Raw genomic sequence first — 60,948 nt, 5'->3', positions numbered from 1 at the left:
ACTCAACTGAACCACCTACAGACATGGCCTCCATTCTCTGGCTTCTAATATATGAACGCTTACGGTGTCACCTATCCTGTGTCTTTGCTGAGAACTCTGAATTTAAGTCTTTGGAAAATCAAAAGACAAAACTTACTTGAATTAAGTAAGAAAATGCTTGTTGCGAGTCCCTTAAAACAAGTCTGTGTCTTTCCTTCCCCCACGTGTAGGAACACTAACTGAACCTTCCCAGGAGACCAGCTCTGCTCAGGAGGCCAGACTGACCTGAAGACTTGGGACAGGAGACACCCTCAATGTCTAGCTAGTAATGACTTATATCAACTGTACCTTTCCTTGGTGATATAATACACCCCAAATCTACTGCAGGTGCCAGAGATATCCCAGAAAACCCCTAAGTGGATTTCTATTTGGGAACTGTGGCAGTGGGGCAGGAGTCTGAGAATGTGTGAAGTATGACAGAAGGACATGCTTTGGACTATAGGGTGACAAGAAATGGACATTCACAACTGGAGCTCTTAACAAAACAAAACAAAACAAAACACAAAAACACCACTGGGAGGGTGAAGATTCTGTCTGCTAGTCCCCAGATCCGTCCTGTGAACTCTTGTTGAAGACCTCATCCTGGGACGCCTGGTGATCCATCCCTTCGTAAAACGAGCCGCCGTTGTGCAGAAAAGTTCCCACTGCCCGGCCCTGTCGGGCGTGACCCACAGCATCGCTGAACACTTTGTTTATCTGCTCCTCTGAGGGCATCCACCAGTCGGGGTTGGAGGTACAGTGCATCCTAATGAATTCTGCGGGAAAACAAACAACAGTAAAGAGAGCGGAAACAGCTGGTCTTTCGGTGGATGACGACACAGGCTGCACCTCTCCCAGGAGCACTATCAGGAAGGTTACATGGAGGACCAGTGCGATGCCATGACAGTGCCATTCACTCCAACCCACCTACCCCACACCAGTGCTCCCACGGCAAGAGCAGAGGCCACCCGAACCCTCTAGGGAATATATGCTGTTGAAAACAAAGGTAAATGTCTTCCTTAACTGCTCTCTGCCCAGCTTTCTATATAGATCCTGGGGATGAATCAGATCCTCAAGCTATTCAGCAAGCGTTTTACCTACTGAGAATCATTTTCCCAGAAGGGACACAGCTGGATCAGTTTTTATTACTTTGGCTCCACAAATAAGAAGCCCAAGCCCAACACTGCCTCTTGAGCAATTCTACCACCTTTGATGTTGTTGGGAATAAAAGGAATTATGATCAATTAGTTAAATAAGTTAGATTTTAGAAACTTCCACCAGTTGGAAAGTATGTGGAATTTTTGGATTGATCCACAGGATTGCTTTACAGCACTGATACTGGTTAATGATTGGCAGCGGCTTCCCCAAGCATGGGGGGCACTTGCATCAGAATCATCTAGGATGGTTGAGAGCCAAGCATGCACCAACCCTTCAATTCGTGGTGAACAAGAATCTGTGGGGTGAGCTAAAGACCTCTAGCTGCTACCAAACAGGACATGTGTACTTTGGCAGCAGGGGTTACAGAGTACCAATGTCTAAGAGAAGGCTGCATCCTTGGGTGAGCACATAGACAAGTCTCTCAATCACCAAAGCCTTATTAGTGGCACCTAGGTATCTCTGTCTGTCTGTCTAACTGAATGTCTGCATATCTATCTATCATCTAATAAACTTTGACTTTCTCACCAGACAGGAAAAATTTGGATTCCCATCCATACTAAATCAACATGTCTTTCTAGTCAATAAACTTAGTACTGAACTATGAAGGGTCTTCTGGTGTGCTTTTCGCTTTGTGTTCCAGGACAGACAATGCTCTGGTGGCCCTATCATGTTTCTACTTGTCTGTGCTGGAACCTGCTCCATCAACTCCTAGCTCCCCAACCTCTGCCTGATTACAACTGTGAAGAGCAAAGCAATCACCTAAAATACTGACAAAACTGTGTCACCTAAGCAGAATTTTTTTAACATAGAAGCTCTTTCTTTCTTTTAACAAAACAAAACAAAAGTTGAAAAGGTTTTACGGGTAAAGTCTACTTCTGGTATGCTTTGCATCTAAAGAAGCAAGTCAGATGAGGCCCACGGAAGCAAGATACCCTTTTTACAAATTCTCACCCTGCAGAGATCTCCCTACGCTCCAGTTTTGCTGAATGGGGCCTTCTCTGGCAGCAAAGAAAATCTGAACTGAAAGCATGAAACATGAGGTGCTATGCGATGCCTTTGTATCAGTGAAAACGAGGCAGGAGCAAAGAGTCATTCACAGAGCTGTTCAAATACCAAGTAGATGGGCCACATGAAGCTTAGAAGGTCTTGGTGCAAGGATTGAAAAAAATAAAAAATAAAAATACAGTAACGGCTGAACACTTGTGTGGGGAGCCACAGCCAATGCAGTGAAATGGGATCACGGATGGCGGACACTGAGGGGAAGGATGCAGTACCTCGGAGGCACGTGACTTTAACTGGATCCAGAGGGCGTCTTTCGGGACCTGTCTCTCCTGACTGAACTGACCTTTTCCTTTTCCCAAGGCCGCATGAGTACTTAAGCTCATCGGTTGTGAAAACAAATCTGATGAGATATCGGAGGAGCCGCCGCCCGTCTTTCTTGGAAGAATTTACAGCCTCGTCCCACTGTTTGCTCGTTATGTAGACAGGATAGTTGTTCAACAGCTGCTTGCTTCCCTGGAAAAGGAAAATATTTTCTCATTACCTACTGAGCCAGCCAGCCAGAAGCCAAATGATCTCCATTTCAAAGGCAAACATGCTTTTAAACCAAGTGGCTACGCTGACAATGAACCGGGCATTGAAGAGCACAAGTAATTGCTCACACTCAGAACGGGCACTTTTCAAATTACATTTGCATTTTCTATAACAAGAGCCAATGAGGTATAATGAACACCTTTGAAAGAGGAGCTATTTATGACTCGCATTTTAACAGGTAGGTTAAAATGTGTCAAGATCCAATGACAGGGAACACTCTTTAAATATAACCCGTAACTTTCCCTTTCAATCTATTAAATATGCAAAAACGACTTTGAAGAGTGGGATCAAACAGGTCCCTTCATCCTCCGGCTGCCAGTTAGGTTCTTGAGAAATGCTGCCGACAGTCTATTTTAATAGGCATTACTTGTGTTTAAGGACCTAACACATGACTGTCATTGTGTAACAGTGAAAACATGAAAAGAATGGGTTTAAAAGGAGGGACCAGAAAAAAAAGTAATGCAAAACAGAGCTTTTCTCAAATTGTAGCTTCTGCAAATACCAATGTGTCAACTCAAAAATCTTCTTGCTTTTCACTTCATAATTTATGTCTGCTGTAAAATTCCCAAGCTAAATAGCTGCAGTGGGACTAATTACGGGGACTTCTGTAACATTTACAAGCCATGTTTAGTCAATTGCACCCACGTAACCATTACTTTAGTTCTGGCTGTCCATAAAATTCTACAGTCCAGGAAAAATTAATTAACCCATGATCTTAGTTTTAATGTACTTCTTCCCCAGTAATTAAGGTGTACAAAATTAAAAAAGGGGAAACTCATTCAGTTTTACAACTCTGAAAATTTACTACAGGTTATAAATTTGGCACTGTTTGGGTCTGCCAGGGTTTGATTTCAAACCCGCTTGCTTAGTGAAGTGTGGAGAAGGTATGGTATGAAAGCCAGCGGGACTGTGAGGACCGCATTGGACTAGGACACAGCACTCAACAGTGCACACAGAAGCTCCTCTCTTCAGCACTGTCCTGAAGGGGACGCTGGGACTGGGTTTCCTTTAAGGAAGGCAGTTGTGGTTATGATCTGAATTTACAGACAGGTTAGCTTTAAAATGACCTGGGTTCTATGTCCTATTAACTTGAGAAAGCTACCTGAACTTGTTGGAGTGGTGTAGGTGGTCAACAGGTGGCAGCATACAGAGCCTTGGCTGGGACCTTGTGCATGCGTGTGATAAGAAATCAGGAGTCCAGGGTCCACAGGTTCTTTCTGCTGCCCTTAAGTAGGAGGTGGTCAGAGTACAGTCTGGGGCAGGGCATGGAGGAAGGAATGAGGAGCCAGGCCAGCGATCTGCTTAGCCAGGCTTTACAACACAGATTCCTACTGAGTGAAAGGGTGCTGAGCTTCATGGCTGATGCAGGAGGGAAAATGCTTTCTCATGGACAGTGCTTAGTGGATCTCCACAGAATGACCTTTCAACCCAGGCAGTGGTGGAACTTGAGGTGGGTAGACTCCAAACTGGCTCAGACCACTCCTTCTACAGCCTTTTTACAGAAAAAAGGCTTTAATAACTGCCGCACTCTTTACTGACCAACTAATGAGCAGTCTCAGGCATTGCCCCAGGTAGTACAATTATAGTGGGGGTAGGGACAGGGAGGGGCCTGGCACTGGAGAGATGGCTCAAATGTTAAGAATGCTGATCGCTCTTCCAGAGGGCTGGGTTCAATTCGCACGGTAGCTCAGAACCATTTGTAATTCCAGTTCCAGGGCCTGAGGAAACCACGTAAACACACGGTCCACATACATACGTGAAAGCAAAACACCCCCCTTAAGGTCAGTTCAGTTCCTGTGAACACATTCATCAATCTTAGAAGAAAACTGCACAGCTACTTCTTGAATTGTTTATTTTCTCAAGACTACGACATCATCACCATCCTATAGACCTGTTTCTCTGGGGTTGGAGTGCTTACCTAAGGAAAAGCTATGGCTGGTTCACTGAGATTGGAGCCTTTTCCAAAGGGCCAAAACTCTTAAGTGGGGTGGAATGGGGAAAGGCTGAATTTTCTGTTCATCCCTTAATACTGAGTTGTGCCCCTAAACTGTGTCTATTTTATGATGAGGGTGTCTGTGACTAGGGAGCTGGCACAGGTGTTTTTCAAATCTTTGAGAAAATCTTAGAAGGATCCTATGCAATTCCAGACCACAACAGATCAACATAAAACATGGGTCTCATAAAATGCAGAACTTCCATTTGGAGGTAATTTTCATTAAGAAACAGAATAAAGAGAATCAGTAATTTATAGCCCCAAACATAACTCAGGATGCCCTGTGGGTTATGGATGAGAGTTATAATCCTGCTTTAGCATAGTTAAAAGGAATAAAATGTGATAAATAATAAAAATGAGAAAATCCTCAGGTGCCTGAAATGACAATAAAAATAGTATAGTAATAATGATGATGATGACAGGCAATGAAGTTTAAACAGCCCTATCCAAGGGAACACAGGCAATCCTCCCTCTGTTCTTACTCATTTGTGTGTGGGGGTATGAGTGCACTCTTATGCCTAGACACATGAAGCAGGGTTCAATGCTGGGGTTCCCGAGTGCTGGGATTAAATCCTTACAGATGTGCACCACCTCGCTCGACCTTTCCACCTCTATTTTTGAGACAGCGTCTCTCACTGAACCTGGAGCTAAGACTGACAAGGCTGACAGGTTAGCAAGCCTGTCCCACCTCTGCTACGTGGCTGGTTAGAGCCATATGCCACAAAGCACACCTGGCCTCCTAGGTGGGTGCTGGGGCACCCCACTTTGCACTTTCTCAGCGAAACCATCCTCCTCATCCCCCCCCCCCCTTCAATCTCGGAAGGCAGATTATGCACTTCGGTTAGCCACAGGCAGGGAGGGGCCATCAGAGACACTTCCTAGAGAAAGTACGTTTCACGTGTGTTTCAGACAAACACGGCCTTCAATTACAAATTTTAATATAGGCTTGATCTTGAATTTAGAAAGAAAACTTTGTTGTGTGCAAAGGCAGAAGTAAAAGGCGCCAAGAGTAACCAGAAAGGAGAAAATCAACATGGAATGTTGGGAACAAGAAGTAACCCAGTGCCGGGCGAAGCTTCCGCCTGGTGCGAGGACAGGTTGGGCACTGGAGCAGTCTGCGCAGGGTCAAGTGGGTGTGGACATCCACGGACAGCCCGAGCAGTGAACAGTGATGCTGGGGACCTTTCAGCCTTCAGAAAAGAGGGAGGCGAGGACGTGGAGGAGGAAGGCACCATAAACTGAGACAGTAGAGAACAAGATGGAAGGCAAGAACCCAGGAACAGTAGATGAAAATGTCATGAGCTCAAAGGGCAGGGGCCAGAAGACAGCGCTGACACAAAGACCGTGAGGGATCAGGCTTGGAAAGGGCTCCCGGACCAGACACCCAGGAAAGGCAAGGAGGTGGGGGTGGTGAGGTGCGGGGTTTCCTGCAGATCACTAGAAAATGGTGAGGGTAGGGAGCAGGGTGGGAAGGTAATGAAAACAGTGGGGATCATACAAACAGTTCTTAGGTGTGTTTAATCATTTAAAAATGAGTCATCATTTGGAAAGCATGATCTGAGATTCTAGGGTTCTCAGAATCCCAGAGGCACGAGGGTGCTAATGGGGATGAGGAGAGTTTACAAGCTGTGTGGCGGCGTGGCATGGGAAGGCTGCAGAGGGTGGAGGAAGGAAGCCCAGGAATTGAGGAAGAAAGGGGGACTCAAAAAAAGTCTAAAAATGCGACAGCAGCAACGTATCAAGTCTGAGCTTTCAAACTTGTAAAACTGTAGTGTGTTCAAACACCCCTAGTGTCAGGAGCCTACTGTCCTATATAATGGGAGACTGGTTGTTTCTACTGTGGCTCCGAGAAAGAAAATAACTTGTGTGCACAGTCTGGGACAGAATGTTGAAACCCCAGGGAATGAACGCCAGATGCCCCAGAGCAGGCCCAAGGAGAGCAGGGGGCTCTACCCGAAGGCATGATGGATGTTATCTCCACTTCCCTCTTCTCTGCTCCAAAGGAATGGGACTCACCTTTGCAATTGAAAGGCTGTTTCCCCTTCCTTTTGAGGTGCGGATGAACCTTTGTAAATTAAATCCACACACTGTCTTTCTCCACAGAATATGTGCCCACAGTAACAGACCCACAAACTCCCCCAAGTCAGCAATGTGCTTGGCCAGCCAATCGCCAATCGGCTCCACAGAGACTGGAAGCTGGAAGCAGGTTCACCTGAGGGAATCCCATCTGCAAGCCCCTCTTCCCAGAGGCGACGCCTACCTCGGTGGGCTGGTCCGCGGGCTGCGGCAGGAGCTGGTTGTGGTGCAGCAGCACTGTCTTTAGGTAATCTAGGACCGTCTGGCAGGGCACTGTGGGGAGGAACAGCGAGGGCACATGTTAGCTAGTTCTCAATATGGGGTCGAACACCAGGAGAAACCATTTATACCCCCCACGAAAGGAAAAAATCAGTTTTCTCCAACAGAGTGAGTGTGTGTGTGTGTGTGTGTGGGGGGGTATATCAACAACACTCCAGGGCAGCCCCATGGCCAGGAGCAGGGACCAACACAAAATGAATTCCATGTTTTTTAAAATGGATTTTCCGTTTCATTTTGTTTTTGTCTTACTGGTCTTTTGCTTGTTTGTGCTGATAATTATTTACTCACTTTTTGGGGAAAAAGAATGAGAACACAAAGTTGGGGAGGTTCTGGGAGGAGTTGGGGGAGGAGAAATGATCAACACATAGAGCACGGAAAAAATTTTATTAATAAAATTAATTATTAGGGGAAAATGTCAAGTACTCCTACTGTTCAACCCACTTTGTCACGCTGTGCTGAGAGCCCGCCATGGTGTCACACACCTTTAATCCAAATTCTGGGGACAGACACACAAGGAGGTGAGGTGAAGGTTAGCCTGGGCTATCTATATACTGGGTCTGTCTCTCTTTTTTAAAAGGCAGCAAAGTTGAGACAGGAATGGAAATGTCCTGTGACATGCATACAGTTCAACCCTTGATTAGCATGAGAATTGTAGTAAAATATGTAATTCTCACTAAGTGGGATTTTAAATGAACATCCTTTTACCCATATTTTTGCTTTGTGATTAAGGAATTACAAATTTAAGCACAAAATACTTACAAAGCAATTCATAAAACAGAAAATTTACTCTAACTTTAATAATGTTAGAGATATGTACATTGAAAGAATACGAAAGAATTAAGTGTTAGTAACAGCGATTTATTTCAGCTGTGGGATTATGCTAGTTATCCTTGTTGATTACTTTGTCCTTCTCATTGAAAGTGGTACAGGGTGAGTATCCTTTACCTCAAATTAAAGCTGTCCCCAAATCTGAAACTTTCTAGAGCCAACATGATGTCACAAGTAGAAAATACCACACCTGATTTCATGATAGTTGTTACAACAGACACACTAAATTTTTCATAAAAGTAAACCTAATTGAATTATAATATGTATATAATGTATGTATGAAACATGAATATATGGCATGCTTAAACTTAGGCTTTACCCCCAAGATCTTGTTATATAGGTGTAAATATCCTCAAATATGAAGGGGAAAAATGGCACAGTGGTTCTGGTCCCAAGAATTTAGGTGAGAGAGACACTTGAGGTGTGTTTTAAAATCTTTCTATAGTGGGAATAACTTAACACCAACTGCTGTCTAAAAACCACCAAAGTAGCTATTGTCCCTTGGCTCTCTGACATGCAGTGTTGGTCATAAACCCAAAGCTGGGTGGGAAGTTCACTCTCTCTTTGCTCCCCAGGCAACCTGTAGACTATGTTGGGAGAAGAGGGCATTGAATGCACATGAACCAGTGTGGGAGCACTATGGTACATGGGTCCTGAGTACCGACACTGGAGACACAGCTAAAGGCCAGGGAGACTAGGGGACATACTCAGTTAACCAACTCTCTAAAATGTTAGTGGGGCTGGAGAGGTGGCTCAGATTAAGAGCACTTGCTGCTCTTGCAGAGGACCCAGGTTTGGTTCTAGCACCCACACTGGGGCATCTCACAACTGTTGTTAACTCTGGCTCCAGGGGACCCAATGTCCTCTTCTGGCCTCTACAGGCACATGAATGCACATAGTACATATACAGAGTGCCCCCACACACACCATTTTTAAGTTTAAAATAGTTGAAATCACCTGTAGATTTCCTGGACTCTGGATGTCCCCTCCTCCTACCTTCCAGGTGTTCCCTAGACATCTTCCCTGAAACAGAGGCCTCCAGATGTCTTGGCTAGTACCTTTCTGAACACTTGCCTAGACTTACACACAGAAACTGCAGAAACAAGTGAAATGTTTTCTGTGGGAAACCAAACTCAAATCAAAACCGTAAAACAAAACAACCCCTCTAAACCAAACCAAGCCACTCAAGCCCTTTATCAGTCAATCTCGACAACAGAGGCTGGTGAGCTGAAGCAGGCCTGAATTAAAGCAGCCTGCCCCACAGCCACACCCTCAGGCCAGTCCTGGAACAAAGCAGGCCACAGTCAGGAAACTATGCAAAGCCACTTTCAGTCTGATAGTGTTCAGCTCACAGGAACAGCGGAATTCCCACGCGAGGACAGAGCACGTGCAGATGGGAACCAGTGTGCTCTGGAAGGTTCTGTGCATTCAGGGCTGCCTTGGGTTCCTACAGCCTCTAAAAAGTGGAGAGAGAGGTAGGGGCTCATAGTTACCAAAATATCAACAGGGTCCTAAGGAGCCAATTACTCCCCCAGAGGCTGTAAACGGAATTGCATCCTTGGGCCAATTAAGAATTTAAGCAAACCACTCTGATTATAGTGGAGAAACTGTGGCCCACTGGGCAGGTTTCCTTTGTTCCCTTGTGCAGTCGGCTGCTTCAATGAGAAAATAAACGAGGACTAGAAACACAGAAGCTTCTACTGAAAGGAGAGACTGTGTAGCAGTGCACATCTAAATGCCAGCACTTGGGAAATGAGGAGACCTTTTCAAGTTCACAAGCGTACAAGGCCAAGCTGAGCTGCACAGCAGCATCCTGTCTCATAAAACCAGAGGGAAAAAGGTGCTTACAAAAGAGGCCAAGATGTACCTAGTGCCCATTCCAACACCGGCGTTTCTAGTGTTCCTCCCTCTAAGGAACAACATGGGATTACAACGCTCGTCACATAATCCAAAAACGTGGACATGGGATGGTTTAACAGGAAAGACACCCCTGCCCCACCCCTAATTTCTAAGGCTGCTTCATTTACATGGGGGAAAGAGCCAAATACCCACTCAGGGTCCTTACCACAGTGGAAGACCAAAGCAGACTACACTTCTACAGTTAACTGTTGGGTGTGTTCAAATGTGCCGACGAGATCGCAAGCAAGCTACGCTACCTCTGCGCTCCTGTGCTCACGCCTGTGAAACTTCAGTGATTACCTACTACGCAGTCCTAGGAGGACCGACTGAATCACCGCGAGGGAAGCAGATGCAAAGCCTGCTGGGAGCCGCCAGTGTTTTAGGAGCAGCAGTCCGGTGACCTCCTCAGTGGCCTCACGACCCAGCTGCTACCTCAGTGCCCATGCTGGGTAAGCCACTCCCACGCGGGCCTTTTCCAAAGAAACTGTCGCAGTTTTGGTTTTCCCATATTAAGGCTGAGTGGGTCTCCAGCTAATAATTTTAGTATACCAGTATTATAGCCATGTAGCCCAGGTAGGCCTGGGGCTCGCCATTCCTCTTGCTTTAGCTTCCTGAATGACTGGTTTACAGCCCCGTGCTACCACACCCAGACCTTTCCTCAAGCACTATTTAATCTATTTTGTTAGTCAAAGACTTCAAACTTCTCAAAATATTACTCAATAGTTTTATAGGAAAGTTGAATTCTTTTGTTACTGACAATCCCAGCAATCTGTTAAATAATCTTCAGTAGCCTAACTGTATCTGTTTCAGTAACATGTAATAAGCTCCCAAAGAGAAATACCCCAAACCAAATGATCAGCATCAGACTCCTCCAGTCGCCAGGTTGGACTTCTGATAAAGACAAGGCCCTGTTTCAACAGAAACCGCGACTTCAAGACGACAGGCTTTGTCCCTGCCCTAGAGTGTCCTGTTCACCTTATCAGGACATCAGGAGAGTACCTAGGGTAAACACAGGCTTGAGAACAACTTGAGCAGAGGTATGCACTGTGTCTGTGCCTGTTAGGAGGTTAGGAAGGCTCTCTCACGGGAGTGTCTTGCTTCAACTGGGTACTGAAGAATGAGTAGAAGCTTCTCAAGAGGGCAGCATATTTTGGGGGTAGGCAGAACAGGGGTCAGATAAAGTGTCTGGTTGCCCAAAAGTCACAACTGTTTAGTGGGGTTGGACACTTGGTGTACTGTGGGCACTGAGGGTTGAAAAGACTCCAAAGCTGTTGAGGAAGGAAGGAAGCCAAGCACAGTGGTGCCTGGCCTGTAATCTCAATTCTGTGAGGAGCAGGCAGGAGGGCCAGGAATTCAACGTCATTACCTTCAGCTACACAGGTAGTCACCGAACCCTATGCCCCTCAAACAGGACCCCAGAAGTGAAGACTGACTGTAAGTTGTGGACACAAACCTCAGGCTCGCTGGCCTTTCTGAAATCAGACACTGCTTACCCTCTGGCAAACACTTCCGGTCTCTGCACTGCGTGGCACACAAACATTAAACTCTTCTTTCTTTTTGGTTAAGGTGGGAATTCGCTATACATCCCACAAGAGTCTTGGTCTCTCCTGCCTCAGCCTTTTTGACATCTGGATTACAGGCATGCTCTACCAACATCTACAAACGAGTTTTCTTTCTTCTTCTAGGATTTAATGTATCTGTCTGAGTGTTCTGCCTTCTTTTTTTTTTTGTTTTTTGTTTTTTTCCGAGACAGGGTTTCTCTGCAGCTATTTTAGAGCCTGTCCTGGAACTAGCTCTTGTAGACCAGGCTGGCCTCGAACTCACAGAGATCCGCCTGCCTCTGCCTCCCGAGTGCTGGGATTAAAGGCGTGCGCCACCATCGCCCGGCTGTGTTCTGCCTTCTTGTGTGTATGTACACCATGGGCATGCCTGGTGCCTACGTAGGTTAGACAAGGATACTGGATGCCCTGGAAGTTGAGTTATGGATGTTTGTGGGCCACCATGTGGGTTCTGGGAACTGAATCTGGGTCCTCTGGAAGGGAAGTAAGTGCTCTCAACTGCCGAGGCATCTCTCCAGCCTCAGGAACAATTTTTCTTAGAGTTGATACTAAGTGTTCAAGGGGAGGCTTACTGAATTTAACACTTCATATTCCTATATTGTTAGCTGTGCTTTAGAGAAGGGGAGCCCGAGGCTCAGAACGGGAAAACGACCGTCAAGAGTCACAGCTAGCAAGCAGCAGGAGTCTACAGCTGCAGCCACTCTCAGAAGCTAAGTATGCACTCCTAACTGGTAGTGCTGTTAAGGATACAGGGAACCGGTGGGGTTAGCTCTGTATCTGCAGCTCAGGGATTCCTGACTCCCTCTTGGATTCTGTATTCACAAGTTTGTGTGCTTGCTAAGGTATGCGTGGACCTCCCTCCCCAAACGGAAACTTCTGCAAGCCATTTGCAGACTTGCGCAAAGTTTGGAATTTGAGTCGTCTGACAAATGTCCCAGCCACAACCGCCTTGCTTCAGTTCTTATGCTGGAAACAAGTGTCTCTGTCACGATTTATTTAGGGATGTTCCTTATATTTCTGTTTGGGAATTCGTTTTTAAAATGGCCTTCCGCTGTAGTGCTGAAGTGCCGACACCCAGAGCATGACAGAAACAAGCTACGTTACTAGCTGAAGGCAGTGTGCGGGAGGCTCTCAGAGGCCTACGCTCTGGGTTTCTGCCAGAAGTAAAGCCACCATTGTGCTCACTAACCCACTGGCTAATTCAGGATCACGTGGCGGTCACACAGTCCAGCTACCCTGACAGTGAGGACTCTGCAGGCTGGACACCAAGTCAGAAAGCTTGGACAACGTAAATCTTCACCCACAGCTGCTCTCCCATCTGTGCCCCAACTTCCTTGTCTGTAAGATGAAAAGGATGGCTGATGGGCCCCACAGTTAGAATAAACCAAAACGATAGAACTTCCGCCGGGTGCAATGGTCTGTGCCTATAGACCTAGCCATCGGCAAGGGAAGGCAGAAAGATCAGAAATGTCAGGGCTATATATACTAAGACCTTGTCTCAAAAAGATGAAAGTAGGTTTTACTTTTTCTCACATAAAGACAGGATCTCACTATGAAGCCTGGGCTGGCCTGGATCTCTCTATGTAGATCAGGCTGGCCTTGAACTAAAAGAGGTCCATCTGTCTCTGCTTCTCCAGGGTTGGAATTAAAGGTGTGTTCCATCATGCCTGGCAGAAGTAGAGATGTTTATAAATATACTAGCAATATTAATACTGGGAAAAACTAAATTTTCTTTTGAATTTTTTTCAGAGATTTATTTACTTTATTTTGTGCACGTGTATGCACCCGGGAGAACAAGGGCAAGCGCGCTGCAATGTACCGGCCGCTGCAACTCGGGAGGGGGTTGGGCCCCGGGAAACGGAGTTACAGACAGTTGTGAGCTACCCCAACTTGGGTGCTGGGAACTGAACCTGGGTCCTCTGCAAGAACTTCTGAGCCATCTCTCCAGCCCCAGAAACTGAATTTTCACATGCAAAAGAAATTAAGACTGAAAACGTATTATCATAAATAAAAATCAACCACTAACTCATATAAGACCATAAATATTAAAAACTACAGAGGAGACCTAAAAATAAGAGCAGAAACTGTAAAATTCCTACCAGAGAGCTCAGCCAGTAAAACGTTTTCCTTGCAGACACGAGGACCTGGCTCCAGCTCTGGCACCCACGTAAAAGGCTAGATGTGGTGTCCTAAGAAGGATCCCTGGGCTGGTGCACTGGCCAGCCTTGCCTAAATATGAACTCCAGGCCAGTGAGAGGCCCTCCCTCCCACTCTCCCTTCTCCGCCCCACCCCTTCCACACAATACAGGCAAGAGCCAGGCACAGCAGTACACATACACATATTATCTCAGGAATTGGGGGGTTGAGGATCAGAAGAGAGACTGTTTCAAAGAGGTTGGGCAGGTGGGGACACAATACATATTTCTCCAAAAACTTAAAAATATCCAAAAAGCAGTCAATGACAGGTGCTCAGAGTTCATTAACAAGGAAAGCAAAACTCGAACCCACCGTCAGGCCATCTCAGAGCCCTTGGAACGGGCATCATAAAGCCAAAAAGATACCAACTGTGTCTGACAGGGTGGAGAAAGGCAATCCTAGTTTACTGTTGGTGAGGATGACTACTGTCCTCATGATACCGATAAAATCATCACCCGTGAAGACATGTACACTCTGTGTTCACTGAGACACGGGAATGACATGACTACGTTAACAGAAAAAGAGGCCAAGGAAAGTGGAGTATTATTCATGTCTGATACAGTCTGCTCTTAATTTTTATTTTGTATGTGTCTGCCTTCATTGTGTGTACCACATGTGTTCCTGGTGCCCATGAAGGCCAGAACAGGGAGTCCAATCCCCTGGAACAGCAGTTACATTTGCTTGTGAGCTGCCATGTGGGCGCTGGGAACCACACCCGGGTCTTCTGCAAGAGCAGTGAGTGCTCTTCATGACGGAGTTATCTCTCCAGTCTGTCTGATCTAGCCTTTGTGTGGAGTCTTAAAAAATCAAATATGCAGAGAACAAAAATAGAAAACCAGGCACGGTGGCGCATACCTTTCAATCCCAGCACACCTGAGTCAGAAGCAGGCAAATCTGAATTCAAAGCCAACCTGGTCTACAGAGCAAGTGGCCAGCCAGGGATATACAAGGAGAATCGTGTCAGTAAATACATTAATTTAAAGCACCACATTCAACTGGGCGGAGGAGCAAACAACCTTGTAACCACCCTTAGTACTTCAGGGGCAGCAGGAAGAAGTTCAAAGCTATCAGTGGCTACACAGTGAACTGGTAAAAACCAGGAGACCCTATCTAAAAAGCACACACACACACACACACACACACACACACACGCACGCACACACACACACACCCCAACAACAAACAAAAAACACACAAAAAAAGCCAACAAACAAATCCCCCACAGGCTTTCTTATTTTGTTTTGTTTTGTTTTGTTTTTTTTTCGAGACAGGGTTTCCCTGTAGTTTCTAGAGCCTGTCCTGGAGCTAGCTCTTATAGACCAGGCTGGCCTCGAACTCAGAGATCCGCCTGCCTCTGCCTCCCGAGTGCTGGGATTAAAGGCGTGCGCCACCACCGCCCGGCTCTTATTTTAATATCTATAGACTTTTTATAATAATTCCCATGAGTATTCTCAACTACTGTGACTGGGAGCTCACTAGACGATACCCCACCTGACCCCGGCCTTTGAGAAACTCCACCCACTACTGCTTTCTAATTACCTTCCAAGAACTATACTCCTGGTCCAAGTGGATTTATTCATTTTTTTTCAGCTGCTTCTTTTTAGCCTGTTTTTATCTCTTACTAAAAAACTGAAAAAGAAATGTGACAAACTTCCAAATTTCTAGTAGAATGATACAATACAAAAGGAAAAGTGCCAATGTCACTTCCTTGAGGTAAACTGTTGACCTCCAGAGGAGCTCAGAGTAAGACTGCCTCTCAGCTTGAGGCTGGCAGACACTTCACCAGCAACACACAGCACTAGAATCCCCCCTCCCCCGCCCCCAACTTCCTTTAGGTTAGCCCTAACACCTTCCTCTTGTGACCACCCAAGTGAAGCATTTTCCTTGTGGCCTGACAGGCTAGCCCCCTTTAGTTCACACATGCTTCAGGCTTTCCTTCAGGGGAGAAAATGAAGCAGGACCTCCATTCATGTTCCCGGCAGTACCTTCAGGAGAACCTGAAGACACTTGGGTTCCCATTGGGTGGTCTGCAGCACTTAATCAATTGATCTCAATCTTCCTAAAATTCTCTCTCCTGACTTCTGGATGCTGCCTTCTCCTTTGTATCTGTCTGTCTTGGATGTTCGGCTGCCACAAACTATCAACTAGGGTAGATGCTACAAGACAGCCCCAGGTCTTCTTATGGGAATGCCCGGTCTCTAGGACAGTGGGGTGCTCTGGACCCGTTAGAGAGCAGGGACAAATACAGTTACAGCCTATCCCTTACTGTGGGTGTCTAGGGGCAATTTTTCCTAAAACTTCAGTCACTAAGAGTCAAGAATGGATGCCTGAATGATCCTCCAACTTGTTCACCCAAAGAAGGCTCGGAGAAAGTAAGAGGATCGTGCCTCCCTGTCTTTTGGTCAAATGTCCATCTTCAGGTGACACCTTCAATCTCTTTCCCTTGACAGTGACCATATTTCACAGGTAATCACTAATTAGCTTGGGTGTTTTCCATTTTACACTGTTTTCATCTGTGCATATTTCATCTCTTGAGTCTTCATGTGTATTGTTGGGTTTCCAGACATAATGAAGACGGGGTCTCATGTAGACCATGATAGCCTCAAACTTGCTGTGTAGTTGAAGATGGCCCTGAACACCTGATCCTCCTGCTTCTGCTGCAGTGCTGGTGCTGATGTGCGCCGCCATGCCCAGCCCTCCAGACGTGTTTAATGTAATCACAGTCCTATGTGAAATGGCTGTCGGTTCAAGGTTCACGGAAAATTCCGCAACAAGCCCGGGGTATCCACAGTAACTCTACTATCATTAGACTACTTCATTAGACTACTTCAGTCAGTATCATTCAAGATCTGATCAAGAGTGCTCAAGAGAGTACAGCATTTTCACCTTTCCGGAAAGTTCAATGACCAGATCAGGCCACCCGTGAGTTATCCCCGACACCAGCACCTGGCCTGGCTGTACCCCAAATATATGATATGTCAAGAACACTTCCACATATTTAGGACTCGGAATTAGTAATATTCTGGCCATTTGTGCCACCTCTTCCTACACTCTGGAATGTGTTACACAGGAAGATGCCAAGGAGCACCGCTAAGAGTGGCTAAACCAGCTACGGTTCTGAGTGGCTGATGTCAATCTCTGCCTAACTCTCTCCCTGCCCTGAGGAGGAAGGTGAGTAAGATATGCGGGAGGTGCACTAACACTGAATGGGCCACACCTGCAGGGCTGGCAGAAAGTAAGCTCTCCCTGACTGGGCAGACAAGAAACAGTGTGGTCTGACCAGCTTTTAGGTTCTCCTAGGGTGTCCCAAAGGCCTGGCAGCCTGGCTGAAGCACATCATGCAGATTTACTTCTCTCGTCTGTCCTTTAGAGACACACACCGAGTCAGGTTCTATGACGTTCTGAGCCCAACCTCTGAATGAAACATGGGAAGGGATTTTTAATTTGGCAACTCTATGCATGTGATTATGTGTTTGTTTTTGAGACAGGTTTCGTGTAGCTCATGCTCGTCTCAAATTCCTGTAGCCAAGGATGACCCTGAACTCCTGATTCTCCTGGCTCCGCCTCCCAAGACCTGGTAATACAGGTATAGATCACCATACGTGGCTCTGGGAAGGCAAATCCTAACATCTGTTTCTGATTTTCCTTCCTATGTGCCCTAATGAACAGATGGGGCCTTTTTTTAAAAAAAGCATTTCCCCTTTTCTACATGAGCTACCAATAACATGGTGTGTACACACGTGCGCGTGCACGCGCGCACACACACACAAAGCCAGGCTTAAACAGAAGAACAGTTTCTATTAAAGTACAGAGTTAACATAAATGTGATGACCGTGGGGATGTGGCCCTGCCTTTATCGTCTTTGAGGGGCCAGTGATGAAAACAGGTCTTGTTCTAGCTAATAATCCTGCTGTCAATCCCACTCACACGGGGATGAGTTCAAAGATACAGTGAAATTAGTACTTTTCCTTTTTAAAAAGACCTTTTAAATGATTTCTTTTTATTTCATGTATTGGTTTGCCTGCATGTATATCTGTGTGAGGGTGTTAGATCCCTTGGAGCTGGAGTCACAGACAATTATGAGCTATCATGTAGGCGCTGGGAATTGAACTCAAGTCCTCTGGAAGAGCAGCCAGTGCAGAGTCATCTCTACAGTCCATGTGAACTTTTCTTAATAGCAGAGAAAATAGCAATAACAACAAAAAATCAGGGGTCTTGCCCTAAGAAAACTCCAACTCTACTGCTAAGAAAGTGGAAGGTGTTTAAGAGTTAGGGACTACCTCACACCAGGGGCACAAACAGTTTAATTAATGGTTTGTCTTTGCCCTATTAGTTTACAATTTCTAAATGAGCTTTGGGAGGAGGAGGTCGGACACTGACGTGACAGCTAGCTGAAACGTAGTTCTCCAGCGAGGCCAGAGAAAGGGCTGGACAGAAAAGACCCGTCCTTTCCTCAGGACTGAGTCCTGCTCACGCAAAGATGGTTTCATTCACATCTTTGTGCACCAGGAGACACAAAGGTCATGTTAAATACAGACCACTTTCCAAGGACTCTCGGATTCCCAACAGTTGATGCACAGCAATGCCACGGCATTGCATGCCAAGGAATTACCTATGTACCGATAGAGGCATCCATGGGCTCAGGGCTTGACCTAAAAACGTGCAGTTAACACAGACAAGACAGGTTAGCGCTTGTCCTGGAATTTCTGCCTGGACTTGGTAACCCAAGGACATCTTACACACCTTGCTCTTCCAACTTTTCAACATCCTGGCCCAATCCCCCTCACTGAAGCTGCACACACACAAGAACACAAAGGGGCAGTCAAGACAACTACGGATCTGAGTTGCTGTTGTCTGCTCCAAGTGTGGCTGCATACCTGGAATGCTTTCTAACTTCCTTCTGAGCTCTTCGTTTTCTTGTTGCAATGAGATCACCTCCTGCTCCAGCTCCTGGCATCGAGGACAGTAGCCTTCCTCTTCCTCCTCTTCTTCCTCCTCCGGCAGCGTAGAGGAGGATGGGTGACCGTGGGACTCAGACGTCGCCGGGGAGGTCCAGCCACCTAATGTATGCACCGGGGAGGTTGAGAGAGGGTCCACATCAGCCAGGTGGCCATACTCACTGACTGATGAGGTGTTCGGAGTCGGGAAGCTCCCCGAGAGCAGGTAATTTTGGAGCGAGTCAGTGAACACTCTCAAAAAGGCAGAAGTTTGTTGTTTTCTTTGCATATATTGCATTTCTATGTCTATGTTGTCAGGGGTCTGGCTCTGGACCCCCTTTGCAATGTGACACTGGTCCTGTCTTTCGTTATAACTAGAGCCTTCCTGCTTGACGCAAGAAATCATGGACTGAGAATGGCTGGAGTCCAGAAGTTTCCCTCCACAATTTAAGAGACTAAGAACACGGCTGCACTGCTGGGCAAAGGCATCCAAGATCATCCGGCTCTCTGGAATGAAACGAGAAAGAGAGAGACATCAGTGACCAGCAGCCAGGCATGGAAGAAGCAAGGCCCTCCATTTCCGGCTTAACCTTCCCACACAAAAGGCCCAGTGAACCCACCACAGAAAGGACACACAGCTCCCTATTGTTCTGTGACCAGTAGGTTCCCGGGCCGCTCCAACCCTTAACTCTGAGAAAAGGCTGGGAACCGATGGAGATGTCCCTCTCTGGCCTGCACAGGGCTGAGCTCACACCTTTGGCTTCATTAATATCCTCACTCTAATGAATTGAGCCAGCCACTGCAGACTCGGTTCCTCATTGATAGGAGGCCTTCCTGCAATCATTACTGCTATTTCTGGAGTGCCCTCCTGCCCTTGCTATTCATCAGCTGATACAATCCCTGCTACAACCACGCAGCTCACGGATGCAAGCTGGAGAGGGGAGATTAGTCCTCGTGAAGAGCTCCCTAGAAACCTAAGGTAACACAAGGCTCTACAGAGAGGATGAGTGTGACACACACTGTCACCCGACACCCGTACTCAAGTCTTCCTGATCTGGAGTCAAGGCCAGGGTTTAGAGTGATGGGCCAGTACCGTCTGTAAAGGGACTCCCTCTTCTCAGAGCCATTTACACTGGATCGTCATGTCTCCTACAGGGGCAGAAAGTGTGGGTGCCATGAAGCCCCATACTTGAATTCTAAGCACACTGTCAAGCAGCGGAAAGTAAAAAGTGAAGGGAAACCAACCACCTTGCTAGAGACAAAGGAAAAATCTCTCCCAAATCCTGAAAGCATTATAACATTGTCCAATGCATCTTAATGCGCAGAAACAGGTGGCTCCCCCTCCTGCTTGTCACCACAGAGACAGATCTCTGTGTACCGAGTGACACTGGTCAGGCCTTATTCCGCGGGAAGAGGATCCTTCAGATTTCTTCTTCCCCTTACCCAGATTAATGGTCACAAACAAAACACTGGACAATCATTCAGGGGCTAGAAATTCTTACTTATCATAAAAATGTAGCTTGCTACTGGCTTTCTCTGAAGACACTGGATAGATATTTTTGTTTTATTTGGTCGGGGAAAGAAAAATAAGGTTCTTTTAAGTGAAAAATAGTGAGACGCTTGAGGTCTTCTTTGGGGAAGAGACAACGGATGTAGTAGAAAAGCCTCCAGAAACTCACCATGCGTGATGAATGAAAACCCAACTGTGTTGTCCACGAGCTGTGTTACAGATGCTGCCCCAGCTACTTGGGAGGCCGAACATTTAAACCCAGGAGTGGAAGATCAGCCTGGGTTGCACCGTGAGGTCCCGCCTCAGGAAAAATGGGGCCATGGGAGGGAGGGGAGACAACACGGGACATGGACGACAGACAGACTTCTGTCCAGTAGTCAATGTTCTACCATGTTTTTTTCTTCTTAGCACATTTTTATGAAGTAAGAAGGTACTGGGAAAGGGTGGTTCAAATGTCCTGTGTCAATTACTTAATTAGAAAACATAAAGAAACCCCAGCAGTGCCCCCAATACACACGAAGTATCCCATCCCCCCAAGTCTGAACAATGCTACCATTCTGGGGGAACTTTGGGCTAAAACTTTTCTGTCCAGGAGAGGATTACAGATTACACTGGACTGGAGAGTCAGGCTATTAGTGCTTCAAATATATCCACTGGAGAATTGTTCAATATATACCCACCGATGAAAGAGACCAGTTGGTGAAGTGGTTGTCATGTAAACACAAGGACCCACGCTCCATCTCCAGCACCCATATAAAAAGATGGATGTAGGGGGTATATGCTTATAATCCCAGCACTGGGAGACTGAGACAGAGGGTTGCCCTGGGGCTCCCTGGCCTGCCAGCCAGCCTCTCCTAAGGTCTAATCAGTGAGACCGTGAGCTAGCTCATGACTGAGGGCTTGCTTCACAAGCATGAGGAGCTGGGTTCCATTTCGAGCACTTACATAAAGAGCCAGTCGGGTAGCACACGCCTACAATCCCAGCATGGGAGTGCACAGACAGGAAGCTATCCGGTGCTTATTGACCAACCAGTACTAACTAAACAGTCAGTGCCAAGTGAGGGGCCCTGCCTCAAGAAAATGGGGTGGCTCTCTGCATAGGAACTGCTTGACTCAAAAGCCTCATCCTTAACTGAGGAGGCAGTTGATAGCCGTGATAACTTTGGGGGGTGGTCACTAGTACACTGCCCATTCTCCAGTGAGCTACCGTACCGCCATGCACATATGGACCATGATACTGGACTTAGTGGGTTATTAAAAAAGAGAAGACATTTAGTGGGGAGATACACATGGGATATAGGCAGGAGCTGGGAGGAGGTAATGGGAGGGTAGATGTGATCATTGTATATACCCATGAGTTCTCAAAACATAAAAAACAGGAGGGGATGACTGAAGACACCTAACATTGACCTCTGCCCCCCCAAAGGTCAGAGGCTATCTCAGGTGCCAGCACTTTTAGCATGTTTGAACAGTCACTGCTGCAAATACTAGCCTCACCCAACACCACCTGGAAGTTCTGTTGCTGTCTATCTTGTTATATAGGGGTGCTGGGATTACAGGTATGTTACAGCACTTGCCTTTCCCTGGGTTCTACGGATCTGAACTGAGGTCCTCCCACTTGCCACCCAATGGACCATCTCTCCAGTCTACTTCCTGTTCCGGAGAGCAGCACTACCCTGCCCTTCCTTAGATTCTCCTGTGACAAGGTCAAGACCCAGGAATCCTTCCACAAACCTCTCGGAAGGTTCCCTCTCACCTGAGTTATCCAGTCAAATGCACACCGTGGTGCCAGAGCTCAGAAGTGTGGACCATCTCAGCGAAGATACAAGAGAGTTGATAGAACACCATGGGTCAGTTTAAAACCCTAAACACAAACCTGGTCACTGATGAGGGTGCGGACTCGTGATCTGTACCTAAGTCCTACAGATCCCTGGGTACCATTTCTTTACTGACCTGCACCACACTAGGAGGTGAGCCGTTGAACCACACAAGTGGAGAGGTGCTCCACTCTCGTTATTTTACTTCATTATTTTGCTCTTTCATTAGTGAAATCAAAAGATGGTATTGACAGGGAATGCTCCATTCTAGCAAAGGAGCAGTTGCCATCAATTTAATCCTATAATCTCACACAAGACCTTAAGTTGTATTTACTGTGTGCATTTTAATCATGCAGGCCTACCGACTTACAGCCCACGCACCTCTAACATAACCTTGACAAAAGGGATGGCAGCAGAAGGAAAGGCTTAAATGGAACTGTGTAGAAAGAGCTGCTCAAAGCGTTTGTTCAGTGTCCTACCAAACACCGGGCAGCTTTAATCATATTGATGAATCACATTACAGCATGGATTTCAAGAGGAAAAAATCTGACTTAGGGACAAGCGTGATTTGTTTTCTTAATTGAAGGATAAACTCATAACATGCTGAGAAAAAAATCATTATGTAATATACTACATTATAAAGATAATCTATTAAAGTGCACTCAGAACATCAGAGAATTGCCATGATCACCAAAACAGTTCTTGCCTGACTTGAAAAAGGCATCTCTCTGAATTTGCTCTCAGAGCTGATCTATAAAAGAACGGCAACTGTAATCCTGTAAGGTTGAATTTTCCCTCTTTTCAAAAACCTTGAAACATCTGGGCAGTATATTTTAACACCAAAATACAAAAGAGTGTGATAAAAATATCCCCACTGAACTGGGGGTGGGGGTGGGGGCAACTCTTCCATTTTATATGCACCACAATCAGCAATACTTTAGCTTTCTGGACAGACTACAGTCAGAAATGCAGGAACTGTGCAAGCCCCTTCCGCTAAGAAATGGAGAAATGTTCTGTTTCCTATGAATGCGACTGTCTCAACTGATCAAAACACAAACATGGGTTTTTCCTAGCTTTTTCTTCTCAAACCTCTTGTCATAGAGTGCCCAACATGCAGGGGATAGCAGAGAAATAAAAAAATCTACAGTCAACAAAGGGACTGTAAAACTACCTATCCCTAACTTCCCCACAAGTTAATAAATCACAATTTCAAAGCCCTCTGAATGACCACTAACTTAGCATGCTTTATTGTGCGCCTACTGAGAGATGAAATTGTGCCCACCTGCTTCTCAAGTCTAAACTCAGGGCTATTACTATTTTTTTAATTAAGATTTTCATTTCCTGAAATTCTTCTGCACCTATGTGGTTTTAACCCATCCTCAATTAGGTAAGTGACTGAGACGGGACGGGAAGCAGGCACTCAAACATTGCCTCTTCTCTACTCTGTTGGCCTTCTGTGTAGGGCAAGCTGTGCTCAGAATGTGCCCAGCCCAGCCCACCCCTCAAAAGAATTCCATCTCTGGGAGGGAGATCACAGCACTGAAGATTAATGGCAACCTTTTGATTTTAGCTCAGTCAAGGGTAAAATATGTCAATATTAAAGATGTAGCAGGAAATTTTTAGTGACCTATTATGTTACCCACCCATTACATCTACCAAAGGACTTCCAACTAGCTCAAAATAGAGGCACCCCTTAAAAAATTAACTTCTTTTTTTAAGAGGCCTACATGGTATGGTACAGGGGACAGAAGTTAGAAAATTAAAGCGCCTTGGAAAACAGCACCCTCATCTTAAATCAATGAAGGATGCCTTAAAAAAAATGCCAGCCAATTTTTTTTCCATAATGGCAAACGTCAACACAGCAAAACAGGATGCAATTTTTCTAAATAAATAAATCAATGATGTGTCAAAAATTAACAGATGAGTTAATATACTCGGTGCTATCAAAAGCAGGTGGCGCTTCCTAATATTCATCCTGCTCAGTCAATCCCTGAATATTTTCTGGACCATCGGTATATAAAATAGGATGCTGCTATTTGTGATGGCAAACAAAAGCAATCATGCCTGCCAAGCACATACTATAACAGGCAGCATTTCAGCTCTGCTAGACAGAAAGTAATTAGAATGCTTTTAATGTCCAAAAGAATGATGCTGATAGGCTGCCACAGATGTGTAGATTTATGAATATTTATATGGTGGTTTATGGCTGACACTTTTATCAGTTGAAGAAGATAAAATATCTGCCTGACTCAAAAGCTTGACAGTCAGGTTAATAAAATCTCATTAAAGAGAATGACCTATGCAATTATATAGGATTTATTGTAATTCATTTTTGATTGTACTCTGCTTAAAGATGCAATTTCCCATTTCCTGATGCCAAATTTAGGCTGCATATCAAGATCTACGTGGGTTTTAACTCTAAGCCTCCCACAGAGGAAAAATATGCTTTTAAAACCATGGTGTATTACCCCTTTTAAGGAAAATTATACTCTTCACAAGATTTTATAAGAATTTCGAGAAATCTATTTTTAATCACGTATTTCTTTTCTCAATGGCTTGTAGCATCTAATGGCAAACAAGATTCACTTCAACCTTCCATCTTTTCACCACGTTTACCTCTTCCACCCTGAGCTCACTCAGCACACTGTGGTTCGACGACTTTCAGCTGACAAGGTGGCCCTGAACACTCACCACAGCCACATGGCCGTGAGAGCAACAGGCAAAGCCCCACCCGCCCCGCCCCATGTGTTTAGAAGGCCCTGGTGAGCACACAAGCTCATTGGCTCGAAGTGGCACCATTAGTCCCTCAAAGAACCAATCGGCTCTCCATGTGGCTGTCCCTCTGATGGCCACTCAAGTCACTGTGCCCGTTGAGAGATGGTCTGTCCACTAGTGATTACTATTGCCTTAATTCTATGGCTCCCCCTCTGCATCCAGAACGTTCTCTGGGACACAGAAGAAACCTACCATCCAGTTCTCAGCTTTCCCATACCAGTAGGTAGGCACCCAGTGACCTTACCATCCTAGTGACCTTACCCTGGAGTCCGCACTAACAAACAAAAAAAACCCAATTAATCCCCCCCCCCCAAAAAAAACCCTGACCAGAACAGCCTTGAGAAAACTGGTAATATGGAAAAGTTTGAAAGAAGAAGAAAAAAGCCCCTTCCTATCTTTAGATTCAGTGACAATGGCCTCTAACTTGTGATAGAGACAAACTTAAAATAGGATACTAGAAAAAAAATACCAAGGGGAGGAAAAAAACCAAAACCAAAAAACTCCAAATGAAGATGACAGAGAAATGTCCAGAACAAAAGCAGCCACGGAAAGGAGGCTAAGAGACGAGGCTGAAGGAGAGCGTACAGAGATCATGGCGGGGAAGAGCGGTAAGTGGATGGAAATGGTAAGGAAGGGGCGGATGGATGGGGCTCTGGAGGAAATAGGGACTGCAGCGCAGCAGGCGGACTGGACCAGGCAGATGAGGTTGGAACCAACATTACACAAGAGGTCAACTATGGGCAGTGGGGGAAGGACCCAAACTGCCGAAAAAAGCTGGGGTAAGGGGCACACTCAAGCAGTATAGAGACTGAGGCACGAGAGAGAGCCCCTAAATAACGAGTTCCATGGCAAGCCCCTGATTCGAAAACAAAAACCAAACAGGACACGAAAGCTGGGGAGGGCCTAACAATGAATATAAAGACACAGTGGGATATAAGGGTAAGGGCAGCAGGGTAAAAAAAAAAATCACCTCAGAAACAGTAAGGAAGCCATGTAAGAACCCCAACACAGAATCTCTAACATCTCCAAGGCATTGGGAGACATGGCAGGAACAAGTCTTCACTATAACCTGTAATTAGATTTCCTTTCTCCAAACCAATCCTTCACATGTCAAAATATTGACAAACGGCAGGGCTCTTAGCATGAGCATCTATAACTCCTTCAGAGACAATGCCCGTCTACTGTCACTAGGAAACACACACACACACACACACACAGGCTTAGATTCGCTGACATTTGGAAGCTGGAGGCTCTTAAGTGCCCTGAGAGGCCTGAGCAGGGACTTTATCTCTGATGAACCATAAACGTGGCTGCGTGTCCTTCCTCTGGGGGCAGAGAGGGTGCAGGCCTTGCTCAGAGCTCTCCCGCTCCCGGGTGAGTTAGCAATCTCGATATTTGGGTGGGCGATCCCCACGCGACTCAGCGACAGGCAAACCACGGACCAGGTGGGTGGGGATTGTATCTCTGCTCCGTGGATGCCCTCGAACCCGCGTCTGGAGGAGCGATTCCCCCGCCCCTCCAAAAAAAAAAAACTTCACCCCCTCCCAACCCAGTCCACGGCTGACTCGGAGTGGAAGACCTAAGTGTCTGCGCCACGGATAAAGTGAGGGGTGCGCGCCATCAGAACTGGAGCACACAGAGAAAAAGAAACGCAGAGACCCCCGGAGGAGCCTAAGTGGCCCAGGACCGCCGGAGGGGGGCGAGGACCTTCAAGGAGCGAAGGACAGGCCCTCCCGGGGCACAGAAGCGCCTCGAAAGGCGAGCTGGTGGCGGGCGGGAAAGGGAAGTGTGGCGTGAGGAAAAAGTGAAGTGGCGGGGAATAAAAATGGGCGTCTCCTGGAGTGACCTCAGGCCGCTGTCCCGGGGACTGTCCCCTCCTCAGTACCCCGCCCAGGGCCTGCAATCCCTGCATTCCCCCCACCCCCCATTCCGCCCTCCCGGAGCCCGCGCCCCGGAGCCACCTGTTAGGCGCGCCCGCCGTCGGAAGCCCGGGCCGCGGCGGCGCCGGGAATCTTCCAGAAGTTACTACTGCCCGAGCGCAGCACGCTCCCGAGGCCCACCGGCCCCCGCGTGCACGGCCTCCCGGGATCCCCTCACCCTGCCCCGCTCCGATCCCCCAGTCTCCACGCCACCGCAAAGTTGCAGCCGGGGAGTCGGTACCTGCACTGAGCTCCAAGCAGACGCCGTCGCTACCCGCGCTGCTGCTGCCCGCGCCGCTGGCCGGGCCCGGGCCGTACCTGACGACGGCGGCGAAGGACGACGACGACGAGGCGGCGGGGGCCGTGGGCGGCGGCGGCGGCGCCGGAGTCCTCGGGTGGCTGGGGGGCGCGGCGGGCGTGCAGGACGGCGACGACGACGAGGCGGCGGCGGCGGCGGGGGCCCGGCCTGCCCCGGCCGGGTAGGACGGCTGCGTCGGGAACGGCGGCGGCGGCTCGCTGCTGCTGATGGGCACGGCGGCGAGCGGCGCGAAGGGCGGCGGCGGCGGCGGCGGCAGCGGGGACGGCCGCGCGGGCGGCAGCTCCAGCAGCGTGGGTCTGTCGTAGCGCTTGGCCAGCGCCGGCCGCCGGCTGGGGAACGTCTTGAGGACGCTGTAGGGGCCGCGCTGCTTGTAGATGCGGGGCGCGCTGGGCCCCTCCTCCGCCGCCTGCATCTCGGGCTCCATGCCGAGCCGGAGGCCCTGCCCGCCCCGCGCGCGGCTCCAGGGGTGGCTCGGCCGCCCGGCCACCCGCTCTACCCCGGCGCGCGCCGGCGGGAAGGCGTGTGTCTGCGCCGTGGTGGCCGCCGCCGCTGCCGCCGCCTGTCGCCGAGCCTGGCATCTCCGAGCCCCCGCGCGGGGGGCTGCCGCCCAGCGCTGATTGACAGCCCGCTTCGCCAATGCCTGGAGGGAGAAAGGAGGTAAGGAGCAAGTGTTTAGGGTAATATCTGCTAATGATGATGGGGGCGGGGCGGGGCCTGGCGCCGGGGCGGCCCGCGCAATCGGCGCCTCGGACAGGGTCGTGGGGGGAGGGGAGGCCGCGGCACGAGGGGACCCGGTGGCGGGACGGGGGGGTGGGTGGTGGCGGGGGTGGGGTGGGGGACGGAACCTGGAGGGCGTCCTGGTGGGGACAGGTGGAAGAGGTGAGCTCCCGGGTCTCTCTGCTGTGGAAGAGAGGCGGCCGTGCTTGCCGGCCGGGTCCGAGGTTTGCAAATGAGTTCCCGGCGCCCTCCGGCGTGACCTCCCAACTCTCGGAGTGCACGAAGGGGGTGGTACCTAGAAGTTAGGGCGGGGTCGCCGGAGTGCAAGGGTGGGACGGTAAGTTCTTCTAGAAGGAGACTACACCACCGCCCCCCACCTTCGGAAAAGAACGTCTTGCAGGACTTGGCACGGGCTGCTGGGAGGCTTGTCCTGCCTTAGGGTCTTGCTGTCCCAGGTTTGGCGACTGAACCTGAAAGCGCTCAGGGCCCTGGGTTTGCACACCGTTTCACTTGTTCTCCACAGTTGGCTGGGAGAGAGCAGAGGGGCGCCATTGCTTCTCTCCATTCTACAGATTTGAAAACTGAGGCTCCGCAAGATTAAAGGGCATTATCCAAATTCACGCAGAAGAGCTTATGAGTGAGTTGCACGGATGCAGGCAGGTCTTCAGAATTTAAAATCGCTAGTAGACGGTGCAATTAAAGGGAACAAAATGACCTCACGCTTCCTTCGGGGCTGATGATCGCTTTGAACATTATTATTATTTATGCGTATACTTTGCAAGACCAAGGTGGCCTGGGATCTCACTTCCTACGTTGTTCATTCCAGCTGGCGCAACCAAGTTAGGGGTTCTGGGGAGCATGGGGTCTCAATACTTGTTGGAATGAAGAAAGACCCCCGTAGTTTGCAGGAGGAGCCCCATAAGGTCCTTGAAATACGAGGAAGGGGTCTGGCGTCTGCCAGTCATTCTTTACTATCTCAAAGGAAGCTTTCTTCAATAGGCCCTACTCCAGCCCCACATCCCCTCCTCCCAAGCTTGGGTTCCAGCCTCGTTCATCATTATCCAGGTCCTTGATGGATGACCCTCATCTCTCCAATCCGGAGTTACTTTCTTATTCAGAGCTATCGTTTTTAGTCTTGGCAAAGTGACCCATTTTCTTCTGGGGTCCAAGTCTTTGACCTCCCATTTCCCAGGTCTCCCTTCCTTCAGAAGAGTTCTTCCTTGCTGTTTCAGAGCCTGTGTCCCCCCCCCCCACTGTCCTTCTCTCCTCTGTAAGCTCCTCAGATACTGCTGTGCCCCTCCTCCATTTATTAGAGATGAAATAAATAATGCCATAAATAAAAGTATTTGGGAGTCCAGGAACTGTCAGGGCTGATTAGGGCATAGAGGACATTTTCTTTCTCATTATGCAAAAGCATTTCATGGGGAAATAAAAGAGGTTTCATTGTAACTCATGCATGTCATATTTCAAGGAATTCAAGATATTAATCATATTTAACATTATTTGCAACGTTTCTTCTCCCTGGCTTCTGAAAACTGCTAAATGAGGACACGTGGATCACCGGGAAGAAAGGGAGAGGAACGTGAGAGGGACAGTTGAGAAATAATGAAAGGCTGGGGAAGGAGACCGAGCGAGATGCCAGGGAGACGTTTCTTAGGCACAGAAGTGAGGAATGGGGGAGCGACTTCTGGGACGGGAGACAGATGAAACTGAATGATACACGAGGAAATAAATGATAGCAAGGCTCCCTGCACGTTCCCGGCTAGAGAGCGGTTCTGAATTTTGCATTGAAACCTTTCCCTCCCACTTTACTCCCCGATAATTTGCCAGGAACTCCTAGCTTTTGGAAAGAAGTTAGGCTGTGCCTGGGGATGGGGCGTGGTGGGGAGAAGACCTTCAGCCCTCTGGTAATGAAATGATTTCCTGTACCTGGGGATGGTGAAGCTATCTCTTCTACGCAGATTTATTTATTTTCATTTGTATGAGTGTGTTGCCTGCATGTGTACACGTGCACTGTACGGATGCCTGTGGCCGAGGACCTGGAACTGGTATCACCGATGGCTGTGAGTCATCACGTGGGTGCTGGGACTTGAACCTGAGTCCTCTGCAAGAACAGCAAGCGCTCTTCACCACTCAGCCATCTCTCCAGCCCCTTAGTATGTATTTTAGATTTATGTCATCCTTTCCACTCAAACACCTTGAGAGACTGGCAACCGTACTCCATGTTTTCCTGACTGAAGGGACCGTCTATCTTTTTTTCCCCCCCAAAGTGGCCATTTCTACAAATGCAAACACTCAAATGAGAGGTTGCTTTGGTTGGGATCATCTCTAAACATCCATGTTGGAAACTTAGTCCCCAGTGCAGCAGTGTAGGGGGTGGGGCCTACGGTCAGGTCATGAGGGCTGTGTCCTCAAGCTTGGGTTGATGCCTGTTATACAAGAGCACAGGAATGTGAGTTTGGATTCTTGGGTGCTCCCGTGGGTGATGCCTCTGTCGCACTGTGTTGCATGTTACAGCAAAACGGCTCTAAGCAGTTGATGCCCATCAACCCTGGACGTCTTGACCTCTGGAATGACAAAAGCAAAACAAAACAGGAGCAAAAAACAAAACAAAACAACAACAACAAAAAAACAAAAACTCTCTCAATTTCCATTCTTTACAAATTGCTTAGTGCATGGTATTCTGTTATACCTTGTATGGGTAAACAGAAGACGGTCATTGCAACAGCAGTTCCATTACAAAGTACTCAAGAGTTTGGGAGAATGAACATGAAAGGCCTAGGTTGCTATGAATGCTATTGATGGTGAGTCTGGTGAGAACTCGGAACTGTAGAGAAAAGAGTGGTTAAGCGGTTTTGATCTATGCTAGAAAAGCGGGGTTCGGTGGCTCGCACCTGTAATCCCAGTGCTATCCCCCTAATCTGGCACTCATTTGGGAGGGACAAACAAGAGGCCTGACCTGTAATACATATCCATCCACCCTATTTTTTTTTTTTTTTTAAAAAGAGGTGGGAGAGAAGGAAGGAGGGGCGGGCTGATGGTTCAGGGCATTCTAATGAGTCTCCAGTTGGAATGAGGATCCGAGCTTTAGAAGCTGGAGGAAAGGCCATCCCGGCTCTCTAGAACTCTGCCTTTGGAGTGCGTGGAAGGCAAAACTTCTCCATAAAGAACAATGAAGTACGATGTCTGGCAGGATAAATAGCTAAGCTGTTGCAAAGCCTTCACAGCTTCGTTTGGCCAAGAGACTAGAGAAATGATTTAAAGATGGAATTTATAATTAAAGGGGATGCAGAGCGGAAAGATGGGGAGATTTGCAGCCTGGCGTGGTAGAAGTGAAAAAGCATGCCTAGGAGAGAGTACTGTGGGGATAACCAGTGGCCCTTTGCTTAGGAGATTATTCAGGTTCCAGTGCTCGGGATCTATTCATCAGGATAACGAGACAGTGGCCTTAACTGTCTGGGATCTTTGAGACAAGCCAGGACTTTGAAGGCAAGGTTTAAAGAAAGGCATGTACTGCCCAGAGCCACCTTGGAAGGCTTCTGCATTCTGCCGTAGCATTTCTGGGCTACTCCGGGTGTGTCTCAAGCTGGACTAGGTTAGCTCAGAAGGGCGGAAGCGGTAAGCTTTGCAAGTAGCTGTGTGTGCTGATTCAGCGTGCAAGCTATGGGACCAACTGTCAAAGGTATGTTGGATGGTTTGGGATTTCAGGCAGAGACTGGTCAGAGGGGCAGGGTTACCACAGAGAGCCCCAACTAGGGAGTGCCTACTGTAGGTCTGGAAATAAGGTGCTTTTAAAGTCCCCCCACACTGTAGAGTCCTTGGTGTCCAGTTTCATCCTTGGAAAGCTGAATAAGCTGATCCCAGCAGAGGCTGAAGAGTGGGCACCTGATACTTTGGGGGCCCAAATCCTGAAGGGCATCTAGGAGGTGGTAGGTGGCTATTCTGGAGCCTTCAGATTTAAATGTTCACCCCTTTGGGTTTGGATTTACCAAGCCCCATCCCACCATATTTGTGATCTTGAGATAGGATCTCACTGTAGCCTAGGGTGGCTCTGAAGTCCCTGTGTAGCAGGGTCTTGGCTAAACTTTGAAGTGATGCCCTGCCTCAGCCTCCCAAGTACTTGGATTACTGAGGCCTGGGTTTACAGATATTAGCCACCGTTCTTGGCCCGTAACTCCGTTTTGGAAGTCGATAACGTGCTTGAGTCCGCTGACTCCGAGCTGGAGAAGTAGCCGAGGACGAATTAAAGTGGCTCATTTAGATGCCACTCTTGGACTCTTGCTTGGCACTGGAATGAGTTTAGACTTTGGGCGGCTTTTGAGGTGGATAGTTGTAATTTGTATATGAAGATAACTTGCCTTGTGGAGGACAGGGGCCGAATACTAATGGCGTGAATGTGTCTCCCAATATCATGTCATGGAAACAATCAATCCGCAGTATGACACTGTTGAGAAGTAGGATGAGAGGTGGCTAGGTCCTCAGGGCTGCCCCTCATGGGTGGCATAAATGTGGAGCACTTTAAGCTTCCAGGACATCTGTGGCTCTCCTTACCCACACCATGCTGTCTGCCATGTTATGACATAGGAGGGAAGTTCTAACCATTAGACCTGTACCCTGAGCTCCCCAGTCTCCAGAGCTATAAGCCTAACAAACTTACAGTGCCTATAAACTACCACATCTCTGGAATCCTATTATAGCATCACAGGAATGAATTAAGACAGTGGCTTAGCTTTGCTTTTTATGAAAGGTCTTGAAGAAGAAAAATGCCAGGAATTTGAAGTGGTCACCTTTCCTATCCTCACACAGGCCGTTCCTCAGCCTGCATCGCGGGAAATGGTGTTTGCAGATGAGAGAGAGCACCTGTAATCCAGATGCTTAGGACACAGAGATGAGAGCGTCGTGACAGGCCCTCCCGAGTCCAGTCCTCAGTAATCAGGAGAAAAAGAGGGAAAGGAAAAAAAGTAACGTTCCTGTTAATTATCCCTTAGAAAATAGAACGAACACTGACTCCCAAGTGTGGAGCTATATACTCCTTCAGACTTAGGACCGCTCCTCCTGCTGAACTGTGTGTGCATGCATACAGCAGAGCTCCCTGAAGAGGAAGCATCTACTGAGTTAAAGATCCTCAGGCTGCTTGACCTTGGCTGATTAGAACTCTGTGGTTGTGGACTGATGGGCAGTCAGGGCCGAAAGTACTCTGAGCCTCCTAGGCTCCTTAACAGCCATTTACTTCCAACCTCTGTCTCTGGCCTAACGTCCTGGTGACCAGGTTCAGCTCTCACAGCACGTCACCGACCTTCACGGACCTTTGGCTCCCACCCGCTCTGAAGAACATTCTAACATCTCGACCTGTAGAAAGCACTTCCGGCCTTGCGATAGCTTTTCCACAGTTGTCCAGTGCTTTTGAAGATGTAACTGTTTATCACCTTCCTGGTTCTGTGGCTGTGCAGAAGGCCTCGTCTACCATGGAACATGTTGCTCAGAGAAGCCCGAGTCTACGTCCTGGGCCATGGCCACTTGTCTTTGGCCAAGAATAAGCTGTTTCCTTTTTCCCTTGAATGTCAAGTTGCTGCTTTACAACTCTTTGATACAAACATAATAGAGCCAAGCACTTGCAAAGTCCTTCGTAAGGAGCACTCAGTAAACGCCTTGCTCCACTCTGTTGTCTAAGTCATCAGACAATGGCTTTGCTGCTGTCTGCTCTTGGGGGCTGTACAGAGACGGATAGGATGGCAACTATAGCCATGCTTTAAATCTTTTTAGATGTTTACTCTTAATTCAAAAACAAGAGATGGTGAAAGCCAAGGGGTTATCTATGGACAGGGTAAATTTTTTGATTGGCAGCATCTCAATTCCTTGAGCCATCCAGAATATAGCTTTTAAATAATAACTCAGCCATGGGAAATGCTTTTTATTGCACCAATTTCAATGATATTTAATGAGCTTCTGATTGACTGTTTGATCTCCCAATGTTTTGTGCTACTTTTAATTCATTTCGTATAATAGAAAAAAAAGTAATTGGAATAAAATTTTGTGACAAGATAATGACCTTCCACTTTGAAATTAAATGTCTGATTAGCTTCAACATTTTAATGCTGAGATGATGCTGCAGCAGGCACAGGAGTGCGCGTACTGTCATTCCATGGAAAGTGACTGAGGAATATGCCCTCACTCATTGCATAGCCAAAGGGCGTGGTGACTGTAGAATCATAGACACACAGGCCTAGAAGGGAATGTGCAGTCGCCTGAACCTGTGTCTGCAGTTTTTAACAACTTGGATACGTGGTTGTACGGACCATGCTTGACTACCAGTGACGGAGATCTCACCATCTCTGAATGCATCAGCCATACACCCAGGTATTAGTCCAGAATATTTACTGTGTGTATGCTATGTGTTAGGTGTCTTTACGGGTTCTGAGGGATATAATAGTGCAACAGATTCCAGGGTATCCTGGGAGAACAAGGAGCGGATAATAAATTAGTTACTGTTGTAGGGAGGTCTGCTTGTTTGTTTCCTGGCTTCCCTGACTCCCAAAATAATCACACAGAAACTATATTATTTTAAACACTGCTTACTTGGTAGCTTGGACTATGTCAAATTCCACCTCATGATTTCAAAGGAAATTACATACTCGTATAGAATAAAGGAAGGTTAATGAATGTGTAGTAGATTCACTTTCCAGTGGACGTGGGCAAAGGAGGGAACCTTTTCTGATGTCTAATAGTTATCCAAGCTTGAAAAGTTAAATACAAAACAGTGAAAGACATTGAGCGAGTACCAACAGGTAACTACAAAAATGAGTGTCCCAATGAAACACAGTATTTTTTTCTGCAATGCTTAAAAAAAAGCAAAAGAAGTATTTTTAAGATTATTTTAGATTCACAGGAGGTTGAAAAAAATGGTATAAAGAAATTCCAGAAAGAAATACCTTTCATCTACTTTTTGCAAGGAGTACACCTTGTATTCCTCTAGCTATGTACTTTGCATGATATATATGCCCTTTTAAGGTTTTTCATTTAGTTTAACATTCTGTGACCCACCCGTGTTTGTTGCATGCACCAATAGTTTGCTCCTTTTTATGGCTGAGTAGTAGGCTGTGGTGTGGGTGTAGCCCAGGCTTTTAGTTGGTCCTCTTTTGAGGGATGTTATGATGGTTAGCAGTTTGAGGCGACGGCACGTATGGCTGCTCTGAACAGTCGTGCGGGACTTTTACATGGTGGTAAATTTTATTCTCTGGGGCCAAGTGGCTAAGAGTGTGTTGTTGGGGGCTTCACTGTGCCTTCTTACTTTTGCAGGATCTGATTGGCAGGAGAGACAGTTTGTTTCCAAACCAGAAGCAATGGATTCTTTCAAATATAACTGTGCTTCTGCCTGGTGTATTGGTGCATGCCTTTGATCCCAGCACTGGAGAGGAGAGGCAGAGGCAGCCAGATCTCTGAGAGTTCAAGACCTGCCTGGTCAACAGAGGAAGTTCTAGGACAACCAGCGCTACATAGTAAGGCCCTGTGGTGAGACCCTGTCTCAAAGACAAAACAAAACAAAAACCCCACATATCTAATCGGCTTCCAGTCTCCCCTCCATTGTCTTCCCCCTCTCCAGGGTGAAATCTAGAGCTGCAGTTGCTGACTTAGGTCCTTATGATCCTTGGCTGCCACCCCCTGCCTCTCAGAGTTCCTTCCTTCTCCCCTCTCTGTTCCTGTCTCACTGGCCTTTCTGAATAAGACAGAGGTGTTTACCCAAAATGCTCTTTCCCAGGGCGTCTGCAGCCCTCTTCCATATTTCCCGTAGACTGTGGTATCCATGCTTGGTGAGGCCTTCACTAGGCTCCTTGCTTACAGCTGCAATCCTTCCCCGCACCCACACACCCATCTCTCTTCCTGTCTAGCATGGTCACTGTCTGTCACACTATACCATGCTCTTGTGAGGAGGTTGTAATCCCCTTGCGGGAGGCTTGCTGAGTCCACAGCCTGTAGAATAGTGCCTTGCGCATGGTGGAGGCCTGGTGAACTCACTGTGCGAGGGAATGACCGTGAGGGCTGTGGAAGCAGTCGGAGGAAGTGGTAAGATGACATGGGACAGAGTGGTAGTAGTCCTGCTGGAAGGAGGACACAGGCAGCGTATATTCGACAAGCATGCGTTCTACTGTACACTGCTCTGAGCAGTGGAAAGATGGTCTTCATTTTGAACTTAAATATTCTCTAGCCGGGCGATGGTGGCGCACCCTTTAATCCCAGCACTCGGGAGGCAGAGGCAGGCGGATCTCTGTGAGTTCGAGGCCAGCCTGGTCTACATCCTCATTTGTTTCTCCTGCTTGTTGGCCCTTAGGATTCCTCAGGCAGGCTCGATCTTCTCCTCATCCTCTCTTCCAAAGGAGGTCCTTTCCTTTCTGTAAAGGAAGTCTGTGGAGCCTGCTCAGGAAAGTGATACCCTTTGAAAGAGTATATAAGAGTATATAAGGGAGTCATTCTTAAAAATCGAGTTACTGTTTCTTTTCACGAATAGTATTCTAGACTCATGAGAACTCATAAATAAGTCAAAGACCCCAACTGAGGTGGAGATAAAGAAGCCTATGGCTCAGGTTCCCGCGAGGACAGGAGGCCACCTGATGCAGGGTTGACATGTGTGCTCCTGAACTGTTATGAGCAGTCTGCCTCACTGTTCCTTCTGCCTGTTGTGTTCTTGTTGTCTGTTCATTCTGTTGGAGTCTGTTCCTTGCTAGTCCGCATGGCCCAGGCTGTCAGCTGTGTGCTGAATATCTATTTCTTACCAGATTCCAAAGTTGACCACCATTGCCTGATCTAGTCTTGCTGATGGATTGTCTCATCTGTGAACACTCCCAGGATTGCAATGCGAGCATCATTTCTCTTGAAGCAAAGAGGACTGAAGAGCAAAGAGTTGAAGAGATTTCTTCACCCTCATAGCAAATTTGAAGAGTTTAACTGAAAATTCTATTTAATCCATGTAGCCAGTGCCCCTTGTGAAGTTTTGTAAATTTAACCTTTTAGTCTCATGGTCTTTATTTCCCTTCAGTTTTTGTTGTTGTTGTTGTTGTTGTTGTTGTTTTTTGAAGCAGACAAGATTTCTCTGTAGCTTTGGAGCCTGTCCTGGAACTTGCATTGTAGACCAGGCTGGCCTCGAACTCACAGAGATCTGCCTGTCTCTGCCTCCCGAGTGCTGGGATTAATGGTGTGTGCCACCACCACCTGGCTTTTCCCTTCAATTCTTAAAGAAAGAAAAATCCCCCTACCCAGAGAGCTGAAATCACCATGGACAGAAACATTAAATGTTTGGGATAGTTAAGAAAAGTAAATGGGATGTTGAAGCCCAGGAGGGGAAGAGAAAGGAACGTTTAGAAGCTAGCTAGCAGAGTGAAAAAATGGGTGGGATCCAGTTCTTAAGTTCCCATGGCAAGATCAGTTTCCATTCTGTCTGCTAGCTCTCTCCCTGCCTGAGGACTGTATTGTAATTGGATGACCAGGTCATGCTCAGTCTTAGTTTAACCTCACAGTAACAGAGGCTTTGGCTTTCTACGGAGAGGGCCCTGAAGTGAAACGGTGAAGTACAGTCCTAGATATTAGCGGCTTTAGGTTTTGTAACAACATATAGAATATATAAATTAATCTGTGCCACTTGTCCCCTGGCCCAGAAAGCAACTGGATTTCTCTGGTTGCCTGGGGTATTTCATAGCTTCTTAACAAAGCTGTTATGAACAACCATATTTCTTTTGGCTTTGGAAACCAATAGAAAAATGTTTTTATTGAAAAATATTAGTTTTTTTCTAAGTATTTTTTTTTTCACTGTCTGGATGCTTTGGGTCTGTCTTCTGGGCTAGGAATATGTTGTTTTGTTTTAAATCTCTTCTCTGTCCTTGTAAGGAAGCTGGTATTGACTGCACGAGTTGCACAAGCTGTCCCAACACACTCAAATAAATAAATATTTAGAAAAATAATTGTTTACTGTTTCTTGCCACTCAGACTTCTGGGTTTAAGGTTTAAGGTCTCTCCTTACCATCGTGACAGCAGAGGTGATGATGACGAGGTCTTAGGCACACAAAGTGTGGGCACAGCTACGAGTTCTCAGTAGGCCATGGAACACAAGGCCAGTGTGTGTGCTCTATAGACAGAAAACACCATACATCCAGCAATACTGCAGGGAATGCTAAGGACCAATAGTTTCCTGCTCTTTTCTGCCTTCGCCATTGAATATCACAGGCAGCAAAGTTACTCTAGTATTGGCACTTAGAAAAATCACTAGTGATAAGCTCAAATATAGTGAATTGGGGCTGGAAGATGATTCAGTGGTTAAGAGCACTGACTATTCCTCCAGGGGACCTGGGTTCAATTCCCAACACCCACATGACAGCTCACAACTGTCTGTAACTCCAAGATGACACCTCCACACAGACATGCATGCAGACAAAACACCAATGCACATAAAATAAATTTAAAAAATATGAATCAGCCAGTCTAAATGTCTGGGGAAGATTTTTGGAAATTATTATTATTTAATAATAATAATGTGAGATTTATTATATTATTATTGATAATTGAACCTCTAGATTAAAATCAAATCTCTAGGATGAGACCTTGGCATTGTTAGTTTAAAAATCTCTAGAAAGCTAGGTATAGTGACTCACGCCTATAATCCTAATAGTTGGTAAGGCTAAGGTGGGTTGCCATGAACTTGAGTTATCCTGGGCTACAGAATGAGACCTGTCTCAACAAAACAAAACAAAAACCTCTGGTGACTAGAGAGATGGCTCAGAGGTTAAGAGCACTGGCTTCTCTTCCAAAGGACCTGAGTTCAATTCCCAGCAACCACATGTTGGTTCACAACCATCTATAATGAAATCTGGTGTCCTCTTCTGGCTCACAGGGATACATGCAGGCAGAACACTGTATACATAGTAAATAAATAAATCTTAAACAAACAAACAAAAAACCTCATTAGTCTGACTGGCTGTTCTGGTGTGCACTGTATAGCCTAGGACACCTCAAACTCATGGCCATTGCCAGCCCCCTGCCTCAGCCTTCTGAGTGATGTGGTTATAGGTGTGAGCAACCATGCCTGACTAGAGAGTTATTTTCAGAACCACTGCTTGAAGTAGCAGCATTGTACACGTCATGGTGTAGGGTGATCACGAGGAGCCCAGGATGCACTTGGAGTACCTGAGCACATTGTCATTTGTGCCGAAATACACATCTCTGGGGACAAAGTTCCTGCAGATAGAGAGCGATCACATTTTCCCCATGCCTGTGCTAGGGACAAAGTCCAAAAGAAAGAAATGAATTCGATGCAGAGGACTGAGGTACCAAGGCCACATGTTTACTGGTATAAAGGAAGTGGAGAGCTTCCTACGAGAGGGCTATGCATTCCGCACAGATGGGCACCTTCCGTGGGAGGTCAAGGCAGCAATTTAAACTTTCCGTCCCTCATATTATCACACTTGGTTGCAAGGGACAAAAATTCCAGTCAAACTAGATTGAAGGCAGAGGGAACTTATTGGGTCCTCCAGTTCCCAAGTCTACAGAAGGAAGAAAGACGTCCTTGGGATTAAAGATGCTCACTGATGGCAGAGTTCTTTCTCTTCATCTGATTCCCACCTCTCAGTTTACAGGCAGATGGTTTCCAGCAACTCTGATCTGCAACAGGAAGACAGCTGCCTGTGCCGTCCTGAAACCTTTCATTATTGGCTGAAATCATTTCATGGGTGAGCTGGGGTCCCCAGGACAGCCTTGGGGAAGTACAATTTCCTCACCGAGGAATGCTGGGTAGACAAAAGCACCTGCTCACTCCTGTATCTTTGAGAGAAAGGAAATGAAGTGTTTCTCCATCAATCTTAAAGAAAAAAAACTTTTCCAAGGGTGAGAAAAATGTACCCTAAACCAAGGAGATAGACAGCCTTCTGTGAAATTGTAAGGCAGAATGAAGGGACAAAGGTCATGGGTGTCAAAAGTGGCGGCCAGATGAATTCTGGTTTTGCTCTCTCTTGTTCCACTTGGAGGAGTTCGGAGGGATTGGTCCAGACCAGTTTGTCCAGATGCGGCAGCGGGCACAGACTGCGCTGTCTACACTCTGGCCTGTCAGTCACCCAGGCTGTGCCTTTGCTGGAGTGTGTGGCAGTAGCCTTTCTTAACTTTGCTTTCCTTTAATGAAAAACCTCATTTTCACCCCAGGTGTCCAGGTTTTTCAGGGAAGGTCATCTGTGGACTCAGAAGATAAAGACAGACTCGGGGCTATTACTTCTGTCTTAGAGAGCCTGACCCCTGAATGTATGAGGACACAGGTCTTTCAGAGTTGAAGCTAGCATAGGTGTTCTGGATGTCACAGAACTACTTTCAATTTGTTTTTCTGTGGAGTAATGTTGAGAGCATGCCCTCCCCCCCCCCCCCGCCCCTGACATCTCATTCGCAAGTTGTGGGGGAGTGAAGTCCTGTGGGAAGTCTGGGACTTGGAGGTTGTGAACTGTGAACTGTGCTAAGCGCTCTCGTGAGAAGCAGTTCCACAAAGAGGCCAGGGACCAGGGCCTTCTGCAGCCACACCAGCTGTTTCTCTTGCCAGGATTGTGTTCTTGTGTCACTGAGCTGGTTTCCCCATCTCTGTGAAGGGACAATACTAGTGTTCACTTGGCGGCATTGTTCTGAGGAACGTGATCAGTGCCCAGCATGTGGAGCACTTGGTAAAGATTAGCTCTTCCTTCCCCTGCCCTCGTTGACGGATTCAGATTAAGTCCCAGTGTGTATCACAGGGCTTCTGACGTCAGCATGTGCCGCTGGCCCCTCCACAAGCCACACAAAGGACTGAAACTTTGGATCCAGCTCCCTGGATACAGATCTTCATCCCGCCCCTGTGCGTGATATCCCGGGTGGGTGGTATAACGCTCGGTGGGTTAGGCATGCCACTGCATCCGTTTTTCTCACGGCACCCACTCACTCTTGTATGGGAAGAGCAGTCCGTGATCGCCTGCTGTCCCGACACCCTGCCCAAGGGGAACGGACTCAGGGAGGGTGGGGGAGGCCACCCAGGATCCACCCACGTCTTCCTTTGCCTCGCTGGCTGGCAGCGTTTCAGTAAAAGAATGACATCCACCCTACACTGAGACTTCTGAATCTCCTATTTTGTCCCTGTCTCGCTCCCAAGTTTTTTGCTATTCTGGATTTCAGAAAATAGTTCAGTTGCCAAAATTGGTTGAATGAGCTCCTTTTAAAATTAGTCAAGTGATGAACAGTGCCGCTTTGCCGGCTCGTTCTAACAAGCCCCTTTCACAGAAGTGCCCTGTGGGATAAGGTTTTGACAAGAACCAAGGACTTACAAACTTAACATCAGACCTCCTCCGCTGTCCCTCCCAGGAGAACACAGACCTTCCCTAAGTCTCCCTCCATAAACCGGAGGAGCAAGGTAATCGAAAGCATGGGTCACCGGCAGGTAATCTCACACCAAGGTATCCAAAAGATGGAGGCTAACACCTGTCATTCCTCAGGTCCACAGTGTCCCTTTCTGGGCTTCTTATGTGAGCCTCTCTGGATGGCCTGAGGCTTTATTAACCTTAGCGATTTAATTTAAAATTGGTTCAGTAGCTCATGTTTATGGATAAATGGGTAAAACAGTAAAGATCAAAAGCAAAAAATAAAATTACTATGGAATTGAATATTTCAGAAGGCCGAGCCCAGTAAACGCTAGTGGAGTGTGGTGTTCGGAACGAGAGGCCCCCACTTATGATAATGTGCCTAACAAGGAAATGAGATTGACACAGCCATTCTGTTTCCCTGTCCCCCGAGGTTAGAGATTATGCAGGGCGTGTTGCCGTTTTTAGCTTCTTTGGTAATTCCTACGGTGAGAGACGACACTCTGCATATTTTTCATGTTGCTCTTCTGTCAGGTGCCAGGGTCTTTGAGGTAGCACAGAAAATGCTCCTCTTCCCTGAGCCTCATGTGGACTCCCTCCCTCGCTCCCTCCCCACCCTGCAGTGGCCCAGTGCCCCTTTGCCAGGGCTTTATTTGTGTTCAGTTGCTAGGGAATTCCATGAGCCTGTCTAGCAACAACTGGTGCTGGGTGAGATGATCTAAGGGGGCCCTGGATTGATAATAGGTTTACCATCATTCGATGCCTCGGTGTATACGCCAGGCCGACCAGCAGGCAGGACAAGTGAGTTCGCTACACCGAGAGCAGCATGGCGCTGAAGGAAGAGCCAACTGGGTAGGCGCCTTTAGGACGAAGTAGTGTGGATTGGGATCCACTGCTTGGTAATTGATTCTAGAGCTGGGTACTTGGTAACAAGTGTCCTCAGTGAACCCCGCGGTGTTAGTCGGGTTTCCCAGAGGAAGAGAACAGTCCCTTAGCTGGTAGGTAGGTAGGCAGATTTGACACGGTTTTATTCGCAGTTTATGATGGAACAGCAGAGGGCTTAGCATATTTTGTTAAGGAGATTAGAAGATACATTCTGATCTCCAAAGCCTGGGTTGTGCTCCAACCGGTCCACTTATGGTTTGAGTGATGTCCTGGCCAACTGCAGTGTATTCCAAATCCCCAGGCTGGTTGCACACCTGACGGTGGTCCAGGAGCTGCTTCCACGTGTGCCCAGGAGCACATAGTCTGCGTCATGAAACAACTCTACCAGAAACTTTCTGAAAAGTGAGCAGTTTGTCCTAGAAACTTCTCTACCATGTTACACTTCCCTGCCTTAAAAAAAGAAGCCTTAAATAGTCTAGGTTCATTGTGGAAAAGGCAAAAAGAAAAATACAGTCAACAACGAACGTGTTACCCATAATACTTCTACCCACAGATGGTGACTATCAACATAGACTTACATTCATCTTGCTGCTCTTCTTCCTTCCTTCCTTCCTTCCTTCCTCCCTCCCTCCCCCCCTCCCTCCCTCCCTCCCTCCCTCCCCCTCCCCTCCCTCCCTCCTTTCCTCTTTCTTTCTTTCTTTCTTTCTTTCTTTCTTTCTTTCTTTCTTTCTTTCTTTCTTTCTTTCTTTCCTCCTTTCTTCCTAAAAATGATAGTGGTGGCTTAGGGGTGTGGACAGGGAGCTGGCCTTTCTGAGTGTTGAGCAGTGTGGAGTGTTTTATTTACATTGACCGATCACTCAGGACACCAGCCCAGGAAGCCAGCAGCCACAGTCTGAGGCCAGACTACCTGGCACGTCTTCCATGCTCCCTTTGACAACCTCTTTGTCCATGGAAATTCTCTTCCTTGTTTTTTCTTTGTTTTCTCTGGCAGATACCTCCGATGGTTTTGGTCTACAGCTTTGTGAAGTTTTACCTGGACTTTCGTTTATTTTTGAGAGAAGGACTTGTTATTGAGCTCTAGGCTCTGCCTCTGTCTTGATACGATGATTCACTCTGGAAATCGTTAGGCCTCTTCCTCTCATTTATTTCTTCACCCTTCATGTTTTTGTGTAACCCACCCCCAGCTTCCGACTGGACTACAGCTAACTGATCTCTGTATATGGTTCAGTGTTATTTTTAACTAAATCTCAGTTGTTTGATTTTACCAATAAAGACTCAGGAACCAGATGTTGGGGTGATAGCCTGCTAGCTCAGAGAGCAGAGAAACCATCCAACGGACTGTCCTCCTCTGCTGACGTCCCAGAAGCCCCCACCAAAACCTCTCAAGCCCAGTGTCTTCCCCTCTACTTCCTGTGTCTTTCTATCTGTCCTCCTGACTCCCTCCTGCTCTCTCTCTCTCTCTCTCTCTCTCTCTCTCTCTCTCTCTCTCTCTCTCTCTCTCTCTCTCTTATTATAATCCTGTGTTCACTTCCTGTAGACTGGTTGCTTTCTCCACCTCTTGACCTGTGGTTGACTTTGTTTATTTATTTCAAGCAGAAAACTCTTGGATTAAAGGTGTGTGCTAGGGCAGAGCCACACTACAACTGAGAAACAGGCTTTCTGGTAAATAACGAAATCTCGGAGTTCACAGTGTAAAGTATCCAGCCCAGGGTCTGTAGCTCCTAAGATCCATGTGCAACCTCATGTTGGAAAGAGAGAGAACCTCTTTTTTTATCTGTGCCGTCTGACCATCTCTGTAGTATATTTAGGGGACAGAAATGCTGCTTGTGCATTTTTGGAAAACGACCTCTCAACTCAGCTTTAAAAACTTCAGTGGGAATGCCGAAGGTGAGTTGGTGGGTGTGGAGGAGCATTATGTAGCCCTGGCTGTCCTGGAACTAACTATGTAGATCAATTGTTCTCGAGCTCACAGAGATCCGCCTGCCTCTGCCTCCTGAGTGCTGAGATTGAAGGTGTGCACCGCTGCACCTGGCTCTCATTTTGGAAGTCTTGAGTTTCATTAAACAATTTTTTTAAAAAAGATTTTATTTATTTATTGTGTATACAGTGTTCTGTACCACATTTGCCTGCAGGCCAGAAAGGGCACCAGATCTCATTACAGATGGTTGTGAGCCACCATGTGGTTCCTGGGAATTGAACTCAGGACCTCTGGAAGAACAGCCAGTGCTTTTAACCTCTGAACCATCTCTCCAGCCCCGGCTTCCAGGGCCTGTAGCACCACCACCAGGGTTTAATGAAGTGCCTTGGGTCACATCTCTTCTCTGCTCAAGTATGGCACTTTCCTTTCTTACTCAGGCCACACCCTATACAGCAAGAGCACATTTCTGTCCGTCCTTGATCTCACCCTCTGTCCTCATCGTGCACCATCATGTGTGACTGTTTCTGGAAAAGGCAAGGAATTCATGTTCTCCATTTGCTGACCCCTCTGCCCGGGCCTTTCCCTTGAGGCCCACCACTCCCCTCTCCAGCTCTGTTCAGTCTGTGGTTAGCTTCTCAGCGACAGCTCCAGGAAGAGATCAGGTGTCCCCTTCTCAGTGAGACCCCCCTGATGCAGCCCCAAATGCCCAGAGCTCCTGCCTGCTTTCACCACGGTCCTACAATCCTTGTGAGCTATTGGCCTGTCCTCCCTAGCGTGGCAACTCCAGAAAGTACATGGTTTTGATTGCTGCAGTAGCCCAAGCACCTAGAACAGTGCCTTACTTGATAAATATTTGTTGAATGAATGAACCAGAAGCAATTTCCTCCAGGGTCGAAGGACCACAAGCAGGGAACCCTTCCTATATAAATACAGATGTCCGCTTACTAATGGGATCGATGGCCTTTCATAAAGTGGCTGAAACATAAAATCTGTTTAAGTCTTCATCCTCATTGTGGACTTAAATATGTATTTCTGTGGAGAAAAAAAATTTCACAGGAGATTAAACAAGAATTGGGCAAGCTTCCAAGCCTGTGGTGTTGCTGGCCGCCGGCCGTCAGGCCTGTTGCCTGCTGTCATGGCTTTCACTGTTCCGTTCTTGCTCTTTTTGACACTTGGTGCCCCTGGGGTGGTTCTCATGTGCTCTCTGTCTCCAGGGAGGGCTTTTTTTTTTTTAACTGTCCAGATTCTCTCCCTCCCTCCATACTCATTATGTTCTGAACTTCCCATTCTCTTGCTTCTTCTTGGAATTAATGTATGCTATTATCTAAAAGTTGCCAATCACTCCCTCACAGATACAAGGGAAGTCACAGCATTAGAAATGCAGATTTTATGTCTGTGTCCTCGCTGGCCCTGAAGCAGCCCTAACAAACACTCCTCAGAGTCCTCCAAGGCAAGTCCCGCGGTCTCCATGCCAGCTGTAGACAGTTTATTGGCTGCCATGTTCTGTCTTCTGCTTTGGCTCTTTGCTGAGATCTGTGACAAAGACCACCCTCATCGGTGGTCATACACATCGGAGACGGTTTCTCTGTCAGTGTTGCTGCCTTTTGATTCTCCCAAGGCTCTGGCTGTCTGGTGCCAGGAAGAAGCGACAAGTCGAGAGATGGCCCAGTGCCTCTGGGCATTGACAAGCATTGCTTATTTTTTTTTCTTTATTTCTTGGAGTTTTTCTATTTTGTTTGTTTAGTGTCTGGTTGCAACTTTGAAATGGCCTAATTTTTGTTTTTCCTATCGAAGTTTCAGAGATCGCAAGGTCAATTTGGCTTGGACCTCAAACCTGAGATCTGTGAGCTTCCTGACCCATGTAGGTGTTACTGTGAAGAATTTGAGGGCTGGAGAGATGGCTCAGAGGTTAAGAGCATTGCCCGCTCTTCCAAAGGTCCTGAGTTCAATTCCCAGCAACCACATGGTGGCTCACAACCATCGGTAATGGGATCTGGTGCCCTCTTCTGGCCTGCAGGCATACACGCAGACAGAATATTGTATACATAATAAATAAATATTTAAAGAAAAGAATTTGAATGATTGGCTGAGGGAGCCTGGAATGGGAACATGATCATGTCTTATTCCAAAGAGTCACTGTTTTTATCTTGTGTAAGGGACATTGTTCCCTCAATAAGCCTGGTCTTTTACAAATAGCCATGGTGAGGAGTGGCAAGATGGCTCAGTGGGTTAAAGTACTTGCTCTTCAAGCATGAGGGCATGAGTTTGAATCCCCAACACTCACATAAAAAGGTGGCTTAACAAAAAGCTGTGCTTGAGTAAATATGCCTGTGACCCCAACACCAAGGAACAGGTTCCAAGAGTTTGCTGGTTGGCTAGCCGCTGGCAAGCTTCCGATTCAGCAAAAAACTGTTTCAAGACAGCAAGGCAGAGAGTGATAGACGGAGCCACCTGATGCCCTGCTCTAGTGGGTGCCACATGGGAATGTGTGCACATGTGTGCCCAGACACACACAGACACACCATGTACATACATGCATGCAAACTACCTGTTGGCACATGATTCACATGTTTTACCCATTTGTTTCTTTATTTTCCAGATTGAGCATTGATGTCATGCTAAAAGATGGGACTAATACAACAGGGAGCCACGAAGCTCAGGTTGAGCATTGACGCCATGCTAGAGGATGGGAATACAACAGGTAGCCACAAAGCTCAGGTTGAGCGTTGACATCATGCTAGAGGATGGGATTACAACAGGGAGCTGAAGCTCAGGTTGAGCATTGACGTCATGCTAGAGGATGGGAATACAACAGGGAGCTGAAGCTCAGGTTGAGTGTTGACATCATGCTAGAGGATGGGAATATAACAGGGAGCTGAAACATGGCACCTGCCCTTCCAGAGCTTGCTCATAGTCTAGTAGGGGAGACAGCTATTAGTCAGCCAAAGATGTACAATGATCCAGGGAATGAAGGATAGCAAAGGGGTAGTTCAGGCTTCCTGAGGCTGTGTGGGGTGCGGACGGTGGAAGTCTCCTGGGCTGGGAGAAAAGAGGGAGTGACAGGAGAGGCTGAGGGACAGTCATTCAGAGAAGAGTGCAGGCAGAGGAAACCAACCACTCTTCTAAGAACAAGAGTTCTATAACACGACCAACTGTAAATCAGAACAGAGAGCTCCAGCAGGTAAGCTCCACTGTCAGCCGTGAGTTGAAGTAATGTCCGGAATAGCCTGTGTCGTTTCCTGGGACCTGTTTCCTGCTCTGACAAAACTTGTGTTAAGAGAATGACAAGACTCTCTCAGCAGAGGGGTTTGGGTGTCTGATCTATGTATGTATTTCTCTCTCTCTTTCCTCCACACCTGTTTACCTGCTCACCCCATCTATCTGTCTGTCTGTCTGTCTGTCTGTCCGTCCGTCCGTCCGTCCGTCCATCCATCCATCCATCCATCCATCTATCTATCTATCTATCTATCTATCTATCTATCTATCTATCTATCTATGGTTATAGATTTAAGTACTGTGGTGTCTGGTTCCTTTGTTTGGTTTATCTAAATCATTTGCCAACTGCAGTCCTTTGTTTAACTGTTTTGTGTTTTTAAGGTCAGGTATACATATATTTTTAAATTAAAAATTGATATAAGTTTATATTGTATGCTTATTGTATTTCCAATCTCCTCTTTTCTTGCCCATCCACCCCTCTTTTAGCCTCCTTTGTTCCCAAGCCAGTTTTACTCCTACTTTCATGCCATGCATGCACATATGATTTTATATCTCTATAAAATCTAGGAACCACAAATGAGAGAAAACATTTAGGTGTGTTTTCAAAGTAGACTAGTTTCATGCTGCTGATGACAGACCAGACTAGCCCACACAAAGCCACTAAATGTATATGGAAGAGAAATGTTGCATTATAAAGTATAGGTGGGAGAGAAAATAAGAATGAGGTAACTAGAATTTCCAGATGGAGAGTTGTATATTAGGCCTGGGCATGCAGCATCATAATAAGCATAAGTATTTGATCCTTTATTTTTTTAATTGTTGTTTTGTTTTTCAAGAGAGGGTTTTCCTGTGTAGTAGCCCTGTGGTCCTGCAGCCATTCAGTCCCAAAGAAACACACAGAGGCCTACATTAATCATAAACCAGTTGGCCTATTAGCTCAGGCTTCTTATTAACTCTTACATCCTACATTAACCCATAATTCCTGTCTGTGTCAGCCATGTGACTTGGTACCTTTTATCAGCAAGGCCTTCTTATCTTGCTTCCTCTGTGTCTGGGTGAGGACGACAGACTCAGCCTTTCCTCTTCCCAGAATTCTCCTGTTCTCGTTGCCTCACCTCTACTTCCTGCCTGTCTGGCTACTGGCCAATTAGTGTTTTATTAAACAATACAAGTGACAGGGTACAAGACCATTGTCCCACTGACTGTCCCAGAACTCTCTTTGTAGATCAGGCTGTCCTCAAACTTATAGAGATCCACCTGCCTCTTCTTGCCATGTCTGGCATATTTGAACTTTCATTAGAAGTTTTTTTATTTTTTGCTTGAGTTTTTTTAGTGCTCTTCCACCGCATAGGTCTTTTACTCAATACCTGTTCACCCAGCATATTTAATAAGCATTTACTATGCAGGCACTGTATCATGAGTTGGTGGGAAAATAAAATATATTTCCTGTCTTATTGAATTGGGAGGCACGGGCAGTTAATATGTGGAAAGACATGTCACGACAGTCCCTGCTGAGAAAGAAAACTGGTAGTGGACTGTTTTCATTAGCTCTCTATTGCTGTGATACAACACTATGACCAAAAGCAACTTGGGCAGGACAGGGTGTAGTTCAGCTGTGCTTCCACATCCTACTCCATCACTGAAGGAAGTTGAGGCATGAATAGAAGCAGAAGCCTTAGCAGTGGTCTTCATCCTTCCTCATGGCTGCCACCCTGTAGTACAGTTCTCATGTTGTGGTGAATCCCAACCATAAAGTTATTTTTGTTGCTACTTCATGCCTGTAACTTTGCTACTGTTATGAGTCATAATGCAAATATTTCTGGAGACAGAGGTTTGTCAAAGGGGTCGCGACCCACAGGTTGAGAACCACTACTTACTGGCTTACTCAGTCTGCTTTCTTGCATTATCCAGGACCCCTACACAGGGCTGGTACCTCCCTCCCACATCAGTCGCTAATTAAGAAAATGCTCCCTGGGGCTGGAGAGATGTCTCAGTGGTTAAGAACATGGACTGTTCTTGCAGAGGACCTAAGTTCAATTCCCAGCACCCACATCAGTCAGCTTACGGCTGCTTGTAACTCCGGCTCCACTGGATGACCTTAACTTCAGAAACATGCACCTATATAGGCATACACATGTGCATGTAAATAAATATTAATAAAAGTATTAAAAAGAGAAAATGCTCCACAGGCCAATCTTATGGAGTCATTGACAAACCAACAAAAACCAACCAGGATGTGGAGAGAGAAGAAGGGAGGTGGAAGCATCCAGACTTCCACAGGGCAGCCAGGGAGACGGAAGAGACAGCGTTTCAACACAGACCTGGACAAAGTATGAGAAGCAGCGTGGCTTTGTGAGGGAAGACTAGAGAGAGGGGACCAAGGGGCAGACGTCTGTGTTCTCGAGGGATCCAAGGACTGTAGCAGTTGTGGAGTGCTTCATGGCGACTAAAAAATGGCCTGGCAGGAGGTGGGAGGAGAAAGTGGCTGTGACAGCAGAGAGTAACAGGATGACCAGAATAATTGGACAGGGTATGAATGTTGAGGGGTTTTGTTTTTTAATTTTTACTTTATGCGTGAGTGTTTCGCCTTTATGTATGTCATGTGCCTTTGGAAACAGGGAGTCAGAGCCTCTGGAACTGGAGTCACAGACAGTTGGTAGTTAGCTGTTAGTGTAGGTGCTGGGGGCTGAACCCCGATCCCCTGCAGGAGCAGCACGTGCGCTTAACCACCGGAGCATCTCGCCAACCTCTTGAAGCTGAGTTTTAATCTTGTGCAGTAGATGGTTGGAAGGTCTTCACTAAACTGTGACCGCTTCTGATACAGGGTTTACTCAAGGCTGTCAGGAGTGGCAGTGACCCTGGTTGTTAGGCTGGGGTGGTTGTCACTAGCAGGGTTGCCGTTTTCTCACCGTGTTCAAGGCTTCACCTTCATCTTCTTCAGATACTGGCTTCTGCTTTCTCATTGCTTTAAAAACTACTCACAATTACTCTTTTATATGACATTTATAAAAATGAGAGGAAAGTGATAGGCAATGAATATTCCATATATTGTGCTCTCTGAGGAAAATGTGACAATGGCTAACTGGCTAGCAATCTCTAACTTCAGTATATCAGTATACTATTGCCATTGGAGATCCCAGGGTGATTCTGTGAGTCACTACAAAGGAAGCAGGGCAAGGCAGGGGTAAAGGCTGCAGAGAGAATTTTGTAACACTGTCAATTGTGAGAGAACAGAAACTCATCTCACAGATGGAGTGTTGGCCACACATAGTGACACGTGCCTGTTATCCTGGCACTTGGGAGGTTGAGGCAGGAGGATCTGGAGTTTGAGGCCAGCCTGGGTTACATAGTGAGTTAAAGGCCTGCCTGGATACACAGTAGGAACCTGTTAGAAAAATTGAACTGAACCAGAATTTAAAGAAATGTGTGTGTGAGTGTGTGTATGTGTGTATGTCTCTCTGTGTGAGTGTGTATCTATGTGAATGTATGTGTGTATATTACTATGTGTATGTATATGTGTGTGAATGTGTACATCTCTGTCTGTGTAGTGTGTGTGTGTGCACGTGGATGTGTATATGTCTCTCTGTGAAGTGGGTGTATACATGTATGTATGTATATGTGTGTGAGTGTATGTCTGTGTGTACGTATGAGTGTGAGTGGTGTACGTCTCTCTCTGCGTGTGTCTGTGTGTGTGTCCATCTTCAGGACCTGATGTTGAGATCAAGAGGAGTGCAGAGTGGAGGACTAAAAATGTACCATAGGCTGCAAATAGAGCTCATCCTTTTCGCTCTTTCTCCTTCACATTATGAAAACAAATGTGGGGGGGGGGTGTCTAATGACTGATGTTTTAAACATCAGTGTAATAAAAATTTAAGAATCTTAACGACTCTTATCCTGAAAAAGGCACCACTTTATTGTCACCTGACATTTACTGAATAGCAACTATATATGAGCTTCGTGGTTTCAGATGTGATTTATTTAAAAAGAAGCAACTCCTTTAACACTGGGAGCCTCAGTAGAAAGCTGGGGGGGGGATGCTTAAGGGTCAAAGCACTTACGGCACAAGCATAAGGACCATAGTTGCGGTCTCCAGAGCCCAGGTAAAGGCTAGGTGGGTGTGGCAATCAGACTGGAATCCAAATAGTGGGAAGACAGAAGTGGGGACCCCCAGAGCAGGCTGTTTAGGCAGACTGCCCGTATCCGGCTTCAGCTGAGAGACTCTGCCTTGGTGAATGAAGTGGAGAGCAATTAAGGAAAACAGGGTGTGGCCTCAGGTCTCCCCCTCACATACATGTGCACCTACTCGTATTTGTATACATACAAACACATAACACTACACACACAAACCCCACACATGTACACGAACCTACTCGTATTTGTTTGCTCACACACATGCATACACACTACACATACCCCCCAAACATGTACATGTTCATCTACTCACATTTGTGTGCTCATATGCATACAACCACATACACACATACACAATACATGTGTGTACATGTGCATTCATGAAAAAGAATAAAAAATTTCAGTGGGTGTTACTCACAGGCCTCCACTTCCCGCTAGGTTCCAAGTCAGGCATTTTGCTTGCACTCACTCGATTTCTTTTTCAGTTTATTTGTATGGTGCTGGGGATAGACTCAGGGCCTCATGTGTGCCAGGCAAATGCTCACCACCGAGCTCTATTCCTTTCCCCATTCACCCCTTAAATCCCAAGCAACCCAAAACTTGGTATTGTTTCACTCATTCCACGGAGAGCAAAGTTGTATAGCATTGCAAAGTGAAGGAGTGGCGGAGCTGAGCCTGGAGGTGTTCTGTCAGCTTCCACCCTGTATATTAGTGTGGGTTTCTGCACTAATGGTGAGGAGATACCATGACCATGGCAACTCTTATAAAGGGAAACACTTCATTGGGGTGGCTCACCAGTTTCAGAGGTTTAGTCCATTATCATCCTGATGGGACACAGTGGCATACAGGCAGACACGGTGCTAGAGAAGGAGCTGAGAGCGCTACATCTTGCATGTGTCAGGAGATGAATTGACACTGGGTGTCGAGCATCTGTGAGAACTCAGAGTCCACCCCCACAGTGACATGCTTCCAGCAAGACCACACCTACTCCAACAGAGCCACACCTCCATTCTATGACTTTTGTAGGGAGCCAGGTCCTAGAATAGGAAGGGTCGCCTGTCTAGGAATGACTTTGGGGTGTGAGGGCCTGCGTGGCAGAGAAGTTTCACATGCTCTTTTCCTTTCTTTTGGCAGATGTTGGTGACTGAACCCAAGGCCTTACACATGACAGACAAGAGCTTTACCTACTAATAAACTTATATATAGTTCCAAATGCATAACAACTTTGCCTACATTCTTTGGACCTTAAAGAATAAAGCATAATATTGATTAAAGGTTGTATATTGACACTAAATGGGAAGGACCAGATATGACATCGATAAATGTACCAGGGTCCCAATGCAGTCAACAGAGACTGATGGAATTTGACATTCTTCAGCTGCTGAAAACTCAGGTTGGGTTGGGTTGGGTTGACCCTGCTCTGGAGTCTGTTCGGTGTCCTTCCCTGACCTTTCCCCCTGTCTCTGCCTCTCTCTGTTGCTCTCCCTTCATCTGACAAGAAAGGTAAAGAGTAATCAACAGTTGTATTTAAGTGGAGCCTGAGGCCAGCAAATGTTAAAACAACACCGTGAAGTTACAGATATTAAAACAGTGCCTGGGCGGGAATCTAGCATCAGACGAGGATGACCACAAGGTCGCAGAGCAAGCTCCCTGCTAACATAGAGCATAACCTAAAGGTGTTTAAAGCTTTTGAAAGAGAGAAATCACCCGTGTCTGAAGAAAAGACTGTGACACATCCAAGTGACTATTTGTTTTTCGAGACAGGGTTACTCTGTAGTTTTTGGAGCCTGTCCTGTAACTAGCTCTTGTAGACCAGGTTGGCCTGCCTCTGCCTCCCAAGTGCTGAGATTAAAGCCATGCGCCGCCACTGCCGGGCTCCCAAGTGACTGTAAATGTCCCTTGCGTGTTGCCTTTTGTTTCAGATAGATTCCTTCTTCTAGAGTTTACACTGACTAGAGTCAGTCAAAAATACCCTGGCCATTCTGACTGACCCTTTTGGGTTGATCTACAGTAAACTTTACTTTTTACAATACAAAATTTACTGCCCAGAAGACTTCACATCTACCAGTTTTTGAACATGCAGTGTATGAAGAAGCATGACTTTGAACTGAACAAGCCCCAGAACGCACACGCCAAACCAGCGAAATGGCTCTGTAGCTAAAGGTACTTGCTGCCAAGCCTGACAATATGAGTTCAATCCCCAGAACCCACAGGATGAATGGAGAGTCGATTCCTGCGAGTTGTTCTCTGACCTCCATACCATGAGTGTGTGTGGATAGTCACCAACGACTCGTAGAAACTAAAACAATGAATCTCAAGAACTCATCTGCTTTGCAGTAGACCTAGGCGGTTGTTTTTCTGCAGGAAGGTGCAGGCCTTCTTCAGTGAAAGCCCCTTTGTTTGCTGGGATACTACTTTGGGAAAGTCCCCAGGGCTTTCAGCAACACCCCTCTCTTCTGTTTGTGCTTATCAGTTGTGCAGCTGCCACCCATCGAGGAGCCGTGGTGTCAGGTTACAGTTTCACTAAAAGGTGGTTTTTCTTTTTAAGCTGTGGTCCTGGGGATGGGACTTAAATGTATTTATGCCAAGTAAATAGTTGGAACTATAGACAAAAGTCTTTATACAGAAATATTAATTATTGGGTGAATAATCACAGCTATTTACTGTTATAGAATTTACTCGTTATACATAAAAACTGTAAGTAACTAAAGATGATCATAATTTTGGTTATATATTACTAAAACTGTTAAGAGAGTATGGATACACTTAAGAATATTTTTAAAAATCAAGCTATTTGTAGTGACTTTCCCTAACATTATGGGTGATTTTCATTTCTCTCATTAAGTGTTTTGAAATTCTCTAAAACTTCTACACATATTCTTTTTATGCTTTGTATTAAAAAAAAAAAGATTCGGGCCGGGCGGCGGTGGCGCACGCCTTTAATCCCAGCACTCAGGAGGCAGAGGCAGGCGGATCTCTGAGTTCGAGGCCAGCCTGGTCTACAAGAGCTAGCTCCAGGACAGGCTGTAGAAACTACAGGGAAACCCTGTCTCGAAAAACCAAAAAAAAAAAAAAGATTCTGTGATTCTGTTGAAAAAAACAATTAAGGATGTTCTCTTTGGTTTTTGACACATTGGAAGCAAATTTTCCTTGGATGGTTACCCAGTTAAATGGTCACTCTTTGGTGCTGCAGTGTGAATTAATTTACATACTTCTTTGTAGCTAGGAGCCAGAGAAAGAAAACAGAACAGGAAGGTTGTATACACCAGTATAATCCAGGCTGGATTCTTTTCTCTTCTGATTCTTAAAGAAATTAAAACATTTTCATTGGGCTCCTAAGGGACATAGCACTGTTAGTATGTGACATGCTTCATAGTGCCCTGCGTCAGGGAAGAGGCACAGAGGCTTAGGGACCAGACACTGGACAGAGGTGGAATTCCTGTTCTGTACTCTGTTTTTCTTAGTCTGTCCTGAGATTACACCAGCACATGGTGGGCTCCTAAAAGTTAGGATGAAACCTTGCCTCCTGGGCCTCCTGTAGCCTTGAGAACTTTTGTGTATTGTTAGTCCTGTGTGATTTAGTTTTAATTGTCTACAGGACCCACAATCACCTCAGAAGAGAATCCCAAGAAGGGATCAATCTACATTGGGTCCACGGTGGGGAGGGGCGCATGTCTTTGTGGGGTGGCTTTACTCAGTGATGTAGGAAGACACAGCCCACTATGGGTGACACCACTCCCCAGCCAGGGGTCCTGACCTGTATGAGAGAGGAGCAAGCGAGCAGGTCAGCAAGTTTGCAGCCAGTGTCCTCCACTCCCGACTGTAGGTGTGACACCACTGTTTGAAGCTCTTGCCTTGACTTCCCCACAGCGATGGCCTGTGACGGGAATTTAAGCTGAAATAAACTCCTTTATCTAAGCTGCCTTTTGTCAGTGGGTTTTATTGAAGCAATGAAAATGAAACTAGGACACTTTGTATGGATAACCCAGATTTTAAGTTATTCAGAGTTCTCACCAAGTCCTGTGCTAAAATGTGCCTCACATTCCCAAGGCCTTTTCTGTGTGTGTGTGTGTGTGTGTGTTACACAGATAGTGTAGGAGCATGTGAATGGGTGCATATATGTGTGTGCATTCATGTGGAGCCCGATCGACAGCCTTGGAAACTGTTCCCTAGATGCTGGCTATGTTTTCTTGAGACAGGGTCTCTCACTAAGAAGGTTCATTTGACTGGTCATGAAACCAGGGATTTGCTTGTCTTTGTCTCCTTAGGACTGGAATTATAAACACATACCATCCTGGCTAGCTCTTTACCCTTTTAATGTAGGTTCTAGGGATCAAACTCGGGCCGTGCCTGTGGGGCAAACACTTTACCAAGGAAGTTATCTGACCAACCTCCCAAGTTCATTTATTGCTTTCCTTTTTCTGTTTTGGTCCCAAGGCATTTTATTGGAAGATGTGATAAATGTGACTTTCTGTTTGGGGTCAGGGGCTGAGAAGGCATGGTGACCACTAGTCACCATGACTGGTGGTCATTTTTAAAGAAAAAGGAGAAAGAAGGTTTTACTTTAGGTACTTTGGATTTCATGTTAAGTTCTCTACCATGTAGCTGTACCCCAGCTCTCTGGACTGGCACTATATGTTCTTAACAAGATTGTCAATAACTATAACTAATATCTATCTATATCTACTATCTATTTATCTATCATCTATCATCTATCTATCTATCTATCTATCTATCTATCTATCTCTATCCATCTCTCTCTCTCTCTCTCTATATATATATATATAGTGGGATATATATGTATATATACATACATACACGTGTATGTATGTATATATATATATATATATATGGAGAGAGAGAGAGAGAGAGAGAGAGAGAGAGAGAGAGAGAGAGAGAGAGAGAGAGAGATGGATGTCAGACTCCCGGACTCTGGGAGTCAGCATGAAGATGATGGTTGATAGCGTGAGTTGTCTGGATGAAGAACAGTGGTACGGGACAGAATCCCAGACAGCCATCAGAGGATGCCGCAGAGCGACCTGGAAACAGGAAGAGAAGAGGCTGAAGAGAATGAAACTGACACCAAGAGAGGAAGCATTTTCTGAAGGAGCAATGGACTTGGTTTCTGCAGGTTTGGAGACATTTAGCAAAATCGGGATGAAAGATAAGACAATGTGCAAAGTCATAGTTACCGACAATCTTGTTAACACAGTGCCAGCCTAGGGAACTGGGGTATAGCCGCATGGAAGGGCACTTAACCTGGCACATGCAAGGCTCTGGATGTAAACTCACACTAGATGAGTAGAGTTTACAGTTAGATTGAGAAAGCAAGCAAGAGTATTCCAGTGAGACTCTGTGATAGGGAAGAACAAGCCTGAGTCGGCGTTATTATTGGGTGGTTTCATCTGTAAGAAGGGAGATGGTGGGGCGTGTGCACATGGAGGGATTGTGAACTTGGTTTGTGCTTCCCAAGCTCACAGGTTGAAACCACAAGGCCCAGAACGAGACATCCTTTGAGAGCAGTTTTGTCAGTGTAGTTAGTTAAGACGAAGTCACAGTGGTCTGTGGCATGTTCCAAATCTAGCAAGATGGGTGGTAGTGTGGTACGATTCAAGTGTGTCCTCCAAAGTTTCTTAAGTGATGTTTAGTGCCAAGTGTGGTGGTGTGAAAGGTTTGGGAACTTGGGTAGCGGCCCTTAAATGGATGAATGGAATCTGTGGGGGGGGGATCCCTAGGCCTTGAGAGTGAGCCTGAGTACTGAATGGGTTTTCTTGGGTTTGAATTTGTGATATGGTCTTTTCTTCCACATCAGTTGCTCCTAATATTGCTTTTAGTACTAGGCAAGGCACCCAGGAAGGGCTTCACTTGGCTTCAGCCAGTGCCTGCCCAAGTCCTTTTAGCATTCAGAATTGTGAGCTAAGGAAGTCACTTCCTTTATAATGTTTCCATATCCTGATTATGTCATTAGTGTAGAAAATAGACCATTGGCATTGGCATTCTTATAAAAAAGGAAAATTTAGGCATGAATGTACAAACAGGGAGACTTTCGTATGAATGTAGAGGCAGAGCTTGGGATGACGTGACCATAGCCAAGGATCACCAAAGGTTGCCAGAAAGCCACCAGAACCTAGAGGAGAAGCCTGGGTCAAACACCTCTGTGGCATCTTTAGGGCGAAGACTTTTTCAGACACTTTTAACTCAGACTGTTAGCACTAAAGGTTTAAACTACTCTGAGACAGTTGTTTGTGGGTCTCTGTGCTATCAGCCATTGTGGTCAGGGAGAGAGAAGGAGAAGAAGGGGGAGTGAGGAGAAACAGAGAGCGGGGTGGAGAGCTAGTTCAAGTTCTGGTTCAGAGTTAGTGCAGTATTCTGCCTAGTGACCATTTTGGGAAATGAACCACAGACAACACTGTCATGCCTGTAAATCAGAGGAGTTGACATTAGGAGGACTGTGGTCTTGTTTGAGTAGGAAACATCCTCCACAGGCTCTTATGTTAAAGCCAGACCCCACTTGGTGATACTATCTTGGAAGGTTCTGGAAACTTTACGCGGCCTAGTGGGTGACTAGAGCTTGGGAGATGTGTCCCTGGGAGCTTTCTCTCTTCTCCTGGGAACCCCTTTTTTTCCTCTCTCTTTGATTCTTGGCTGTGTGTTGTGAGCTATTCTGCTCTGCCTTGCCTCTGTTACTGTGGCCTGAATAATGAGAGATTATGAATTATCACCCCTATTGTTTATGTCAGGCATTATGTCATCATTAATGAAAGTTCTGATAGAGGCCATGCCCAGGGTTTTGGTGGCTTGCTTTCTATCTAGAGGTAATTTCTGTATTCCGCCCTCTAGAGACAAAACTTAACAGTGAGCTTTAAAAACATTGATCTCTTCTCTGTTGCATAAGACCAATAAAATCTAGTATCACAAGGCTTAATTCATAACGCTTTCAGAGCTAGCAGTTACCGTAAGACGACGGTATAAATCTGGGAGTATTGACGGAAAGCGTTCACACCGATGTTTTCAGATACCTCAACTGGAGCAGGAAAGTGGGAGGGAACGGCTAACAAATTGCACTCAACAGTAGTTTAACAAATTGATTTCCACTAAAATGAAAATGAAGAAAGATTCATATCTTGGCTGAATATTAATTCTTATGCTCTTTATAGCGAGCCAAATTAATCTTTAGGGTGAAATTCATAAGTCAACCAAATGAAAACTACATGCTCCAACAAGAAGAGTTGGAAATGTATTCGATGAGATTACGCTGTTGCTTGGCTCCCAACTTGCTCTTCATGTATTAGTTTTTTGGGGATACCAATGTATTCCCAGATGATTGCTACCTTATTTACTTTGTAAATGATCTATGATGATGATTGTGTTAAAGGGATACAAAGAATGTTCTAGACAGGAGAGAGGCTGTTCTGTGTCCATGCCCAGGAAGGTTGGGTATGAGGAAAGTTAATGGCGATGTGCTGAGTGAGGGAGGGGAGAAAGAGGCAGTCCACAGGCAGCCTGAAGGCCCTCAGAAAGCAATTCCACAGGGAATTCTGCACACAGATGGCTCTGACTCAAGCTGAAGTCCCAGCTCTCTCCTGGGCTTCCAACTTCATTCTGCAGTTTTTAAACTTGCCAGGCCTTGCAATTTCATGAGCCAGTTCCTTAAACTAGCACCCATTTCTCCCACTCCCTCTCTCCACACTCCGTGCAGCACACATTTATACAGATATTATTCCTTCTGTTTCTCTAGTAGAAGTAGACGGTAGTGTATACCTAAAGTCATTATGGATTATTTTTCATTTTTCTTTTTAAAAGTTATTTGTTTATTTTTATTTTATGTGCATGGTTTATTTTGCCTGCACATATGTCTGTGCAGCATGCAGAGTCCAGATCTCCTGGAACTGGAGTTACAGGAAGTTGTGAGCTACCATGTGGGTGCTGGAAGTTGAACCAGGGTCCTCTGGACGAGCAACCAGTGCTCTTAACCACTGAGCCATCTGTCCAACGCCCTATAGATTCTTAATATGTACCTTGAGGGGGTCGCCAATTCTGCCTGTCACTGACTCTGTCAGATTCATCAAGATGACCGTACCCCAGTTCCCCCACGTATATGCTCTGTGATATGGGCAGTTAACATACTCTCGATTTCTTCATTGATAAAGTGGGACAGATGTGTGGCTTCAGGTTGTGATTATGTGAGAATTCAATGAGATGGTAGGAAAGCCTTTAGCGCGGTTCCTGACACTAGCAACTCCTTAGTAAGCATTGCTCTTTCCAGACATCTGTCGAGCCGACTGTTTTTGCATCACCGTGACAAAATACATGGCAGAAACAATTTAAGAGAAGAAAATTTTATTTTGGTTCTACGGTTCAGGGGGTTTCAGTCAATCATAGTGGAAGATACATGGCGGAGAGGCTCAATCCACAGCAGTGAGGGCTTGTGGTAGATGTTGCTCACGTCACAGCACACGGAAACTGGGAGTGAGGCAGCAGCTGGATCCTCTGGAGGCCAGCCCACATGGTCAGTGCTAGACCCTGCCCCCTAAAGGCTCCAGTATCCCCAGATAGCATCAGAGATGCTCAAAACATGAGCCTGCAGGGATGTTCCAGACTTAAAGCTCAATGCCTCCTGTCTTAGGGTTACTGTTGCTGTGATGGAAACATCATGACCAAAAGTAAATTGGGGAGGAAAGGGTTTATTTGACTTTTCTGTTTGCACTGTAGTCCACGACCGAAGGAAGTCAGGACAGGAACTCAGACAGGACTGGAACCTAGATAGGAACTGATGGAGAAGTGCTGCTTACCGGCTCTCTATCCATGGCTTGCTCAGAACCCAGGGCCACGAGCTTGGGGATGGTCTCTCCCCTAATGGGTTGGGCTCTCCCTCATCATCCACTAATTAGGAAAATGCCCTATAGGCTTGCCTACAGCTGGATCTCATGGAGGCGTTTTCTCAGTTGAGGCTCCCTCCTCTCCAGGACTCTAGCTTGTGTAAAGCTGAACCACACAAGCCAGCACAGCCACCTGATATTACAGAGAAGCCTTAAAGCACATGTGTTGGAGAGACCTCAAGGATGGTGTCATATTAGAGTCGTGGTTTTCAGCCTGTGGGCTGTGACCCCCTTGGGGGGGTTCAAGGACCCTTTCAGAGGGGTCATATAAGACCATTGGAAAACACAGGTATTTACATTATGATTCATGGCAGAAGCAAAATTAGAGCTATGAAGTAGCAATGGAAATTTTATGATGAGAGGGTCACCACAATGTGAGAAGCTGTATTAAAGGGTCACAACTTTAGGAGGGTTGAGAGTCACTGTAGTGGAGGGTGTGAGATTGCCGTGGGGGGGGGGTCAGGATATCATATCATAGTAAACCATGCTCATATTTCTCCAGCGAAGTGCACCACAAGGAGCTGAGTTCATTACCAGTCTCATATAGGCTCAGGTTTTCCCACCAAATGGGTTGGGGGCTTAAACTTAGTTTACAGAGCTTTCTGGGTTTTGGTATTTGGAATTAAGGATTTTAGACCTTTTCCTATGATGGCATCCTCAAGAGGCCTCAACATGATTTGGTTCGCTGGGTACAATTGCTGAAACATAAATGGTAACGAGAAATTTCTTTTCATGCAAAACACAAACAATGATATCAGTTGCTCCATGGGACCTCCTGTGGTTTTTGGAGAGTTAAGCCGTGATGTTAGGGTGGAGGGCATTCACCTGTGCCGTTTGTCACAGCAAAGGGTGTGTCCACACATCACACTAAATCTCACTTGGTTTATACCCAAGCTTCTAGAGTGGGGCACCCAGACAGTCAATGTGCTGGAAAGAATCCAGGGGCCATAGATTGCGGGGCAGTGGGGAAAGCTATTACT

General features: G+C 46.5%; 1 protein-coding gene across 1 annotated transcript; it reads right to left on the bottom strand.

The window, feature by feature from the left end:
• Positions 1-576: 576 nt before the first annotated feature.
• On the bottom strand, positions 577-27,300 carry Bend4 (BEN domain containing 4). Its single transcript, XM_038313022.1, has 5 exons — positions 26,799-27,300; positions 18,477-19,043; positions 7,023-7,111; positions 2,451-2,691; positions 577-794 (listed from the first exon to the last, which is right to left on the bottom strand). Exons 1-5 carry the CDS (start codon positions 27,298-27,300, stop codon positions 577-579), a joined length of 1,617 nt encoding a protein of 538 aa, XP_038168950.1.
• Positions 27,301-60,948: the final 33,648 nt, after the last annotated feature.

Source organism: Arvicola amphibius, chromosome 1, assembly GCF_903992535.2.
Source record: "Arvicola amphibius chromosome 1, mArvAmp1.2, whole genome shotgun sequence".
NCBI classification, from domain to species: domain Eukaryota; kingdom Metazoa; phylum Chordata; class Mammalia; order Rodentia; family Cricetidae; genus Arvicola; species Arvicola amphibius.
This window is presented reverse-complemented; position numbering and strand designations above follow the sequence as displayed.

What these genes read in the sequence shown, in the direction of transcription:
- Bend4 (XM_038313022.1), bottom strand. Translation starts at nt 27,300, where the DNA reads ATGGAGCCCGAGATGCAGGCGGCGGAGGAGGGGCCCAGCGCGCCCCGC. An exon ending in CTGCTTGGAGCTCAGTGCAG is followed by an intron (nt 19,044 to 26,798) that starts GTACCGACTCCC and finishes GTTTCATTCCAG; the next exon opens with AGAGCCGGATGATCTTGGAT. An exon ending in CCGCGGACCAGCCCACCGAG is followed by an intron (nt 2,692 to 7,022) that starts GTAGGCGTCGCC and finishes TTCCTTTTCCAG; the next exon opens with GGAAGCAAGCAGCTGTTGAA.